At 44.3% G+C, this 65,096-nt stretch overlaps 2 long non-coding RNA genes across 2 annotated transcripts; both read right to left on the reverse strand.

Moving 5' to 3' along the window:
- Positions 1–2,998: 2,998 nt before the first annotated feature.
- LOC137461281 (uncharacterized) lies at positions 2,999–37,401 on the reverse strand. Its single transcript, XR_010993308.1, has 4 exons — positions 37,288–37,401; positions 5,362–5,484; positions 3,270–3,317; positions 2,999–3,013 (listed from the first exon to the last, which is right to left on the reverse strand). It is a non-coding gene; the product is annotated as an uncharacterized lncRNA (long non-coding RNA).
- A 1,081-nt stretch (positions 37,402–38,482) lies between these two features.
- Positions 38,483–50,694, reverse strand: LOC137461280 (uncharacterized). The gene is made up of 3 exons (XR_010993305.1): positions 50,344–50,694; positions 39,752–39,825; positions 38,483–38,771 (listed from the first exon to the last, which is right to left on the reverse strand). It is a non-coding gene; the product is annotated as an uncharacterized lncRNA (long non-coding RNA).
- Between the last annotated feature and the right edge of the window lie 14,402 nt (positions 50,695–65,096).

Consider the following 65,096-nt stretch of genomic DNA (forward strand, 5'->3'; position numbering starts at 1 on the left):
AAAGCAGCAGAAAAATTGCTTACACATGACCTACAAAGAGCAGGGAACACAAGAATGAAAAAGGAAATCAGAACCAAGACAGTGCTTTTTCCTTAGATGCTGGGCAATGGTGAAGGAAGACTCCAAATTACAGTGGGCTTATTGTGGTCAGCACAGTGGGACCTTGATCTCTGCACTGGCCCTCTGGACACCAATACAAGAAAGATAAACGACAGACAGAGGCCAAGCTTCTATTTCAAAACTTGATCACTCACCACTTTAGAAAGTGTGTTTACCTCCCCTCTACATGCTTCTTTGCATTCAGTTTATTTCCCCTTCACACTCCCATTTTTCTGTTACTAATTCAACTATTGAATCGTCTTTGCCTGCCTGTGAGCAGACACAGCATTATATTTAAATTCTTATTCTTCATTTGGTTTAGTATTTCAAGGCACCCCTCTTGTTCCCTGTCTGACAAGTGTGCTGAGGAGTGGCCAGCACCACTGAACAGGGCCTACATACCCTGTGATTGAAGGTAATTTGAAGAAAGCAAGCTATTGAAGGAGGGGAGAGAGAGGGCAAGGGGAAAAGGGAAAAAAAAATAATGAAAAGAAAGACACCTTTCTTAAGTTTCCTCTCTGTCAAAACTGGCAAGCAAGCACCAAAAGCCTTTCCTTGTGTTTGGTGTCAGTGCTAATTACACCCCCGCTGGAGGGCAGTTCTGAGAGCTGCATCCCACAGTGGGCACAGGCCTCTGGCTCCCGGTGGGCAAAGCCCCCTCCCTGCACTAGGAGTGCCCCCCCAGGGGGGCCGCTGCTGTTTGGACAATCCCTGTCTTTGCTGCCTGGCACAGCTCCATCTCATTTCGGCACAGGCAGTGCTCTATACGCTCTGGCCTATATTCTGCTCCAGCTTCACAGCATCCCACGTTCTGATACCCGTTCTCATTTTCAGTAATCTCTCATTTTCAGCCTGTCTCACCGAAATAATGGAAATGTTAGACCCTAAAAACATTACTGAGCACAGACACGGCATCTTCACTTCCTGAGTCCCGCTAAAAATGAACAGAAAATAAGCAGGGTGAGGTTTGCCTCCACATAAGCGAGAGTGGCAGATCCCAGCCCTTTGATAGCTGTCGATTTTGAGCAATCCTGGTGGGTACATTTAAATCCTTGTTAAGGGCTTCCACATTCATTAAAAATAAATCCAGTAGTTATTTGACTGTGTAATTATTAGGGATAATTTGCAATTAAGCAATTGGCCTCCAATGAAGGGACAGATAATTGATCAGCCTGGTTTGGCATTTTAGAATGGGGTGGGGGGTAATTAAGTAAATCCAGTCAGCTAAACGTCTGCCTTCCCACTACATTTTTTTCCTACCTTTGAATGCAAACCAGACCTCATGCAGCTGTGCAGGCCATGGGAGTCTAAGCCTATTAAAGAAATCTTTTAATGACTGTGAAACTATCACTAATTGAAATAAAAATATTTTCACACTATTTTTGCGTTGTGCAAATGCATCGAAAAATAATTCTTAATGCAATACACGGTGCACAAACTGCTGTGCCTGACAAATGCAGCATTTAATTTGCACTAATTAGTCCAAAGCGGGGGCAGTGTGAAATTAACATGAATCATTAATTCTGTGGCTTAAGTTTTACATATTGTGTGTTTGCATTTCGAAACTATCAGGTTCTCTGCAACCCAATGTACCACACTTGTGAAATTCTTCTCAGCCTCAGGGAGTTCTTCCCATATCTCTTTGGGTGCATTCAGATTTGATTCCTGAATTGGCAACTTGTCTATTTGTTTTGTAGCAGCTGGTTGAATTTTATACTCCATAGTTTCTTCCTTTGTCCTAATCTTGGCCTTGTCTCCTTTCTGACAAAACACTCTTTTGGCTGGCTCAGGTCACTGCGGGATAAGCATGAACACAGCAGCAGGGAAAGAAGTAATTTTCAAATTACTTTATGTTCTAATAAATAAATAAATTAATAAATCCTTTGTATCGACTGAATCTGAAGTTTTTGTGATGCTGTTCCAATATTTGCTTCTATAATGACATCAGGAGATGTTCATTAGACATCTAATCCAGAGCCCCATGAAAGTCAACAGACAGAGTTCTGCTGGCTTCATAAGGCATAAATATGCCAGCTTCTCTTTATGCTACACACTGTAGGGCTCCAGCCATGGTCCATTGTTTCCCAAGGCAGAGGTTACATTTCTACAGAGACCCAGAGCAGCCTTACACCAAGAATTCATTATCATATTGAATATACTATGAGCTTTGTATACTTGTTATCAACAGCGATTGGCAGCTAAGTAATGATGATGTATGTGTTTTGTATTTCACCCAAGGCCTAAAGGTCCTAGACAGCTCTACAAGTCTGCCTGACACTTTGTAAAGGTGTCTGCCTCTTGCACGGAGAAGCAGAGGCTGGCCAACCCACACAAACACCTCTTTGTTAGTCTCAGAAATGCAGCAAAAAGATGCACTGACATTTACCTGTCACCCTCAATCAAGAAAGAGAGAGAAATTGAGGCTGAGGGTACCTGTACAAGGTACCTTGAGGCATGAAAGCACAGCCCCTGTAACTGGTATAAGAATGAGAGTGTGGCAGAAAGGGCAGCTAGGTTGGGCTGCACAGTGCCCCAGTCAACAAGCAGACATTTAGGTGTCTGGTAGAGCCAAGAAAGCAGCACAGGCAGAAGACTGGCATCTCAAGAGGTGGAAGCACATCCACAAAGGTAAGAGGTGAAGGTGAGCTGTGAGCTTATTTAACCAGTGTTCCAGGAGCAGTGGGGTAGGAAGTGGTCATTTGAAGTTGCTCCTAATAAAAAAGGGGAATTCAGGAAGGAGATTGTCCTTTGAATGACATTCAAAGGACAAGAAAAGACAAAAGAGAGTTTTTCAATGATATGAGCCTGACAAAGGCCTGACCTGGCAGTGCTGGTTAACGGAGGGACATGATGGACTCTTCCAGCCTGAATGATTCTGTGAAAAGCTGATGTCTGCCGTACTATCTCGAGTAACCTGAAAATGTTAGTAAGGAGCATCTGAGGCAAAAAGCAGTTAGATTTTGGATGATTCATAGGTTCTGCAGTAAAAAAGGAACTAAAAAAACAGTTAGAAACAGCCACTTTGAGGGCAGCTTTCATCATATGGTTAAGTTATCTGAGGTTTGGGTTTTTGTCCCAGGATACAAACTGTGGGGTTTTGGTCAGCAACCAAAGCCAAGTAAAGAGGAGTCCTCGCAGGCCTATTTTCTTCTTCACAGAGCTACACCAACCTCAGGCTGGTCCCATGTTGCAGATCAGAACATAGCCACATTAGTTACCTTGTTGGGAATAACAGGGAGAGACCAAACTTATTATTAACACATGCCTCATTGAAACAAAGCCATAATTTGAAGAAAGAAAAGTTTATACACAGGTTCTCCATTGAGCAAGATTTCCTGACTGGCTGTGCATCTTTAAACGATTTATCTGTGGCAGTCTGTTTCAGGATACATCTGGAGCACAGGGTGTCATAAAGAAGTGCTGTTTGATTACGGTGCAGTACTTTGGGTGGCTTTTAGAAAGCAATAGGTTATAGCAGCACTGTGTACCATGCATAACATCTCTATGCCACTTAGCAACTATGAGGCCAAAATGAACACTCTAACCTTGAAAATACATGATTAAAGTGCTGCCTCGTGGGTTGATACACAAAAATGCTACATTTAGTGATCCTTCAAATCCTGGCTCCCTGGTGAGCGCAAATGGTTTTGATGTATAAGGTCCTGTCAGCCATTGTGAGGGGCTAAAGGAGTACTTGGGCTGCTTGGAGTAGGGAAGGCATTTAGAAGAGAAATTGTATCCTTTGGTAGAGAGCAGACACTTTCAAGCACAAATTTAAGCCTGGTCTTAAAACTTGTATTCAGGCAAATATCCCTACAGGTAAACAGTATGATATTGAGATACCCCAAATCAAAGTCGGGCAAATAGGGAAACAAGTGGTATTGGTTTAGAAGTTAGGCAACATCACTGCTTACAATCAACTAACTACATTCATTTCTGCTCTGTTCAGAAGAGAAAGCTGGCTCATAATTTAAAACAGAGTTTCTGGGCACCTTGAAATAAATAACAGGAAGATTTTTTCCAGCACTCTCAGGAGATTCAGCGGCCAGTACCTTGTAAGTGAAAGTACAACCTCAAAGCATTGTGTCACGTAAGAGAGCTACAATATTATCTGTTTAACGCAGAAAATGAGAGGAGCATTTCTTCTGATAACCTTTTTACCAAGAACTTTGCCAGAGTAAGAAGTTCACTTATATTATCTATGTCCTAAAGTCACTTTTTGTTTGAGTGATGCAACAGTCGCTGGCTCTTAACGTGCAGTTTCTGTGGGTACCATAAAGAGGAGTGGCCTACAGCTAAACATTTTTAATGTGTATTAAATGAGCAACATGACCACATGGTAGCCGGTTTGTTTTCATGTAGATAAACTCAAGACCACATTTCTGCACTATTCTGATTCTACTCAAGTCTGTGAAGAAGTTAAGCCTTTCCTTGTTCTGTAACTACACGATGTCTTGGTACCTGAAGTGCCCTTTTATATTTTCAAGTGCATCTTTTAATTAAAAAAAAAGAAAATAAAAGAAAAGAAAAAAAAGTGCCTGCTTAAAAATGGATCTTCTCTATCTGCACATGCAAGTGCACATTTTATGGGCACTAGGCTCTGCTTGTTGTTATCTGCACGTGTGTTTATGTGTGCCTGTCTATTTGATGGTTAGCAATACCGACATGGTCTTGCGTCAGGGCCTGTTTGCGACTCAGATGTGAGAAAAGGGGTAGAGGGGGTGTTTGTAATTCTACGCCATCCCTTTCTAATGGGAAACTTGTAAAACCTCACTTGCTTGTCCTGGAAAGGATTTGCACAACTCTAACAGAAATGCTTGACTAAGATGGATGGGTCTGGGAGTGTCACATGGCCTTCCTGAGCATAAGTTATGTTACTAAATCAGCATATTGATCTGGGAACACAGCGTCCTGGAATCCTGAAAATGTCAGGCACAGTCTCAGTGCTTCAACTTCTTTAAAATCAAATTAATTTAGCCAGCTTACTCTGGAGAAGAAATTACATCAGATACATGCAAACAGCAGCGCATTGGGCACTCTGAGGCCCACTGCTTTTGACTGTTTTGAAAGGAGAGACCCAAAAGGAAATAGCTGGGTTGCCATCTAGTTCTCCTTTGGTGGAAAGAACAACCACCACAGGTAGCGTGCATCCTTGCTTGTGTGAGCTCAAGCATCCCAGGGCCTCACAACTCTTCATAGATATTTGGGGACTCCCAAAGTGGGGGCAATTAAAAGGGTTGAGAGTTAAAATTGTACACTTACCCATGAGGTACATTTGAGATTAAAGGCTCCGATAGTCCATGTCTTTGTACGGGGATCTCCAGTTCTGTATGCATGTTTAATCAAGCATGCTAATCCACAAATGTATGGCCAGGGTTGCAGCATCTGGTGTGAACAGAACAATTCCAGCAAGCAGGGCCCATCAGCATGATTTGTAGGCATTAGCCATGCATGTTTAGTTGGTAGAGTGGTTAGATATTGGCACAAATTGCTTCTGGGGAAAAAAGGACAGTCTGCCAAAACATATTACAAAGTGGACATTTTCTTGTTACCTGGCTTGACAAAACACGTAAGGCAAACTTACACTGCATGTAAAGAAAAGGAAAGGGGCAGGAAAGGGGACAGGGAAAAGGGAAAAAAAAAAAGAAAAGAGAAAAGAAAAGAAAAGAGAAAAGAAAAAGCAAAAGCCTGAATATGTTATCAAGAACACTACAGTTTCTTCACTAAATTCCAGCAGAGAAAAGCTGTACAAAGCTTGGCAGCTGCCCTGCCCTTCTTTTCTAAGGCAATGATGAAATTTCCTGAATTTCCTTGCTAGGATAAACTGGAGGATTCATATTGTTCATATTTGAAATAGGATTATGCAAAGGAGAGTTGGATTGTAGGTTGTTTGATGGGGAAGAGGGAAAAGCATTTCTAGGTCCCAGCAGGCCAAAAACTCCTTCAAAATAATATAACAAAAGGTGATGCTGTTTTCTCTGAAAAACATTATACGTGGCAAAATTCTATTTAGCATTTACAGAAACTGAGCAAAGGGGAAATACAGATCCTAGCAACTTACTAGGTACAGTGAAGAGAGTGGGTAGCAGGCAATAAACCCCAGCATAATGTCCAGCACAGGATTACATGATGTTAGGGATTGGAAGGGACCTCCAAAGATCAAGTCCAACTTCCCTGCCAGAGCGGGACCATAGAATCTAGCACAGGTTACACCGGAACACATCCAGATGGGTCTGGAAAGTCTCCAGAGAAGGAAACTCCACAACCCCTCTTGGGAGCCTGTTCCAGTGCTCTGTGACCCTCACAGTGAAGAAGTTCCTCCTCATGTTGAGGTGGAACCTCCTGTGCTATAGCCTGTCCCTTCCCTCTTGACACCCAGCCCTCAGATATTTATAAACATTTATTAAATACCCTTTCAGTCTTCTCCAGACCAAAAAGCCCCAGGTCTCTCAGCCTCTCCATGAGGCAGTGCTTCAGTCCCTCAATCATCCTGGTAGCTCTGTTGGACTCTCTCCAGCAGATCCCTGTCCCTCTTGAACTGGGGAGCCCAAAACTGGATGCAATATTCCAGGTGTGGCCTCACCAGGGCAGAAAGGGAGGAGAATCTCCCTCGATCGGCTGGACACACTCCTCTTAATGCACCCCAGGATCCCACTGGCCTTCTTGGCCCCAAGGACACATTGCTGACCCACCAAGACTCCAGGTCCTTCTCCACAGGGCTGCTCTCTAGCAGATTGTCTCCTAACCTGTACTGGTACAGTTTATTATTCCTTCCCAGATGAAGGACTCTGAACTTACCCTGTGCACAAATACCTGTGCCCAGGGCAGCTAACGTGAGCAGATCCCTTATACACCAGACATCACTTTTCATTTGACCACTTGCCTCTCAGAACGTCCCCTTGGCCTTGCTTAGATAGAGACAAACAGTAGCAAGTTTTATTCTCAGCTCTTTGCTTCCCATCCCTCACGGAAGTGAGGGTGGTACAGGACATCATCCAGGACCCTGATATTTATTTCCTCTGCTTTTTCTGCATGAGGAACAACCCACAGCTCCACTGCCTCAGCTGTACTTTGTGACTTTTTCCATGTCTCTCCTCAGCTGAGGGGAAGGCAATTCCCCAGGGGAGGCTTCATCTCCACTGTCAGGAATGTTCTCAGTTGGGCTGCTCAGGCGCACAAATATGTTCAAGAATATCATTAAATCAGAGCTAATCAGATGGCTCCCTGTTCATCTCAAGACACTGTTCAAGCTTCTTCATTTAAAACCCTGCATAGATCTGGCTTAATCTGCTTCACAATTCTTTCCTTTCTGATTCCTCCATTTATCTAGTATCGTTTTTCCCTTTGTCATTTCCCATGCCCTTCTGACACAGCCTTCCTGTAAGTTTTCACCTCATTTCACCATTGATTTTCAAGCCCTGTCTGAGGATGCATTCCTTTTCTCCTCTGTGTCTTAATTTCTCTCCTTGAAAAGCAAGGTCTATTTCAGCTCTGCTTCCTCTCTCAAGGCAGGGAACAACGCAAGCATGCTACAGTCACACTGGCATCCTAGCCAAGGAGGGTATTGCTAACAGGATAAATTGAGATGCCACAACACTCTCCTCTGAAGCTTTTTATGCTCTTCAGGTGGCCTTGTGCTGGACCCTCTGCACAGCCCAGAATTTTACAAATTCCAAGTAAGTTGCTTTTGATGTTACATTGTTGAATACAATAAATTATTCCCATTCCTTAGTTCTGATTATTTCCCCTCCTATATTGCATAAAGTAAGCTGGTATTACCATAAAATATGAAATCCCCAGGACTGTGGTTTTAGTATTTCTTATTTTTCATGCCCTTTCCCCACACACACTCGTACACTGAACTTCCTTTGTAGGCAGTCATGGATTTCTATCATCTGAGGATCAGAGCACTATGCATCCATCAAGAAGTGTAAAATATTCACAGGAAGAGACTACAAGATGAGGAAGAGGTCCAGAATGCATAATATGTGTCAGAGGAACAGAGGTACACAGAAAATAAAAGTTCTGCAGACCGCAGCAAGAATTTACTCCATGACAAGGACTGTGCATTTTTCCATGGCTCTCTCAGATTTCATGGAACCAGGGAAATCCAGCCATTTTCAGAAATCCCATGAAATGTACCTTTTCACCTGAATCCACATGAAATCAGCATTTTTCCATAAGAGCCCCCATAAAATTGGCATATTTCCTTATGAGACCCCATGAAATCATATAGAATATTGCAGTTTCTTTTAGAGTACTCTCTCATTGCGCATCTTAGAATGACAACCTCAGCTATTGAATTTTGGCATTTCTTCCCTGAAAAAAGAAAGAAAGGAGGGAAAGAGAGAAGAAAAGAAAGGGAGAAGGAAGGAAGGAAGGAAAGGGAGAAGGAAGGAAGGAAAGGGAGAAGGAAGGAAGGAAAGGGAGAAGGAAGGAAGGAAAGGGAGAAGGAAGGAAGGAAAGGGAGAAGGAAGGAAGGAAAGGGAGAAGGAAGGAAGGAAAGGGAGAAGGAAGGAAGGAAAGGGAGAAGGAAGGAAGGAAAGGGAGAAGGAAGGAAGGAAAGGGAGAAGGAAGGAAGGAAAGGGAGAAGGAAGGAAGGAAAGGGAGAAGGAAGGAAGGAAAGGGAGAAGGAAGGAAGGAAAGGGAGAAGGAAGGAAGGAAAGGGAGAAGGAAGGAAGGAAAGGGAGAAGGAAGGAAGGAAAGGGAGAAGGAAGGAAGGAAAGGGAGAAGGAAGGAAGGAAAGGGAGAAGGAAGGAAGGAAAGGGAGAAGGAAGGAAGGAAAGGGAGAAGGAAGGAAGGAAAGGGAGAAGGAAGGAAGGAAAGGGAGAAGGAAGGAAGGAAAGGGAGAAGGAAGGAAGGAAAGGGAGAAGGAAGGAAGGAAAGGGAGAAGGAAGGAAGGAAAGGGAGAAGGAAGGAAGGAAAGGGAGAAGGAAGGAAGGAAAGGGAGAAGGAAGGAAGGAAAGGGAGAAGGAAGGAAGGAAAGGGAGAAGGAAGGAAGGAAAGGGAGAAGGAGGGAAGGAAAGGGAGAAGGAGGGAAGGAAAGGGAGAAGGAGGGAAGGAAAGGGAGAAGGAGGGAAGGAAAGGGAGAAGGAGGGAAGGAAAGGGAGAAGGAGGGAAGGAAAGGGAGAAGGAGGGAAGGAAAGGGAGAAGGAGGGAAGGAAAGGGAGAAGGAGGGAAGGAAAGGGAGAAGGAGGGAAGGAAAGGGAGAAGGAGGGAAAGGGAGAAGGAGGGAAAGGGAGGAGGGAAAGGGAGAGGGAGGGAAAGGAAGAGAGAAAGATTATGCCAAAATATAATCAGAATGAAAACACTCTTCTATAGGAGAGAAACTAAAAGCCCTCATAAATATAATTAGCACAGAAAGTTTTGATTTATATGCAGTGAATTGTTACTAGTTTGAGAGTAATCTCAACTGAACAGAAGACTTCTGACTATGGAAAAACTGACATGATGGAGATTGTCAGGAATGAACATGTAGCCAAACTTCTAATGATGTGCCCTCCTTCACTTTCTTTGAGGGAACCAGATCAAGGATGAGGCTACCATTGTGCTACCTGACCAACAGAGAAGAACTGCAAACCAGAAAGTGCCACCACAAAACCAACCAACCCAAAACTTCAGAAGGCAAATACAACATGGTCAATTTATTCTCTAACCATACTATTTGTTAAAATAAATTATCAGCTCTGTGGTGGTTTTAGGCTATATGCCTTTAAAATGTAGTTACAGATACTGAGCAGAAAAGTAGAAAACTAGAAATAAATCACTATTGGGCATGCAAAGGAAAGATTATTCTAAACAAATTAATTGGAGAAATATCTGCTATAAGACCTGCTGTACCAAAACAATTCTTTCTCTTTTCTGATCTCTTCTCTGCTTTCTTTGCTCAGGGAGAGATTAATCTGCTTCTGGCTAACACTGGCTGAATTTTTTGGGGTAAGTCTAGCCCCTGCTTTCTCTCTGTTCCTTTCTCTCTTGGGACAGGGTGGGATGGGGGGGGGGGGGAGGGCAGTGAAATGGCTTCTCTGGTCTTTTTGACCGGGGGGGGGTTTGTGTTATTTGCTAAATGTAAATATCTGTATAATATTGTAAACACTGTGTATTTTGTACAGATTCATTGCATTCCATTGTAGATGGTAGTTTTGCTTGTAAATACAGTTTCCATTTGCTTCCAAATGACTTGGTCTGGCAAAGTTAATGTTGGGGATGGGGGGTGGGGGTGGAATTTCAACCCACCACAAGCTCTAACAAAGAGAAGCAGGCACTGTGGCACAAGTGTTCATTCAGCTGCCAGAATGGCAGCTGAGCTGTTTGTTCTGGTTGAAAATTAATCAACCCTGCCTCACACAATTTGGTCAGCAGGCATCCCAAATGGCAACTCACCACAGGTCCCATTAGTGCAGTTTTTAGTTTTATTCAGGGCTCTTGCACGTCAGCAAGACTACTGTCCAAGTAAGAACCAGAAATTGAGGTTCTTTCCATAGTCTCCTATTAATCCTTGATTCAGAAGCAGCACAGCCATTGATGATAGGAGGATTAGACTCTAGCAGTTGACCTAAATTCATGAGATTTCATGGAAGGCAAAAATAAAAAGTTGAGAAGAATCAGTAGTGCTGCTGAGAAACTTCTAAAGGACACAGATGCCAGTGCAGACAAGGAACAGAAGATGTAGGAGCAGCAGAAAGATAATGGCCTAGAAAGAGCAGATTAAAATGTCCTTAAATAAATCAGAGGTCTTCAAATTGACCAGGGACAATGAATTTCAACTCATGGGTTCTTAAATAGCCACTTACGCAATCTCTTGAAGCACTGGACAGTCACCTCTGAGAATGCAAGAACAGAAGATGAGGTGCCAAAAGGCTGGGAAAGAGTAAATAGACTATTTAACTCCACAAAGTGGGGAAAACAGACCTAAGGAGTTACCAGCCAGTTTGCCTTCAGTCCTCAGAAAGCCACCAGCACAAGTAATTAAACCATTTGTAAGTGTATAGAAAAGCACATGGAAATGAATAGCATCTAGTATGGATTTGTAGAGAATAAATCCTGTCAAATCAATTTAATTTCCTTCTGCCCTATGGGAACAGGCCTTGCAGCAGAGGCAAAGTAGGAGATGTCACATTTCTTGATTTAGCAAAGCTTTTGGTGCCGTCTCAGATGTCACTGTCACATGCACACTAGAGAACATGGTCGGAGAGAAGTGATTGCAAGACAGGTACAAAAGTGGTTGGGCATGATGTGTAGAGAAAGTTTTCATTTGCCCATGGTTGAAGCAAGCCATCTGCAGGGACAGGAAGATTACAAAACGCTGCTGTGGCTATCATTCTCTTCAGAACTTTTGTGAACTATCTGGCCACAAAACAGCACATTAATGTGCTTGAAGAGTATACAAATGGTGTGCATAGGACAACTGCAAATATGGAGGCTCAGAGTTTGAGGAAATGTTGACAAATTACAGTTGTGTCAAGAAAAGGGCTGAGATTCAATGAGGGATAGAGAGCAGGAGAGTGCAAGGCAGAGACAGACTATCTGGAGGGCCCCAGAAGAAAAGCAATAGAAGAGACCAGAGGTCCAAAAAACATGTCCAGGACAAAAGATGTGAAAATTTTGGCATCTTCAGAGAAAAGAATTCTCAAGAAAGCCATTTTAAGACTTTAAATGTGTAAAAGCTTGTCACACAAAAGGGTTCTTGCATGTTAGATACGTCAAACAATACCAGGTTTAACTTTGCAGCAGGATGGATGCAGGTCAGAGATTAGAGAAAAACATTTATAATAAGAAAGTGAAGCACTGGGATGGAGCCTGGGAAAGATATGGAAGCTGGAATGTCCATCACCAGATGTTTTTAAGAAAAAAAATCTGCTGGGAATGACATAAATATAACCAACCCTGCAGAAGGGAGACTTCTGGAGGCTCCTTCCAGCCCTAAATGCCAAATGTCCTCCTGTGTTTTAAGGCCTCAAACCACCAGAGTATATAAGTAATCCACAGACTTCAAAGCACGTACACACAGGATTTGAACATATATTTAAGTAATTTGCCAGATCAGCGTAGCTAGAGGAAGTATCTTGCAACAGTGACTGCATTTGTTTAAACTGCCCGAGATGTAGATCAGCATTATATTTAAAATGTGGTTTCCTGGATTTTAGTGACTGCCTATAGAAGGAGAACATTATGGATTTGTGCTACAGCCTTCTAAGCAGTTCCTCACTGGCACAAACCTTATAATACAGTGTCTGTACTCACTAAAGCTGGCTGGGGGTGGGGGAAAAGGAGAAAGAAAAAATCCCAGGGAATAAAGGTCCAAGTGGGGCAATAACATGCTAAGAATGTCATTATTTTCTACTCATTCCAGCTTCTGCTTTTGTAAGCCAGGTTGCACAGAGACAGTTTCAATATGCAGTATTGATACTGCTGAGGACACTAGATTACAAACATGTATGGAAAAGTGGAAGGCTTCTTAGATCTGTCTCCCACACCTGCTTCCGTATGTTATCACCAAATATTTTGTCATATGCCAATTTTTAGCAGATACCATTCAAACCTGCATTTATTTAGCATACAATTCAGTAATATTTGCTATAGATTTTTACCCTCCTCTGTCTCTACCATATTTCTACCTTCTTTTTTTTTTTCTTTGAGAGGAAGTCCAAACAACATCGAAGTACTACCGAGAAGATCTGACTACCTCATTTGACCATTGCACTGGAGGTGAGACTGGCACATGTTACAGAAGGATGAAGGATACTTTGGTATGCCAGTAGCCTTAAGAATTGGTTGAGCAGGAAAAATGCATTGGAGCCTGAACCTTACTCTGTCTGTGTAGGAGCTGTTACCATTTATTTTGTCACCGGAGCAGTTTCCGTTTATTTTGTCCTTGATTTGCACAATAAATCCTCCTATAAAGATAAGGTGCACATATTATAAGCACCTAAAAATATATATACCTTCGTCTTTCTCAGAGCTGGAAAGAAACTACATCCCCTAGCAACGACACATCCCTTCCTAGGCAAACAGCTGATTAAAGACAAGACACTTCTCTGATGTCTGGAGCCCCGTACAAACCATCTCTTCTTGGATGCAGAGAGGTGGTTTCAGAGATTGGGATCCTATAAAGACACACACACAGAGAACACCTTCAGCACTGCCTCCCTCAGTGGGCTGAACTCTGGAGTCCTGTCAGTACCAGAACACTCCAGATTTGCTGCTTCAGATTTCTAAGGATATCACACAGCCAAAAGCCACATCACCTAACATTGGGAAAGGAAAATGTAAAATGTGAAGCTGCATCTGGAAACAGGCAGGCAGCCATCAGGGCTGTTGAAGTAATGCTCTCATGCGTACAGAAAGCCCTGTAAAAGCAGAAAAATCAATGTGCTTCTGAAGTTTTCTTCAGGCACAGGTCAACACAAGTTTCCCAGGAAACCATGAATTCCCAGGAAGGTGGGGAAAACCTTGAGTGCAAAGAGCAACAAGCTGATCCAGGCACAAATGGAGAGCGAAAGAAACGAGATCCTGCAAAACACCCCTGCCTGTGTCCAGCTCTGCCAGGTCCCACGCTCTCCACCAGTTCCTTCTGTCTGGTCTACCAGCAGCTTCAAGTTGGCATCTCAGTCCCTGTAAAGGGAAAACAAACAAACCAACCCCCACAAACCAATCTTCAACACTTTTTTGTTGTTGTTGTCAGGTTTATCTTTGCTTGAAAATGCTGCCTGCAGAACACGCAGCCCCAAGCAGAATGCCGTCTGCCACTCATGTCCTCTCCAAGAGAGCTAGCAAAAGATTGAAGACAATAGCCTGGCTTGTGCTCATGCCCTGACATAAGAATTTTTATTTATATTTTTTTTTTGCTTCTAGAAATGATTAATTTCAAGGCATTTAAGAGTTTGCTATCCATTTTGGAGCAGTGCACTCAGAGTTTATTATTATGACTTACAGTCGAGACACAGAAACAGAACAGCCCACAGAGCTATCATTTAAATCCACTGATACTTCACATTTCACACAGTTAATACAATCTTTTGACCTACCAATCCAAATAGTGTTTAAAAGCTTGAATGGCAAGAGGCTGTCTGCTCAGGGCTGCTGATAGAGAAAGTCCCTGTATAAATCACAATATTACAGAAGTCATGAAAACTGTGAATTTTGGTGTCAGCTGTGAAAATATTCCATCTGGTTTCTGTCTTCTAGAAAAAAATGTTTAAAATCTGTCTAAGTACAGGAAGTTTATTTTTGCTTCAACAGTGCAGGAGAAGTAAGCAGTGTAAGACTGGTGAATAGTGCCTCAGAGCCCTGCTATTGCTCCAGGTGCCTGTGAGGTTTCCAAAACAACATTTCAGGTTTCATTCAGACATCCAGCCACAGTACAATTTAATTTCATGCCCTTCTTACAGGCCGAGCAACCCACCAACTGGATTTGTAATAATTACTCTTGAAAACAGAACAAAAGCAGTAATGGGCCCCATAACATCAATTAGCTGAAGCTGACTTTGACAGCCTGTTGTGAAGTGGGGAAAAACATCTACACCGATGTGCATTTGCTTCCCTTACGTTAGGTCCCTGCCACTAGTAACCCACTAGTAAGGCCAGTCAATCTACCTGAGCATCTACTTTTAGATTTAGGAGTTTAGACAGCCAATTTCAGAAGGCTGGGGCCATGACTCTTTTTATGTAGCTCTTGACAGGGACTGATTTTACGCTTTCACTTTATTTCTCTTTTTCATTTAGGTCATTTATCTATTTAATGGAAACTGTATAGAAAAATTATGATAAAAAATTACACAAGAGATATATTACTTTTTAAATCCCCATCACTATCATTACCCCGTCCCAGTCAATGTGACATTCAGGAAAGAGCCCAGTATTCATTTTAATTATACTGTGTCACTCCCTGAGATTCCTGACATCTGGAATCTCTGCATTCATTCCGTTAGACCCAGTTTAAAAAAGGGAGAAAGAAACCAGCATGAGAAGGGAGGAAAATAAAAAGCTGCAATAGAAATTCAAGATTTCCAAGGACTGGCCTTTCCAAAGGTGCTTAGAATAGACTCAGCTGTTTTCAAAGGAACTGAAAAAAAAGACCAGCCCCCCAACAGGGTTAGGCTTTACTTACCTTCTTAATTTCCCCTCCACTGAGAGCAAAGGCTTTAAGAATGTGGTCAGCTGGATGAAGCGTTTAATAGCACATGTGGGTGGCAGACTGGATACAAGAACTTGATAGCCTCTTCTATGCCAAACATTTCAATGATTCATAGAATGCTTTCAGTTGGAAGGGACCTTTAGAATCATCTAGTCCCAACGCCCCCACCATGGGCAGGGACACCTTCCACCAGACCAGGCTGCTCCAGGCCTCATCCATCCTGGCCTCATCCAACCTGGAGTTTGGGTGGTGCAACTAGAGCCCTTGCCAGTGAACACTGAGGCAAAGTACTCACTGAGCACTTCAGCCTTCTCCATATGTCGTGACCAGGTCTCCATTTTTCTTTTGGAGAGGCCCCACATCTTGCCTAGCCTCCTTTTCTGTCACTGATGTACATTTGGGGAAGGTCCTGGTTGGGATCAAAAGGAACTTCAGAATAATATGATACTTCAACATAAAACTCAATGACCTAGGTAAGCCTTGCCAGGACTGGGTTCCTCTACCCTAGCAAAACCTTTAAAACAAAGTATAAACTCCTTCCTCTTCAATCTGGAAGGTTTGTTGTCACACACACTTTACTCCATGGGCAGAGGTGCTGCTACTGCAGCTCATTACAGCAGTTTCCTGTTTCCACTCCTCCCACCTGGCTGACTTTTTCCACACCTCCACCCACTCCAGCAGGTGCTTTGTTTTCCAGGGGACTGTCTTTGCAGAAGGCAAAGAGTGGCTGAGAATGCAGGAGGCACCTAACAAGGTTGCTTTTCTTTCCCAGGCGGCTCCCAGGTATTTTCTCTTTTCCTACCGCACTTTGTGTGCAGCAGGAACAACGGTAAACGGGAAGATAGCAGAGAACTGCCATGGTGATTTCAAGATGGAGCATGCAATTGCTATTTTTGATTGTGTTAACCCAGCCATAATTATGTAATTATCCACAAAAATTTAGTCAGAGTTTTGCATATCTAAATCATTAACTTTAACAATTGACAGGCTGCTTTGATTAGTATTTTCACAGACAAGCATAGCATACATTTGTCAGCTTTCCTATGATTAGTTGTAATTTGGAATTTGTTTATGCAAAATGTTTTTATTGCTTGTTTGGAGGGGGAGGGGGGAAGGGGGGTGAGAAAGGAGGGCAGAGAAGACATGTTTATCCTGTCAGGAGATCCTACAGAACACACTAGGGTTGCTGCCAATGTGTTTTTTGCTGTGCTTTAGTGCCATTAATTTGGTGAACTGATATAGCAAACGTTAGGCTGTGCTTGTCAACGGGGACAAGAAGTCTGGGTGAGCACCATTTGGCATGCAATGTCTTTGGGCTATTTTTAGAACACAATTTAATTAATTCAGAAGCACCTAGAACTTTTATGCCACACCATATTTTAGTCTACTGCTTTCCAAAAACAATAGTGCTGCACCACGCGATCAGTGTAAAACGCTGTGAAATGCCGCTCGTGTCAAACACTGTAATGCCAGCTCAGCCTTTTCATTCAGCGTTGTAATCAATACCATAATTTAAGATGCAAGTTTATTAAGCTAAGCAGTAATAAATTATTCCATCCTGCACCTGCTAGCGGATCATTTTCTGCCTGAAGCTCTCTGAACGAGAAATCTGAAAGCGACACTGTTCATCTTTCACAAAGCAAACCCTCATCTTGCAGACCTCTGTTGACATGAAGTACTGCAATGACTCTGAAGTACTGTGGCAGCAAGTCTGGTGATTCCCAAGTTCCCCAACAGAGGTGAAGTGGCTCAGAGATTTCCACTTTCTCATTCTGCTTTCCAAGGCAAGGCTACATGTGACAAATGCATCTTTAAACAGTGCATATGCTACCTCTAGACATTTGACTGGGTTAGTGCCACCGTTTTTCAGTGCATGGGAGGCACAGCTTTTTCTGTGGTTGGCAAGATCACAGCTTTTGCCTTGCACCACCACTGATTTCCATGTCTTGAAGCATTAATGGCCTTTGGGGGGGCTTTTTTTAAATAGAAGTTGATGTTTGTTGTTTTCTTTTAAAGGGCAAATTCATCAATTTTTTGTGAAAATTGTCCCATCTAGTAGCCTCCACCTAAGTAGTTCATCAACATTCCCATGACTTCTGAGAGGAGCAAGAGAAGCATGCTTGGACTTCATAATCAATGACAGATTGTGATTTACAACTTCATCTGCCCCATGGTAGCTGCAGTTTGGCAACTGCAGTTAAAAGTTGCACACTTCCTACATGATCTTCAGGGACCAGTGTGATGGGCACAGGCTAAACCTCAGCTTTGCAGATCCCACATGTGTCAAATGACCTCAATCTAGTTAGGCTTCAGTTTTCTCTATCAGAAGGGGAGGTCTGCTTCACAGTCTCATTAGCAATTAATGTGATGGGACAAGGGGCAACAGACACAAACTGGAACACAGGAAGTTCCACCTTGACATGAAGAAAAACTTCTTCACTCTGAGAGTGATAGAGCACTGGAACAGGCTGTCCAGAGAGGTTGTGGAGTCTCCTCACTGGGTACTTTCAAAACCCACCTGGATGTGTTCATATGTGGCCTGCCCTATGCAAACTTGCTTTGGCAGGGGGGTTAAACTCAATGATCTCCAGAGGTCCCTTCCAACCCCTACCATTCTATGAATAGATTAATACAGTTTTTATCCAGGGGGAGGGTGTGTGTGTTGGGGTTTTGCTTGTTTTGTTTGTTTTACATCCTAAATAACTTCAGATGTATATAAATACCATGCTTTCATTAGATTATCTAAACCCCATCATTGAACACTCTCTGCTCAGGCACCTCATGCTTGGTTTTAAAAATCTTGCTTCCCAGGTGTAGCTGACTGCTGGCATGTTCACTGCATCAGCTCTCAAAAGGCTGGCTCGCTGCTTGGAATGCATGGGGAGCAGCCCCGTCTGTCTTTGTAGGAATTTTGGCTGCACGACTGAGTACATGAAAATCAGGGAAGGCAGAAGAAAAGAATGATCTGTTACCTGAGTTTCTTTCACCATTTGAAATCTACTGAAAGAGAGGCATCTTTGTAGCACAAGATGTTGCAACTCCTCTCTCCAGAGCATAGCATCATTCCCAGGCTTCCAGTCTTTTATCCTTATAATTTTAATTGGTAGCTCCTGCCCTAGAAACCAGTTGGGAATTGAATTGCCTGTGTGTTCCCCATGCTCCAGAGCAATTGCCTGTGTGTTTTGTGTGCCTCCAAGCAGTTGCCAGCCTGCTCCTCATGCTTCCTAGTAAATGCCAGTAATCTGTGCACTGGTATGTAAAACTTACAGTCCTTAATTATGTCAGGAAAGAGAACAGCACAGAATGCAGCTTATGCTGCTGTGTGCATCTTAGTATATGCACAGTGTCCCATCCTTTGGCCTCAGCACTGTGAGAGCAGCTCAGCTGGGGGTGAGGGAGGGGAAGCATCTTTAGAGGCCATGGATCCACACCAGTTTATGGATGACCCTAAAGAAAATCCTAGAATCCTTGTACCCCCAACTCTACACCTCACCTGCCCATCATGCTAACGCTGACATTAAGAAGAGCTTTGCACTGCTGTCATCCTAACAGGACTAACACTTCACACAAGATTCACTGCTGCAGGTTCACTGTTTCCCCATAAAGTTGAAGATTCTGCCTGGAGGGGAACAGTACAGTGCTGCTAGCCTGTCACCTCTTCTCCTTGAGCCAGGTAAAGGCAGAAGTAAGCTAGGCTGAGTGGCAGGGATGACCAGAAGCCATTTATTAAATAGCTCATCTGTACCTTTTAGAGACACTTGTTCATGGACTCCATTTCAAGTCCAATTGTTTCTTCCACATTAAGTGGGATAATTAGCACAAGAAAGAAACAGGTATAGGAAGGAAGGACAGGAAACTTGACTGTTCCTATAATGTGTTCTCTCCAGCAGCAGAGCCTCCAAGCAAATGAAAGACAGACAGCAGTGACTCACTTCCTCCAAGATTACACCAAGAGGGAAGAAAACGTTACTCTCCAGATCACCAATCTGTGCAGACCTCCTGTCAAAGTAAAGCTCTCACTATACATCACTCTTGACTGAGCCTACAGGCCAGACAATCCATGCAGAATCAGAAGGGTATTTCTAACATTTGGTTATCAGGACCTGCAGTTGTTCACAGCAACCGAAGTACAACAGCCTGCATAAGTACCCGTTCAGAGACTGACCACCAGACAGGAGACAACGTGCATCAGGCACCTTTTCTATGCCAAATCAGGAAAGATGCCCAGAGCTTTTCAGTCTTTTATCTGGGTCATGGGAATACTTCTGTCTTTTCACTCCTTTGCATTTTTCTCTCTGTGGCACATTTTGCTGTTACCACTCCAACAGCTTAGCCCTTCGGCAGACAAAGGTAGAACTATGGATGGCATCTATTTGGATGGCTTTTGACATGGTCCCTCCCAACATCCTTCTCTTTGAATTGCAGAGATACAGATTTGATAGATGGACTATTCAGTGGATAAGGAATTGGCTGGATGGTCACATCCAACAGCCAACAGCTCAGTATCTTGATGGATACTGTCGTGATAACGGATGTTCCTCAGAGGTCTGTACTGGGACCAGTACTGTTTAATATCTTCATCAATGACACATACAGTGGGATCAAGTGCACCCTCAGCAAGGTGCAGGTGACACCAAGCTGAGTGGTGCAGTTGACATGCCAGAGGAATCAACCCAGAGGGACCTGGACAATCTGGAGAAGTGGGCCTGTGTGAAGCTCGTGAGGCTAAACAAGGTCAAGTGCAAAGTCCTGCACCTGGGTAAGGGCAACCCTCAGTATCAATTCAGGCTAAGGGACAATGTGACTGAGAGCAGCTTTTCAGAGGAGAACTTGGGGGTGTTGGTACATCAAAAGCTGGACCTAAGTGGGCAATGTGCACTTGCAGCCTAGAAGGGCAACAGTATCATGGTGTGCATCAAAAGAAGTGTGGCCAGCAGGTCAAAGGAGGTGATTCTCTTGTCTATTCCATGCTGATGATAACCACCTGGAGTACTGCATTCAGCTCTGGACTCCTCAACACTTGAAAGACATGGGCCGGTTGAAGCAGAGGGCTGGAACATCTCTTCTATGAGGATAAGCTAAGAGAGCTGGGATTATTTATCCTGGAGAAGAGAAAAAAGGGTTCTGGAAGACATTACTGCAGCCTTTCCGTACTTACAGGGGGCTTACAAGAAAGATGAGAGAGACTTTTCAATAGGGCCTGTAGCAATAGGACAAGGGGTTATGGTTTTAAACTAAATAAAGGGAGATTCAGACTAGATATAAGGTTACAGTTTTTTACAATGAGGGTGGTGGAACACTTGATCAGGTTGCCTAGAGAGGTGGTAGATGTCCCCTCCCTAGGAACAATCAAGGTCTGCTTGGACAGGGCTCTGAGCAGTGCATGGGGGTTGGAATAGATGACATTTAAAAGTCCCTGCCAACCCAAACCATTCTATGATTCACTTTTCTCAACTCCAGCTTGGTTCCCTCCTTGTGACCTATCCTAGGTTGCTGGAACATGTCCAGAGAAGGGCAACAAAACTGGTGAGGGGTATGGAGTACAAGCCCTATGAGGAGAAGCTGAGGGAGTTGGGGTTGCTTAGCCTGGAGAAGAGGAGGCTCAAGGGAGACCTTATTACTCCCTACAACTACCTGAAGGGAGGTTGTAGCCAGGTGGGGGTTGGTCTCTTCTCCCAGGCAACCAGCACCAGAACAAGAGGACAGTCTCAAACTGCACCAGGGGAGGTTTAGGCTGGATGTTAGGAAGAAGTTCTTCATAGAAAGAGTGATTGACCATTGGAATGTGCTGCCCAGGGAGGTGGTGGAGTCACCATCACTGGAGGTGTTTAGGAAGAGACTGGGTGGGGTGCTTGGCACCATGGTTTAGTTGATTAGATAGTGTTGGATGATAGGTTAGACTCGATGATCTCAAAGGTCTTTTCCAATCTGGTTAATTCTATTCTATTCTATTCCATTCCATTCCATTCCATTCTAAAGTTCCATATTGTATGATGATGGGAATTCATCACTCTGCCTTGAGTAACAGAGTCATCTCTTGAACAGGCTGGCATGGGCTATGTGAATCACAGCTACTTCATCTCCCATAACTCCTTCCTTGCACAGAATGAGGAGCTATTTCACCCTGCTTTGCACATCTCACTATCCCCCTGCATCTGTCAGGATGAGGCTCCTTTCATTTCCTGCTGCTTCAATCCCCTTTGCTCACAGGAGAAGAGCATCTGGCATTTCTCTAGGTATGCTCTGTAAAGTTCCTGCTTTTCATCCCTGTGATATGAGCACAAGGCTCACTGTGAAGGGATGATACAAAACCAGACTTACTCTCCATCACCCATCTGCTTACACAAGTAACGACTAAGACTGGCTGTCCTGTTAGGCTTAATTTTAGCCTGACAAGGACAACCCCTGTAATAAATTACAAGCTTCCTCTTCAGTTATGTGTGGCGCACTGCACACTAATTCAAATTTAGTATTCCTTCTTAGTTATTCTTTTTAAAGGAAACATTTATCAACTTCTTACTCCCATTTCCTCCTGCCTGAGCCCCAAATTCCTGTTGAACTGCACTGCAGTAGAGTTAAAAATGCAAAGCAAGGCACCATCACAAGAGATCCTGTGATGGACCAGTATGGTACAAAACATCACTCTGCCAGTAATACTGTTCAGTAGCCACCCAACCACCTTCCATCAGTGGAGTGCTCAGATGCATGTGAAGGAGAACCTGACCTCTAAATATGACACATTTCTGTGTGGAACATACAACTGCATCCTATGAGCAAAAAAAGGCACACTAAACTCTGGGCCACTGGCAGGTCATAGCTGGAGCACCCAGTGAGGGCATCAACTCAGCACTGCCAGCCAAGTTGCTCTCAGGTAAAGTAACACTGAGTTTTGAACCTTTGATAAGAACCAAGGCTGAAACTCTCCCAGTTTCTAATGCCCTGACAGAACTCTCTCCTCTTTTCTCTTCTAGACACTTGAAAGGAATTGTATTTTCTCTTCCATGAAATTTGGGAGAGCAGGGATATGTCTTTTCTCGCCAAAAGAAAAAGCCAGGGCTGTCAAGACACCTAAATCTGATCATCTTCACTGCACTAGCAGGGCAGGGTTTTGTTGGATGGCTGCAGTAACACTGTATAAAAACAACGTCAGAAGGAGCCATTTAAACCCCAGTAAATCATGTTCACTGGTATAGAACCATCACTCCTAAACGATATGCCAATCCAAAAAGTGGGGCACCAGATCCTTCCATCATGCCCAAAATGAATACTAACTTACCCTCTTGGCATCTTCAGGAAGTTCTGTGCCTCTCAGATGAACAGAGGGCACAGGACGTGACTCTTTGGTATTAAGCAGAACCCATGGCAGGACCACGGTGGCGGCATCTGCAACGTTCTTCACATGCTCCTGGCCTGACAGTGCCCTTCATTTATAGTTAACAGTAATGTGACAGCCTATTCTCCTGGCATACCATCCAACCACACACAAAACCCTGCATGTGCCTCAGACTGGAATCCTATTTTTATCAGAGTAGACATGTGCACTGAGGCTTTAACCAACAGCTGAGATGGGGTTTTAGTGTGAGATTTTCAAACCTGTCTCAGGTATTTAGAAGCACAAATTGCAGCGAAAGACTAATTGAACTGTGCTTCTAAATCCCTCAGGTGCTACTGAAAAATCTCTCCCTTAATAACTTAGAATCTCCTAAAGAATAAACCTCATTGAACTTAGATGGGTATGCAGATCCTAGGGTTAAGATTTTGAAAAAGGCTCTGTACTGCCTTAACTCCCATTGACTTCACTGGGAACAGAATTAAGTTGACATTGAGCTTTTCTGAAAATTCCCCTCCAGGTATGTTTTCTCCATTTGAATTTGAATAATCTCTTAACTGCTGAGATTGCTTTTTGATTTATTAGTAGGAAGAATTTTACAAGAGACTTTCCCCCACCCTTTATTTATTTTTTTAGAAATATCTTAGAGGAGTTTTCCCCCTTAATTTCTGACAAGACTCAAAAAAACTGTAGTGTATGGTCACAAAAACTCTGCTAAATCTACAGGAAGAGCTATGTTTATTTTCTGTAGGTGTTTGCTGCATCATTATTATTATTATTATTATTATTATTATTATTATTATTATTATTATTATTCCTTCAGCAGCAACAAAAGAACTAAAAGCACAGACATTACTGTGGGAGGTGCTGTGCAGTCTGCTCCAATATTTGTACAATATACAGGGAAGCTGACTAGCTTAATACTAATAGTCAGACTTTAGAGTAACCCACGAATCATAATGAATATCCCCAGTAGGTGCAATTACACAGCAGCGCTTGGGTTCGTGCTTCACCTCCTTGCAGACATTTTCAGGAGATGGGGATTTCCTTCAACTCCCCTGAATGTTTCAGTTTACCTTTCCAATTAGCTCTGTTTACACAAAAGAGGAAAGATACTTTTTAAGGTTGGAGCGTCCCTCACGACAGTTTTGCCGGCTGCACTCTATTCCTAGGTTGCAGGAAACAAATTTTTAGGGGTACTCACTACATTCTCTTTCCATTAGAAAAACACATTTAGGGCCCAGACTTTGCTTATGGGAGGCAGGCTTTAATAATGTGAATAGAAGGAAATGAAGAGGAAGGAGTCCTCTGTTTTGCAACAGCATCACTGAGGAGAAAGTCTCCATGCCCCAAATTCCTTGTGAGAAGAAATAGGCGCGCTAATACCACCCGCAAAGAGCATGATAACCCCTTCTTTGTTCTCACCAAAGACACAATAGCAGAATCCTGTAAGAGAAGTCATCTGATATGTCAGCTCATTAGTCAGAGTGGGTGAATGGGGAAGAGGAATATACCATTGTAAATGTATGTTAATTAACAAATGCTGTAAGAGAGGCATTTAAATGTATGAAAATGAATATTAATGAGATGAAAACACCTAATTATTGTGCATCTAATGGTATTATCCAGAGCATTCAATAGAGAATGCCTAATTGTCATGCATCTAAGGCAACAGTACAAACCTTCAGACACAAAGATTCAGTGTACATATAGATCATATTAGGGCTTTAATTACAGGCCTATCTACACTGAAACTTCAATTTGGAAGTGTTTCTTTCAGGCTGATTTATCAAAACCCAAAAATGTTAAGATTTCAGCAATTCCTTGTGTTGTTGCTACACTTCAAAACTGCATGTTTCTTCTTGGTGCTTCCATGTCTCTGCACACATCCTCTCCATTTTGCAAGGATATCATCAGAAACAGTGAGCTGCAAACTGGCCTGGAATGAAATTCTGAGCAGTTTTTCACCAAACTGCATGAAGAAAAACTTGGTCTGCATGAAATTCCTTCCTATGCAGAAGGCTACTGAAGGAGAATCCTGAGTTAAAAATAGTATGGATTCCTGGAATTAAAGCTTGCTTCATAATACATATGCATTAGGAAGCTGAAATAAAATTGTACAGACCACTTGAATTCTATTATTTCTTAATTACTCAGTGGTTGGCTTTACAACCTTAATGTTCTTTTAATGTGAGTTTTTCAAGGTTGGTTGTATGTTGGCTTTTTTTTTTCCCCCAAGTGTAATTGCAGATGGAGAGTCATTCTCTTGACCCCAACTAGAAGGACACAAGAAGTTTTGCTTTAGAGAGAAATTCCAAAGTGGCCTGGCTATGCATATATTCCCTGTCTGAGGCTCTAGGGTATATGCCAGGGACACATCCAGAGAAGGATTTATTTTAATGACCACTCTCTGCATGGTATTTGCAGTCCCAACAAGACTGATTTCATTCACACATACGATCAATGAAGTCTTAATCCTACCATCAAAGCAATTAATGAAAACAGAGCACATTAACTTAGCATTGGAGGCAGAATTGATTCCAGAAAGAATGCTCCCTCCTCTCTCAAACCTGAGTTATTAATATCTCTAAGTACCAATGTGACAAGCACTTTAGACACACCTTGACATATATATTTACTGTCACTCAAAATGACTTGCAATCCATCACACTCTATAAAAATCATATCGTAGCCATGCCTCTAATTTTCTTATGAGAATCTTGTATGGAACTGTAGAAAAACGTTCATGAAACAGAGACACATTATTCTGCTGGATTTACCTCATCCACTAAGCTTTTTATCCTATCAGAGAAAGAAATTAAGTTAGTTTATATGATTTACTTTTAAGAAATCCATGCTGCCATCTATTTATCACTCCTACTGCTGTAGCTGCTTCCAAGAGGCCCCGTCCCAGGAGGTGTTTAAGACCAGGCTGGATGAGGCTCTGGCCAGGCTGATCTAGTGTGGGGTGTCCCTGCCCATGGCAGGGGGATTGGAACTAGATGATCCTTGTGGTCCCTTCCAACCCTGAATGATACTATGATACTATGATAAAAACTTCAGCAGTGTGCTCGATACTGGGTTTAAGTTAAATGCACTGGTTTGAAATCACGGGATTTTCTCTTCTTCTCATTCACAGGTAACTGCTGCTCACCTCAACAAACTTAACAATTCAAGTAACAGCAGCAGTGTGTCTTACATAACTGCACGTGTAGAAGTCCTCAGAGGGATTTCCCAGCCCTATACATACAAACCAACAAAGCACTTCTGCTCCACAAATAGCAGAGGGCAGAACCAATCTGTCAGCAGTATTTTGTCCTGCCTGGGATACAGCTGGAACTTCTAACAGAAGAGTTTCCCAGCAGTTACATACTCTTGAATCAACCAGCCTGGAGTTAGAATTACTACAGGGAGGGCAGCCAGGTTACAGTGTCATGGTTAAAGGTTACATTAGAAAAGAATTAACCAGGTTGGAAAAGACGTTTGAGATCATCAAGTCCAACCCATCACCCAACACCACCTAATCAACTAAACCATGGCACCAAGTGCCTCATCCAGTCTCTTTTTAAACACCTCTAGTGATGGTGACTTCACTACCTCCTTGGGCAGCCCATTCCAATGGCCAATCACTCTTTCCGTGAAGAACTTCTTCCTAACATCCAGCCTAAACCTCATCTGGTGCAGCCTGAGACTGTGTCCTCTTGTTCTGTCGTGTTCTGCCTGGGAGAAGAGACCAACCTCCCTTCAGGTAGTTGTAGACAGCAGTAAGGTCTCCTCTGAGCCTCCTCTTCTCCAGGCTAAGCAACCCCAGCTCACTCAGCCTCTACTCATAGGGCTTATGCTTCAAACCCCTCACCAACTTTGTTGCCCTTCTCTGGACACCTTCCAGCAACTCAAAATCCTTCCTAAACTGAGGGGCCCAGAAGCTACACAGGAGAGTCGTATTAGCTTTTGGTGTGCAGCATCAACCCCAGCTGTTGCCTGTGCTCTTGAATGGTGCAAGGAGAAGGCACCAGTGTGCTTCAGTTCAGCCAACTCAAGTGAAAAACACAAGTAATTGTGTGTTTGCTTGCAAATGGGTACGTACCTTGTTCTTTTTACCTCATGTCTCTTTGAAACTATAGCAATACATTTAATCAATATGGGTTGTGGAGTCTTTTGGTGTGTTTCTTCCATATGACTTTTTTGCAAGCATCTAGAGTAATCCTATAGTGAGGGCAAGTCCTTTAAAAACAAGACACCAAACCCACAAACAAATCCTTGTATTTACTGGACTGTAAAATCTGTATGCCACATAAGACAGAGACAGCTGCCCTCAAAAGGATAAGCAACTGCGTTAACTCTGCCAAAACTAAACTTTCAGGTGCAAAAAAGGTATCTGTTTCAGACACAGGAAACAGTCCAGCAAGGTGGTTAGCACCTCGACCTGAATGGAAACCAATCATCAACTGTGGCAGCTGTGGCCGGTTGACGTTGCCCCCTTAAGAAAGGGAATATGGTGGACGGAAGTTGGTAAACGGAAGGAATAGTCTAAACTAATTTCATTGGACGAGTGGGAGGAAGCACTTCTGAGCTGGGACTATACTGGACATTTCCAGCACTTCTCAGTCAGTCTTACTTCCGCCTTTCTACGGTGCGGCTGCTCTCTGTCCCTGTGCTGGGCTTTCTGCCAAGGCTTCGGCCTTGAGGCCGATAAGATACCAGGCCTGTATATTAACTCCTTTCCAATTAACACAAAGCTGCTTTTAACTTCTTTCTTTCGCTCGCTCTCTTTTCTATCCCACTCTGGGGAAAGGGGGGGAGGAGAGAGGGGAGAGCGGAGGTGGGGGACCCCACTGCCGAGGGGGTCACTCTCATTTCTGTGTTACTCTGTTGTATATCTTTGTATATATTGTAGATATTGTAAATTTGTAAATATCTCCCTGCAAACCCTACATCGCTTTGTAAATATAGCTCCACTGCTTTGCTAATTCAGCTTACGAGTTTTTTTTCCTTTCCCTTCAATTTTTTTTTCCCTTTTACTTTACAAAGGGGGAAGGGAGGAGGCTTCTTGGCCTTGCCCTTCCACCCACCACATTTTTTTTATTGGCGCCCAACGTGGGGCAGATAATTAGTTTAATTTATTATTTGATTGATTTAGTGTTTTCTAGCTGAATTAGCAAACATGAAGGTATTGTGGTTTGTGGAGCGATTGTTCTTTTCAATTTTTGGGGCTCTGGTTTACAGGTATTGTTTGGGTTTGATTTTGGATTACCTGGGTAAATATTTGGTGCGGACAATTTATATGTGGGTTATGTATAAAGTTAAATTATGGTATGGAAAATGTATTAATATCTTATGGCCAGTGAGATACAGGAATGTTACCTCCACCACTCTCCCAATTGAGATAAAGAGTTTTAAGATTCCACCTGAGGAGAGAGTAACTTTAGGTGATGCCTGGGATCCAAAGGTGATTTATTTCATGTCTATAATTCTGCTGCTGGTGATAATTATCGTGTATCTCCTGATTTCTTTACGGCGAGAGAGAAAGGTGTCCAGAGCTTGTTTTGTTATTAAAACTAGATCAAAAAGAAAACGCCGTGGATCTCGATCAGTCCCAGAGTCATCTAGTGACGAGGACTGTGGAGAACCCGTGTCAGTTAAAAAGAAGGCTAAAAAGTTAATTGGTAAGGCAGCTCTAAATGACTTTGCTGATTCTGGCAAGCAGCCAAGGGCATCGGCTGGTATCAGCATGGCACCTACTCCTTCTCCCACTCCTCCTTCCTCTTCTTCTCCGTCGGCCATTAATGGAGCAATGTCACTTCCACCCACTCCCTCAGTGGGACCGGAAGTCACTGCCCCAGCAGCTGATTTATCTCAGGACCTGTCAGCTTCCATTAAGGTGGCTGTAAATTCAAACACAGCTCCAGTTAAGGTGGCTCCTTTAAAGACTAGAGCTGGAAAGGGCAAAGATGGAGAAGAAGAGGAGGAGACTGATCCTGGTGAGGGGCCCTCTACTCTAAAAGATCCTGCTCAGGAGGAAGAGAAGGTTTGTTTTAAAGATCTAGCTAACCTAGTGAGATCAAAGCAGGATAGAGATGAAGCTAGGAAAGCAGCTGGCAAAGGTGGTTCTCAGCTTAAAGAGATCCTTAGGAGAATGACAGCAGGATTATATGGGCAAAGAATTCAGGGAGATGAGGATCAGGATGATATTACGGACTGTTCGTCACCACGGGAGGAATTGAGAAATGTCCGTAAAGATTTCACCAGGGCAGATAAGGAGCCAGTTCTAGCTTGGCTTAGTAGGTGTTATGATACAGGTGCTTCAGCTCTAACAGTTGGAGACAAGTCAGCAGCTCAGTTAGGAACTCTCTCAAGGGACAATGGAATAGATAGACATCTAGGTGAAGCTCTCGGTAAGGTTAATCTGTGGATACGCCTTTTAATAGCGGTTGCCCTGAGATACCCTTCCCGAGACGATCTTCCCTGGAATCCTAAACCCTGGACTACCATAGATGAGGGAATTAAGCGCTTGAGGGAATTTGCTGTTAGAGAGCTACTCTATGGTGAACATGAAACTCTGAATCCTGATGACATTCCTGTGGGTATTGGTCTAGCTAAAAAGATCATCAAACTTGCTCCTTCTAATTATGCAAACATTCTGGCAAGCAGAATTGTGTCAAGAAGTTATGGTGGAGCTTCTCCTACGGTTGGCCAATTCAGTGATCAAATGAGACAATTGGAGGATAGCATGACACGTGGTTCTTTGGTTTCAGCCATTGAAACTCTGTCTGGAAAAATTGAGAACTGCATGAGAGAGTTAAAAGATGAATTTAGAAACTCCATATCCCAATTGGCACAAAGGGATAGTTTCAATTCTCCCTCCAGGTGGGTACAAGTTTCATCTGTAAGGAATACACGTCCTCCAAGGAGGTCATTCCAAAACAGGTCATTCCAAAACAGGTCGTTCCAAAACAGACCACCAAGGCAATCACGTAGAACTATTTGGATAACTCTGCGTGATCAGTTTGGTGAGAACATGAACCGCTGGGATGGCCAACCAACTTCTAATCTTTTCAGGAGACTGAGGGAATTGCAAAGTGGCAGAACCCAAGGTAGCAATACCAGAAGGGTAGCTGTTACTTCCACAGTTCCCCAGAACGACTCTTATGGCTCCAACAGTGGCTCCAGTTATAACATGCAAAGTTATAACCCTGCACAATATGTGCAATGCACATGTGCGCATGTTCCCCATAACTAGGGGTGCCCTGCCTCCCGCCAGGGGGAGGAGAGGGATAACAGAGATAATAGAATCTATTGGGATGTGTACATCCAGTGGCCTGGCACTTCACAATTTCGGAAGTACAGGGCCTTGGTTGACACAGGAGCTCAGTGCACCATAATACCATCAAATTATCAGGGATCGGAGTCTATAACTATTCTGGGAGTCACTGGTGGATCTCAAGAGTTAAGTAAGGTAGAGGTTAATATAAGTTTAACTGGTAAACAATGGAGGAAGCATACAGTTGTGACCGGACCTGACGCACCTTGTATTTTGGGAATTGATTTTCTGAGAGAAGGGCGTTTCAAAGACCCTAGAGGTTACAAATGGGCTTTTGGAGTAGCTTCTATAGAAATTGATGGACAAAAATTGAAGCTGTCTGCTAGACCTGAGCTTTCTGATGAATCTGCAGTTGTGGGACAACATAAGATACAGGACATTAAATTGCCGGTTGCTTCTCAGACTGTGCATCACAGACAATACAGAACCAACCGTGACTCTTTGTTGCCCATTCAGAATCTGATTCGTCAGTTGGAAAGTCAGAAAGTCGTCAGCAAAACTCATTCACCTTTCAACAGTCCAGAGTGGCCTGTGCGAAAGCAGAATGGAGACTGGCGTCTGACGGTAGACTACCGAGCCCTAAATGAAGTGACACCACCTATGAGTGCAGCAGTACCAGACATGATGGAGCTACAGTATGAGCTGGAATCCAAAGAGGCCAAATGGTATGCTACCATAGACATTGCTAATGCATTTTTCTCTATTCCCATAGCAGAGGAATGCAGGCCTCAGTTTGCTTTCACCTGGAGAGGAATCCAGTACACTTTCAACAGGCTGCCAATGGGCTGGATCCACAGCTCAAGCATCTGTCATGCAGTGATCCACGATGCTCTGGAGAAAGGCGGTGCTCCAGAACACATCCAGTTCATCGATGATATCATCGTCTGGGGTAAAACTGCTGAGGAAGTCTTCGAGAAAGGTAACAAAATCATTGACATTCTTCTGGATGCAGGTTTTGCCATCAAGCGAGACAAGGTGAAAGGACCTACCACAGAGATTCAATTTCTGGGAGTGCGATGGCAGGATGGACGCCGACACATTCCAGTGGATGTGGTAAATAGAGTCTCTACCATGGCAAATCCCACCAACAAGCAAGAGACCCTACGTTTCTTGGGGATAGTGGGATTTTGGAGACTGCACATTCCTGGATACAGTCAGATTGTGAAACCTCTGTATGATGTGACTCGAAAGAGAAACCATTTCCACTGGGGACCTGAACAACAAGCAGCCTTTGACCAGATAAAGCAAGAGGTGATTCAAGCAATGGGTCTGGGACCTGTCCGAGATGGTCCAGACATTAAGAACATTTTGTACACGGCTGCAAGTGACAATGGTCCAACGTGGTGCTTGTGGCAAAAAGCTCCAGGTGAGACACGTGGACGACCTCTTGGTTTCTGGAGTCGAGGTTACAGAGGTTCAGAGGCTAATTATACTCCAACAGAGAAAGAAATCTTAGCTGCCTATGAGGGAGTAAAAGCATCTTCTGAAGTGATTGGAACTGAATCACAACTTCTTCTAGCTCCCAGATTACCAGTTTTGAATTGGATGTTCAAAGGCAAAGGTTCCACACCACATCATGCCACAGACTCAACATGGTCTAAGTGGATGGCTCTGATAACACAGAGAGCTCGAATGGGAAATCTTGAAAGACCTGGTCTAGTGGAGGTGATCTCAAGTTGGCCTGAAGGTGTCAACTGTGCCAAACCTCCAGAGGAGAAAGTGACTCGTGCTGAGGAAGCTCCTCCTTACAATGACCTTTCTGATGATGAAAAGAAATACGCTTTGTTCACAGACGGTTCCTGTCGTCTTGTTGGAAACAAGCGAAGGTGGAAGTCTGCAGTGTGGAGTCCAACACGCCGAGTTGCAGAGGCGAAAGATGGAGAAGGAGAATCCAGTCAGTTTGCAGAGGTAAAAGCTGTCCAGCTAGCTCTCGACGTGGCTGAACGTGAGAGATGGCCAAAGCTTTATCTCTACACCGACTCATGGATGGTAGCCAATGCTCTATGGGGTTGGCTAAAGAACTGGAAGAAGAGTGGTTGGCAGAGAAAAGGAAAACCCATTTGGGCAGCCAACCTGTGGCAGGACATTGCTGATCGAATCGAGAGAATTCCAGTGAAAGTGAGACACATCGATGCTCACATTCCTAAGAGCAAAGCTACTGAGGAACAACAACACAACCATCGGGCAGATCTAGCTGCAAGAGTTTCTCAAGTAGACATGGACTCTAATCTTGATCTCGACTGGAAACACCGAGGTGAGATATTCTTAGCTCGGTGGGCTCACGATTCGTCAGGACATCAAGGCAGAGATGCAACATACCAATGGGCTCGTGACAGATCCATAGACATTTCCATGGATGCTATCACACAAGTCATCCATGACTGTGACATTTGTGCTGCTATTAAGCAGGCAAAACGACTTAAGCCCTTGTGGTATGGTGACAGATGGTCCAAGTACAAGTATGGTGAAGCTTGGCAGATTGACTACATCACTCTACCACGTTCTCATTCTGGTAAGCAATACGTGCTTACTATGGTAGAGGCAAACACTGGATGGTTGGAAACTTATCCAGTTCCACATGCAACTGCACGCAACACCATTCTCGGTCTGGAGAGACAAATCCTGTGGAGACACGGAACTCCGGAGAGGATTGAGTCAGACAACGGAACTCATTTCAAGAACAACCTTGTAAAGAGCTGGGCAAAAGAGCACGGTATTGAGTGGATATTCCACATTCCCTACTATGCACCAGCTTCAGGGAAGATTGAACGCTACAACGGTTTGTTGAAGACCACTCTCAAAGCCATGGGGGGTGGATCTTTGAAAAACTGGGAAAAGCATTTAGCACAAGCAACCTGGCTGGTAAATAGTAGAGGTTCAGTGAACCGAGCTGGACCTGCACATTCAGATTTGCTACGGAAAGTAGAAGGTGATAGAGTTCCTGTTGTTAGAGAAAAGAGTCTGTTAGGTAAAACTGTTTGGGTATTTTCGCCCTCAGGAGAGGCTAAGCCTGTCCGAGGGGTGGTTTCAGCTGAAGGTCCGGGTCACACTTATTGGGTAATGCAAGAGAATGGTGAAATTCAGTGTATTCCACAAAGAAATTTAACGTTAGCTGAAAGAGGTTAATTTCAAACTGTTGTACAGCTACATCGCGTCCAAAGGAAGAATCAACGAGACATCTACGGTGCACGAACCCTGAGATCCCTGAGAGCCCTGAGTCAACTAAGAGACCCTGAGATTCCCTGTTTCCCTTTTCTTCGCTTCATCGGTGAAGAAATGAACTGTTTTCCATTTTTCTCATTTTCTGATTTTCTTGGACTTTTGAATCATCTACATCTGAGCATAGCCGGAATGGACTATGAACTTTACTCACGAACTGTAAATATCATTTTGGATTGGATGGACAGTATGAACAGCCAATGAAATTGTTTAGAAGGGGTGGATTGTGGCCGGTTGACGTTGCCCCCTTAAGAAAGGGAATATGGTGGACGGAAGTTGGTAAACGGAAGGAATAGTCTAAACTAATTTCATTGGACGAGTGGGAGGAAGCACTTCTGAGCTGGGACTATACTGGACATTTCCAGCACTTCTCAGTCAGTCTTACTTCCGCCTTTCTACGGTGCGGCTGCTCTCTGTCCCTGTGCTGGGCTTTCTGCCAAGGCTTCGGCCTTGAGGCCGATAAGATACCAGGCCTGTATATTAACTCCTTTCCAATTAACACAAAGCTGCTTTTAACTTCTTTCTTTCGCTCTCTCTCTTTTCTATCCCACTCTGGGGAAAGGGGGGGAGGAGAGAGGGGAGAGCGGAGGTGGGGGACCCCACTGCCGAGGGGGTCACTCTCATTTCTGTGTTACTCTGTTGTATATCTTTGTATATATTGTAGATATTGTAAATTTGTAAATATCTCCCTGCAAACCCTACATCGCTTTGTAAATATAGCTCCACTGCTTTGCTAATTCAGCTTACGAGTTTTTTTTCCTTTCCCTTCAATTTTTTTTTCCCTTTTACTTTACAAAGGGGGAAGGGAGGAGGCTTCTTGGCCTTGCCCTTCCACCCACCACAGGCAGCCCAGATTTTACAGAAGACACTTGGTCCCTCATTCCCCAAAAGCAAGCAAAGAACCATAAACCCACATCCTCTACAGGAAAATACAATGTCAATTCAATATAACAAGAAAAGGCATGTGTTTGTAAACACCCAATTCACAAAAACACCGTTACACCCCTTTTCAGAAGGTTTACATGATCAATATTAAACTACTGTGCAGAAGAGCTGAAGATACTGATAGGCAGTAACACACAAACGAGATTGCAGTTAATTGTTAACATCTCCTGGGCTACACTGCCTACGTCCCTGCACAGATGATGAATAAAATTATTTACCTATTCAAGTAATGAGAGCAATGCATTTTGATATCCACATACACTGTAACTCAGACCTCCTTGGAGAGCCCTACCTGTAATTAGGAACAGATGCAGGATCTTGTTCCTGAATTGGTAAAAACAAATTTCAGCCCTCCTATGATATATGGCTTAGAGGCACAAGAATGGGAAGAATACCTCTGCAGGATGCCTCTCCAGGCACTGGACCTGATCAGCTCATCCCTGCACAAGAACTCTGCTGTTCTAGATTATTTCTCAATGCATTTCCACCACTGATTTGGGTCATTTGCTAAAGCATTAACAGGTGACACAGCATAGCAAGAAAGTGAGAGGCAGCACTTACACAGCTTCACCTCTGATGAAGAAAACCATAGGTCTGTACCATTCAAACCCACAGTAATTCTCTCACACGTGCAGCGTCCTCCACGGTGGAGTCATTTAAAATTAAGTGCGCACACCGTCATGTGCTTTCAGCAACAATTCTCACAGCTCAGAACATGCAGCTGGGGAACACACTTCAAATTTTTTCACAGGGGAAACTCAAGGTGACATTCAGCGTAACATATTTATTTATTGTGTTCTACAAACGCCTCACTACTGCAGCGATACACACACCTCCATGGACTGAGAGCAGACATGTTGCTTACTTTTTACCAGTTGCCAGAAATTAGACAAGCAGGTACCTGCCCCTTTCCTTGCTCTCCCACACTGGCACCAATACCAAAGGCCAGAAGAGAAGAGTCAGTGTTCTAAATGCAATTTGCCATCCAATGATGCTGCAGGACCATACCCCACAGCAAGCTCCTGGCCAAGCTGTCAGCCCATGGCTTGGACAGCACAGCACTCTGTGCTGGGTTAGGAACTGGCTGGAGGGCCATACACAGAGAGTGGTGGTGAATGGTGCCACATCCAGCTGGTGGCCAGTCACTAGTGGTGTGCCCCAGGGATCAGTGCTGGGCCCCATCCTGTTCAATATCTTTACTGATGATCTGGATGAGGGGATTGAGTCAGGCATCAGTAAATTTGCAGACGACACCAAGCTGGGGGCAGGTGTTGATATGTTAGAGGATAATTACTAGGCTCTGCAGAGGGACCTTGACAGGCTGGACAGATGGGCAGAGTCCAACATGAAGGCATTCAACAAGTCTAAGTGTCGAGTGCTGCACTTTGGCCACAACAACTCCATGCAGAGCTACAGACTGGGGTCAGAGTTGCTGGAGAGGAGAGCTCCCAAACAGAGGGACCTGGGGGTGCTGATGGACAGCTGCCTAAACATGAGCCAGCAGTGTGCCCAGGTGGCCAAGAAGGCCAATGGCATCCTGGCCTGCATCAGGAATAGTGTGGCCAGCAGGAGCAGGGAAGTCATTGTGCTCTGTACTCAGCACTGTTTAGGCCACACCTTGAGTACTGTGTCCAGTTCTGGGGCCCTCAGTTTAAGAAGGACATTGAAACACTTGAGGGTGTCCAGAGAAGGGCAACAAGGCTGGGGAGAGGCCTCAAGCACAAGCCCTATGAGGAGAGGCTGAGGGAGCTGGGATTGTTTAGCCTGGAGAAGAGGAGGCTCAGGGGAGACCTCATTGCTGTCTATACCTACCTGAAGGGAGGTTGTAGCCAGGTGGGGGTTGGTCTCTTATTCCAGGCAATCAGCACCAGAACAAGAGGACACAGTCTCAAACTGTGCCAGGGGAGGTTTAGGCTCGAGGTGAGGAGAAAGTTCTTCACAGAAAGAGTTATTGGCCATTGGAATGTGCTGCCAGGGAGGTGGTGGAGTCCCTGTAGGTGTTCAAAAGAGGACTGGATGTGGCATTTGGTGCCATGGTTTAATAGTCATGAGATCTTGGGTGACAGGTTGGATTTGATGATCTTTGAGGTCTTTTCTGAACTTAGTGATTCTATGATTCTATGATCTCTTGGATTATCCCTTATGTGCTAGCCTACCACATTCTCCTCAGTAACAAGACGCTGAAAATCCACGACAGGCCAAACCTATTCAAAACACTAGGCCTGGAGTGGTTTAAAGGAGCTGCTGTGGTCATTTTCATTGCGTGAGACAAGTAAAGCTGCCTTCTTTCACATTCCTTTCTTAACCACTAAATGCTCTCACTTGATTTATCCTGATCCAGCAGAGCTTTTAATTCCCACAGGCTCCTAGCACAGGTGACTAAAATGATGCCTTGTGAAAAGCCAGAAGAGCTGACACCCCTCAGGCTGTAGAAGACAGGCAGAAATCCGTATTTACCGAGGTCATCTCAGCACAAGAAAGTTTCACCAATTTCATTTAAATCAGACTGAAACAACTCAGGTTAAACTGACACGAATGCCTTCATACACCTTTATTTAAAGATGTTAAATGGGAGTTTACTTGATTTCACACCTAATCCGTACCTAAAAGCAGCAACCAGATGAAATAAGATGGTCCTTGTCACATTTTGCATTGGCTTAACTAAGCAGGTTTACCAGTAATCTTAGCACAACTCCCTCATGGATACAAGGTCTGAAAATATATTCACTCTCCAGCACTACCCTGCTTTGTTCCAGGAGATTTGCAGCTGGAATGGGCTCAGAGGAACCTCAATGCCTAGAAATAAAAGAACTGGGGAGGGACTCATAGGTGCTGTGATCATGGGCCCTCCATGGACATTGCCTAAATTAAGGTAATTAATATAGGAGAATGTGTCTGTGCTCCTCAGTAGTTTATAAATGTTACAGAAAGAGGAATGTTTTATATGTCCCCTGATGGGTTTTAAATGTTAACAAATGATGTGCAAGGAGGTATTTTACATCTCTCCATTTAACAGTGAGCTGACAGCTGCAATTATAGGCCAGCCTCTGACCCCAGTAATTCTTCCAGCAACATGATGAGTAAATGGAGTAACTTTCTACCAGAACAACAAAGTGCACCAGGAGGCTGGCTCAGCACATCAACATCCAGATGCAGAAACAAAGTAAGGCATTTCTGATACCCCTGGGATCATCCTTTTGCTGAGCATGTACCCACCAGACACTACTAGCTGTTTACCTTGTCACCAGAAACGCACTGCTCTCTTCCTGTGGTAGCAACAGCTCTTCATCTTACAGGTACAGGAGACTGAACAGAGCAACCAGCCAATTCCTTGCTGTGTTGGTCCTGTGCAAAACCAATGGACTGTACCTGGAATATTCTGTGTGGCAGAGGTAGACAGGGGTATTTCATGTGTCACTGGCATGCTCTTTCACTGTGGTTTTGATCAAAAATCCATTACAAGTGAATTATTGAAAACATGATACTCTAGTACCCCATTTCTTTGCCTGCACACCTACCTTCACCAGCATGGACAGACTAGGAGGGGCATGCCTGTCCTTTTGAAAGGTAGCAATAATGTGCTCCAGTTGAAATCCCCAGTCATTTTTGACTCTACTCTTCCCTTCTGCTCTGCCCAACTTTCACCAGTAGGAAAGTTTAAGGAAGCTTGAAGCATTATTTTAGTTAGGTATGCTTCAGGTTTACAACCTTTGCTGCAAAGTAGCAGCAGAGGGACTTTGTGCCATGGTCCTAAACCTATTCACAGCACCACATTCCTGTACATCTGTATAGCTTCACCTTCTCCTTTCACTTACTTGAAAATAGCCTTCAGTCTTGATCCTTAAACTGGCTATGCTCACTGCAGTTAGTGTGCACATTCATTAGGCCTGTTAACCACTGAGGTACTGCCTAAGGCAGCACACAGCTGGTTTGAAGCACTTAAGCCCATGCTGTATGCATTGTTTTACTGTTTTACTCCCTAGGAAGTGCACCCCACTGATGACAAAAGGCAACTCTGACACTGAATGAAACCAAGGAGAACTGTAACACCTTGCATTTTCACTACACTGTTCCAGAGGCAGAGGAATAGGTTTTACAATTCTATTAAAATCCCACAAGGTAATTTTTTTTGCCACCATCCATCTTTTGCTTACTTTGGTTTTTGAGAAGGGCAGAAGCCTACAGCTTAATATATCTGATTTATTAGAAAAAAATCACAGTTTTTATTATTGCTCACCCTATACTGTTGTGGTTTTTTTCCATGAAGTTCTGTGTAGTAACTGATTCCTTTCCTCCTCCACTTTCTAGTGATGGACAACACTGATGACAGAAGAACATGTTCAACTATTACAATTATTGTTTTATTTCAATTAATAGTTCCACAAGTTCACTTCAGCAAAGCTTAGAAGAACTCTCAAAGTTTTGGTTTAGATTTGGGATACAATTAGGGTAACATTTTCACAGCATTCATGCTCTATCCAATTACAGCCAAACACCATTTGACATCTTCTGCACAAGGATTTATCAGCTGTGCCCTAAGACCAGGTCCTGTTTAAGTCTAGACCTTCAGTACAGAACTCCTGGGATTAAGTTCCAGCTTTTCTCAAACTGCTGTCTGTGTCTGGTTACATGTTTCTTCTGGCTTGCATTAAGTCATGGTTGTGACCATCCTTTCATTCTTCAAAACATCACTGTTAGTGATTACAGATGAGCTTTCAGAGCTTTTGAACAAGAGAGACCACGTGTTAATACCACACGTTAATACAGGTTGTCTTGGGCATCATGTTCCTCTCATTCTCAATGTCATATGTCAAATACATTCACATTAAGTCAAATAATCTCACCGTGGCTACTACAGCCATTATTTACAATGAAACATGACAGCAGGTTATTATATTTGTCTGTCTGGTTTTTATAATTGCCTGTTAATAAAATCTAGCTACTAAAACAGGGGTAGAAGAAGCATTACCATATGCTTAGTCACATCTCCACAAAACAATGGCTATAGGTACTGAAACTTGGCTTGAAAGTGGACAGCCACAAGCCTGTGGTAAAGGACTTCCAACAGGAGACACAGAGCTTGCACAGATTCAGGTACTGGAAGCTGTGGCACCAGGAGGGATGCCTGCCTGACTGGCACAGTCCAAAGCAAATTTTCACAGGTGCTGGCGGCTGCCCCCTTTGCGGGGCCCCTCACTCAGCCCAGTCTCTAAAAGCAGCACTTACAGACCCTGCTACTTTTCTATCTCTAATTCAATACTGTGCCCACCTCCTTGAAAGACTGCCAAGCCTTGCAGAGAGGAGATGAATAGGAACACCAACAGCAGCTCAACAGAGAGCTAGCCCTCCCCACTGTGCAGGCCCACCTAACTGGCTGCTGTTGGCTACAGCCAATACTGAAGATCAAGCACCAAAGACTACATATCCCTTCTCAGCTGAAATCTGTTCTGTTACAGCACCTCAGTGACATTCACAGGATACTTCCTAAAAGTATCTCACTCTTCTGCAATCAAACTAAAGTCATTCAGCAATGTTTTTTTTGTGGAAACATATAAACACTGCATCTGTCCTGTATCTGAGAGAATGCCATTCTTCTACAAGGAAAAGTTGTTTGCCATGGACTTGGCTGATCTGGCAACTTAACTGTTTATCAACATCCCACAATTCTTTCACATTTACAAAGTACAGTAATAATACTTACCACCTTATGGGCTCCTGTGAGGCATAATTCATTAGTCCTTCTGAAGCTCTCAGAGATCCTTCAACAAATGCAATCTGGAAATAAAATCATTAGTACACATGGGGGAATTAGTACATTCATCTCCAGTCTCTATTATACAAACGAGTGGTTTGGGGGGCTGGAGTTTGCTCTTGCATGTTATGCATGAAAGCAAAAACTCACCACATTTTGGTGTGTTTCAATGGTACCAGGAATAACATTACTCTTAATGGTATTTCTGCTTTTCTTTTTTTTTTCCCCTCTAAAACAATACCTAAGAATTTAATGTAAAGATAGAAGCCTCACTAGGCAAAGTAAGTTTGTGAACTTGTCAAACCCACAAAAATTATATAATCCCACAATACAAAAGCCCTTGCAAGTGAATTTACACATTCATTAAGCAGTATCAGGCAGTGCCAGACACCTGCTGAAGGTGAGCTGAATTGCTGCTTGGACACAACTATTTGTTTCCGCCGGCTACTAAGAGAACCCACAGCAATGAAGGTCACGAGCACATCATTTAGATGCCAAATATTATGTGTGTACTATATCCAGTCCCTAGATGTAAAAGAAATTAGATTTAAACCTACTTCAAACTCGACCAGAGTGCCTTTAGACAAGCTGAATTGCCTCCTTGAAAATGTATTCCCAAACTTTGGGAATTCAAGTCACAATTCAATTCAGGAGCACTGAACGGCATTTCCACATCTGCCACGAGACTCCAGTATGACCCCAAACCCACACCAGATGAGGGATTTTCTGGCATACAAACTGCAGGTAAGGAGCTTGCATCACCTGGAAGCCACCACTCCCATCTGCAGCTTTGAAAAAAATCCTTTTAATCCATCTCTATCCTTGGGTTTTTTTCTCCTTTCTCTGCCTGCTGTCTGCCCAGTCTAGGAATTCTTGGGATTGTGTGTCTCCTATGGTGTGTAAACTTAGCCCCTCTACACACTAAGGGAAAAAAGGATGACAGCTGTGGCAATTGTCTAACTATGTGCTACTCACACAGGGAAAAACAGGCCACTTTCATCCCCCCAAATACACAGTTTGAAGTGTTGGTCTTGCTGAAAAAGCTTGCAAGTATATATATATATATTAATACCCTTCTGGGGCCCCTTGTTTCTTGTCCCTCAGTTATTTCAACACACATATTCACTACAAGGAAACCAGGAGTGGAAGGAACAGGACAATAATTAAGCCCTCCTGCTCCACTGTTTTTGCCAGTAACTTGACTCAAACCAGTTTTTTAGTACAAGAATTACATTCTATTTTTTATTGCATGCTTTATGCACTTCAAGACCTCACCTAGAAGTGGATGAGCCAAAGCAAACACACGTGTGCACGCACACACAGAGCACTAAGTGCATGTGAGAGAGACCCAGAGAGAGTTTGCTTTCCCGGTGTTTCTGCATCTGTAAGCAGGAAGGCTTGAAAACCTTGCAAAGTCTGTTCCCAGGAGAATTCCTCTCTTGCTCTCTGCAGACTGAAGCAGCAATCTCTGGCTGCTGAGCATGGGAATCCCAGTATTTTGGCATGGTTTTAGCAACAGCATCATTAGAAACACTGACTTATTTTAATTGTCACCTTGTACCCTACGCTGCCAAATGCAGCCAGAATGTCAATTCTTTTCTAGTGTGAGCTGTTGACATGGAAACAGATCTGCTGAAATGGAAGCAATAAGAAAGGAAAAAAGAAAAAGTGCTACTCCTCCAAGTTATACTTAGAAGTGGTAAATCTGTGTGTGCTGCAGCAGATTTTAAATACTCAATAAACTACACAGAAGAAATAAACAACTATTTGGGGTGACAGTCATTTTAGTTGTTTACATCATAGACTGCATTTAGTAAACCTCCAGTGTTACTATGGTTACCACTTTTGCTTAAACGTAGTTGTGGACGCACTTTAGGTATGATCTGAATTAACCCAAGATGGAGGAGCAAAACTGGGGAGCAACAGCTGAAGGAGCAACTGGCTGCACCCTATCAGCCCTTCCTACCTGCTGCATGCACTAGGTAAGGGTACTGCCAGAGCATGATGCAGCACAGATACCTTGGCGTGTCCCCATCTACACCTTCAGACAGGACCTGAAGCAGTTGACAGAATGCATCAGATGGGTTTTAATGATGAGAGGGACACAGAGCTGCTTAAATCCCCAAGCAGCTTGCAGTACCCCCTAGAACTGCTTGTTCTCTGCCTCTGGTCATGGGATAGGTGGTGGGAAGAGGAGATAAGTGAGAAAATGAGCTGGCAAGCAGGCCCAGTGGCCTGCTGGGCACCTCTGGCAGAATCTGTGGCCTTCCTCTTTGGGATGCCTCCCAAGGGAGGAGAGCAGAGCTGCAGAAAAATGAGTCTATAGCACAGGCCTTCTGCCAAAACCTGTGACTTGCAGCAGACGCTGCTTCACAATTAACTTTTCACAGCTAGGAAACTGCCCTAAAAGATGCAGCACAGACCTTTGACCTGCAATACATTTCCACTAGAAAGATTAAATCTCTCTGCTGCTAAAGCTAGTTTTATAGTCATAGGGAACAAGGCCAGAGGGGCCACTGCGATCTACTGTTCTTAATAGGGATTAAAGGAACCTACGGGCTCCTGCACACCTCCCTCCAACCTCAAAGCAAACGACAGCAAGATGGAGATCACTGAGCAGAAAATGGAGGGAGAGGCTCCTCTGCCCTCTTGCCAGAAGCCAGGACAAAGGGCAACTGAAGAAGAGACATTTAAAACAACTCCTCTAAACTGGATCATGGAGGTATTTGGAACCAGAGACTCTTCAAAGGCCATGGATTCTGGCAGTACTCTGAGACAGTCCAGCTCTGAACTTGCTAGGGCAACCCTCCCCCTTACTCCCGCTTCAACTGTGATAAGACATCAAGGTAAAGGCATGGGGATTTCCCCCCACCACCACCCTCCTTTTCACATTTCTGCATGATTACATTGGATAATGATACCCACCTCCCAAAAGCTTGTGCGTCAATTAACAAGGGAGGGAAGGACACGTATCATTAATTATACACCAGCCTGTGAAACACAGACATGGGATATAGCATAGAGTTCTAAAAATAGCAGGAGGGCCTGCCTTGTTTAGGGCAAGTTTTATTTGAATTCCCACAATACAGCATCTGATACTAAACAAAGAAGCAGAAGGCACACCACTGTTTAGCCTCAATGGGTGTTCCAGGCAGATTTGCTATAACTTCATCTGTCCAGCAAAATGGAAAGCCAAGGAATGCAAGTTTATGTAAGCACGAGGCAAAACAGTGCTTTAAATGCACATTTATGTAAGCATGAGGCAAGAGAGTGTTTTAAATGTACACAGCATTTATCAGCACAAAGGATCCCGACGTACTCTTCAAACCACAGACTAAGGTAAATGCTTCCATCTGTATTGTTACCTTAATGTTTGTATTTTGGTGGGATTCAGGAGCTGCAGAGTTAGATGCTGGGCCAAATTGCTGATACAGCTACATGCAGCCAGAGATGAGAGGACAGGTTGCTGGCTGTCATTAACATTCACAGAGATGGCTGTATCAGGGAAATTCTGCTTTTCTCCAATAGGGATGAGAGAACAGGACTGGATGAGAAAAAGACCTGCCCGGTATGTCTCTAGGTACAACTGCTCCACTTCAGCCTTCGCTAGTGAGTGGGACAGCACAGTGTTTCTAGCTCATTAACACACAGATAGTGGAGGGATGCATACTTCTGGAATGAGAGGCAGCCTCTGAGTCTGCATGTAGGTTCTTCTGGAGAAGAGAAGGCTCCGAGATGACCTAATTGTGGCCTTCCAGTATCTGAAGGGGGCCTACAGGAAGGCTGGGGAGGGACTGCTCAGGATCTCAGGTAGTGATAGGACTAGGGGGAATGGAATGAAGCTGGAGGTGGGGAGATTCAGGCTGGACGTGAGGAGGAAGTTCTTCACCATGAGAGTGGTGAAGCCCTGGAGTGGGCTGTCCAGGGAGGTGGTTGAGGCCCCATCCCTGGAGGTGTTTTAAGCCCAGGCTGGATGAGGCTCTGGCCAGCCTGATCTAGTGTGGGGTGTTCCTGCCCATGGCAGGGGGGTTGGAACTAGATGATCCTCGTGGTCCCTTCCAACCCTGACTGATACTATGATACTATAGGTGGAATACACTAATGAAGGAGGCAGAAAAGCATCTTTCTAATACTCCTTTTTCAAACAGAGAATAGTAATTTGCAGATCACACAGGAACACTGAAGAAAAGAAGGGGAAAAAATCCCCAGCTGTCCCCAGCATAAATCAAAAGACTTTTTCCACACACACACAACCCCCAACCTTCTTCCTCCTCTCATGTGGCCTGTGGCTGCCAGAAAAATACAGTACATAGGGACAAAGGAAAAAAAAATGTAATAATGGAACTATGAGTGCAAACTGATACTCCCTTGCAACACTCTATTGGCAACTTGGTTTCCAGTTAGAACATGGAAGATCATCATTTTCAAAGCCTCATCTTAAAACATAAATTATGATCTTTTCCTATACTGACAGACATAAAGGCAGCAATCTTCTATCTATGCCTCCATCTCCAACGTCAGAAACCAAAGGTACTCTTTTCTAATGTCCCTAATGCCTCTGAGGAGCAGATGATCCCCTGAAAGACCCAGTCTTTTGATCCTATATAAATTGAGAATGTCACCCAGAATTCTCATGTCAGTCCTAGGAAAACATAATCTAAAACAGAGGATAATTCTGATTTTCCTCCTGACTCAGCAGATGAGGAGATAATTAGATAAGGAAAATGAATGTTCTTGAGGGTAAATATACCTGCCGTAATCCTACTGCCAACTGAAATAAGGTCTGCCTGCCACAGTAAGGCATGTGTTCACTCGGCAGCTGGCAGAAAGCTAAGACCTCTCAGATTTCAGAACTCATTGGTGGTCCTTCCTATGTTATAATTCAGTGTTTTAGAGGAGAGAAACCAATGGATAGAGGAAAATGAGAAAGAGATGAGAGAAAGGAAAGCAGTAAAAGTATTTCTTCTCTCTCTCTGCAGTTGTTAAGCTATAGCAATAAAAGAATCCAGCAACACCACAAGAAACTGAAGCAGGTGGATTGCTTATTCTTTTCTTCACTTTGAATCCAAATGATTTCTCCTGCTGACTGGTAAAGTGTGCTCTTTTGAGTGCTCTTTGGCCTAACTATGACTTCCACCTCTGGAAGTGGCAGAATCCCCTATGTCAAGTAAGCAAAGGCGGGTTATCACTCTGCAGCAACAGCTCAGTGCTGATTGAAAGTCTCATTTGTCAGACTCAGAACTGTTGATTTTCTTTTTACATTAAGCCAGAAGAAGAAAAAGATATTTGTCCAGAGCCAGACACTTCTTCATTCCTTGAGCAGCTGCTAGTTTGAGAGAATTTTAAATGGCTGGCCTTTATGAAATGAATTGGTAATCACATCCCTGTACCTCACATACTACGCTGAATGATTTAGGGGACTGGTAATAGGATAAAGCCTTTCACCTCACAGGCTGCGGTTCAACTTCAGAATAATTCTTAACTTCATAAGCACTCTCACTACATGATGGGCATTTGATTGCCACCCTACAATGAATCAGGTGTTTTTTCTAGTGGAGAAGTATTCATGCCACAGACAACATACTAATTATTGTCGGTAATTAGCAGCACTCTTGGCAGTAGCAGTAGAGGGACCTGTAGAAAATTACCCATATGTTCATCCCTTGGAGGTTGTCATTTCAAAGCAAGGGGTCAAGCCCTTCAGACAGTCACTGTGGTGATTCTTGCAGCTTTTTCCCACCCTGGCTATGCTCCATGGATAAGCCCAGTTCAGCCTCTGGAGCTGTCAATCTAGCACTTTAATACTGCTAAATTACTTTTGTTTCAAATGCTGGAGGCAACTTTGAATGCCGGGTCTAATTACGTTGTAATTGTTGGAAGATCTGAGCAACTGTGGCAGATCTGGGTGGAGACTTTGGGGGCTTACAATATTCGTGCAAATAGATTTCACAAGGCCAAAACCTACAGCTGCTTGTAGCAGTGGGCACCTTCTCAGAAAAAGGTATTCTGCTAACCATCTCAGCTAGACAGGCAAAACTTTGAACTTCCACATGCAGACTGAGTCACCCGCAAAGGCTGCACATCCAAGCATTCACTGCTCAGGCAGTTTTCACGAGCCCAAGACACTTTGGTGCAAACAGGAGAAGGTGAGTTTAATTAGGAACAAATGTTTTTGTACAAACAGAGTAAGGAACACTGACCTAAGCAGGAACCAATAGTGAGAAAGAGTTATATATGTCACCGTGGTTTCAGAACAGTAATAACCCACGAGCTAAAAAAGAAAATAAATTCCAAATAAATATAAGACCAAGACCTATCATTTAGCACTAGAAGCCTTATCTTTCCCTAGAGGGAAAATACTCATGAACAGCCCAGGATCTCCATGCCCTGTTGCTGAATGCTGGTTTTCCTCTGCCTTCCTTTGGGGAAAGCGTAGAACCCTCAACACTTCAACCCCCTCTAATATAACACAGTCCAGAGATCTGCAGGGAAATCCTGAAGAGCTGAAAGCGAACATTTAAAGGCCAGGGAGCTTCTGCTAAGAGACCCTGTGCGTCCACATTATCTCCTGAGGTCTACCTGTCATAATGACAGCATTACCTCTTTGTGTAGCTCCAGGGAGAGTTGTGCAAATATTGGATTAGCTGGTTCAACGACCAAGAAAAAAACAATCACGGGCAGGGGGGGAAAAAATAAATCAGTTCAATCTACTTGAAACAAAAGGAAAAAACAAAGGAGGAAATCTTTCTCTTTAAAATAGTAAATCATCTGCTAGTTTTGATCTGAAAAGGAAAAAAAAAGCTCATAAAATTAAACCTTTTTTTATAAAAACCTTTTCTCTGCTTGCTTGCTTTGATTTGGGAAGGGTGAAAGGTGTCTGTAACAAACCTTCAACAAGTTTCCTATCACACAAAACCAGATCTGGTCTCCCTGGAAATTCTGTCTTCTTCAGCAAACCTTCTACTTAAGAACTGAGGTCCAGCTCTAGGAAGATCTGTACAGTCTGAACCAGAGAGATTCAGTGGTCAGATTTTAAAGAAAGAACCAAGTTTTCCAGTAAGAAAAATGATCTATTGGATCCAAAGGGTGATTGCCAATTTTTTTTTTCCCATGAAGGGAGAAGAGGACCAAACAGCACCCTTTGAAGGATGTATTAGGAGCCTCTTTCTCACAATATTATGAAAATAGAATAGAATAGGACAGGACCAGGTTGGAAGAGACCTTTGAGATTATCGACTCCAACCTATCATCCAACATCATCTAATCAACTAAAGCATGGTGCCAAGCACCCCATCCAGCCTCTTCCTAAACACCTCCAGTGATGGTGACTCTACCACCTCCCTGGGCAGCCCATTCCTATGGTCAATCACTCTTTCTATGAAGAACTTCTTCCTAACATCCAGCCTAAACCTCCCCTGGTGCAGCTTGAGACTGTGTCCTCTTGTTCTGGTGCTGGTTACCTGAGAGAAGAGACCAGCCCCCACTTGGCTACAACCTCCCTTCAGGTAGTTGTAGACAGCAATAAGGTCTGCCCTGAGCCTCCTCTTCTCCAGGCTAAGTACTGACTCCTTTGTTTTGTTCTCCTCTAAGTAAATCCACAGCCAGTTCTTCACTCAGAAGCTGCCTTTTTTTTTTTGCTCCTGATGCAGTGCTGATGGGAAATGACAGGTACAGATGGATTCCAGTGGTGGTAGTAAAGTCCATGAGATACCACCAGCAGTGTCTTCCAGCTTGTGTACCTTATTGCTTACATGTGTGACTGGTAGTAAGCACACTTAGAAATCACTCTGGATATCAGCTATTCCAAAGCTCTATGAGGACTGGTTTGGTTGGTAGCTGGCTCGCTTACTTTGACAGAATGAGATAAATTGGATTCAGGAGCTGCTTCAGATGAACTGACTTTGTCAAACATAAAGAAATAGCCTCTGCTACATAAATACATACACCAAAATTAGAATGAAATTTGCTCACAAGGACACAAAGGAAAAAGCTCAGGTAGATATGCCACTGGCAAATGCAAGCAATACAATTTACTGGAGGAAATAGATATGTAAGTATATATTTATACACATACCAAAACTGCAACAAAAATTGCTCAGAATGGCAAAAGTGGGAAAGATTCAGAAGTTGCCAGGTCAGTCTCAAATCATAAAGCCCATTCCCCCAGACTGTATGTAAATCACTGTTCAAGACAAATAGCAGACAGACACATGCTAGTTTAAGCCTCCTTCCTCCAGACCCATGACACATGCAGAACAAGAAACTGGCCAGTATTTGTGTCATATTCTACCAACTAGCATCCACAAAAGAATTTGCTGCTCTGGATCACAAGACCACAGTGCAAATCCTTGTTTATTAAACCCATCTTCACAGGCCTCCTCTAGACAGACAAGGCTTTAAGGGACAAACTATTAAAGCTACAGAAAGACACAATCCAATCACTGAATACAGAAAGCAGTGCAGCACTTGCATATGTGTTAGAGTAGAATAAGCCCATAACCCTTCAGCAGCGACACTACAGAAGATCCACCGTTCCCAGGATGGCAAGCAGCTTGTTCAGCATTTCCAAGTGCAAACATTTGAAAGAATAGTAACAAAACCTTTCATGTTGCAGTGATCGGCTTCAGGTAATACTCAGCTCCAAACTGAAAAGGCTATAGGGCATGAGCAAACTAAACACCCTAGAGACACTACGAGAAGAGACAGCAAGCTCTTTCAAAGTTTACCAGAAGCTTTGCTCAGGAGAGGAATGGCTAAAAAGTGAAGCTGTAAAGAGGAACCTGACAGCCAAGGTGAAGAAGCTGGAAGATACAATGACAAAGCAGAACCAGGACTTCAAACAGCTACAAAATGAAAAAGAAGAAATTCAAAAAGAACTCCAAGAGTTAAAGGGGGGGAGGAGGGGGAGGGGGCAAAATCTTGATGGGTTCTGAAAAGAGAATAGCTAAAAAGGTAAGAAAATATGCAGGGGCTGGGAGCAGAAGTGAAGATTCCATACAAAACACAAAAAGGGAAAATAAAACTCTTGTTGGGGAACGTGGGACGTTCTTTCACAGGGTAACAACAAAGATAAATAAACACATCCTTGCTTCCTGCTCTAGGTGACTGCAAGAAACCAGAAAAGAAAGCACCCAGGTGTTACTAGGCAAAGCAAGTCAGCATGGAGAAATTATTTAAATACAGAAAGCAATTAGGAATTCCTGCAAAGCAAACCTATTTAAAACCTAAGATAAGCAGTCTCTTCTTAGGGGCCACAAGAATTAAAACCATCGTTTGAGAATTGAGTATTCTTAGAGGCCAGGTTTATTTCAAGTCCAAATGAAGATACAACGGGGGCAGACTACACAAGGAGTTTCTCATGCTTGTTCTAGGCTTGTGCAAAGGTCAGAGAAGCATTGTCCTGGTTCAGTACACAGCTTATTTTGGGGATCAAAGAGCATATTAAAGTGAAAGGCAGGAGAAACCTTCATCAATCCCACCAACACACAATATCCTGGGTAGCAGAGCTGGCCAGTCCTGACAAAAATGGCACTAGTACCTGCTGTGAAGGACTGAAAAAGTCCCTTACGTGTTACGCTGCAGCACTAGCAATCAGTAGGAAGTGTAATGTACAGCACCAGTGCTTACAGGACCCACCAAGGGATATGAATCTGCCCCAAGAGAACAAAGCTACAGAAGAATATATCCATTAATCTTGCTTTAATAGCTTATGGCACACATGAGGAGACATGCAAAGGCCAGATCCCTATAAAGCCAGCCTACATCTATAACACATCTGGCAGTGTATCTAATATCTAAGTATGTATCTACAGATCAGATTATGGGGACTGTGCCTCTAAGACATCATTAAAGCCTGTATACGCATTCATGCCTCACATAGGCTTCAAGGGACCTGGCTGCATTCTCAGCCATGATCAGCTAGAGAGCAGTACTTGTAAGAGTGAGAACATCTTCTCAGAAACTCTGCTTATTATGGCTGAAACCAAGGTGCCCAGCTTATTCATTGCTACTTCATTATTTTTAGTTCTCCAACAGCCAGCAGTATCTGTTCACAGACATGCACAATGGGTTTGTCCTCCGTAACTCTTCCTTCTGCAGTTAACTCTAGATTCACAGCTGTTTAAAATGAGGGTGGAAACAACCTTAAGAGCCTGAATTTTTAAGTCTGAGCTTGAACAATTCCTATTTCTACTTCTGGCAGACCTGCAGAAGCATGCATTCCCTAGCAAGACTAATTTGGTGCTCATATGGAGAAGAAAAAAATGAGCTCCTATGTGAGCAGAGAAACATACAGTGCTCACCTGATAATACCAGCCTGGAACACCAGGACTGGGAGCCAGTACCCCCTGGTATGTCTGTCCTGTCTCCACAAACACACGTTGCATTAGCCCTGCCATGAGCTGTGCAAGATCTAGCAACCCCACACAGCCCAGAAGCAAAATCAATGTATACCCTTCCTTCAGGGAGTGCATAGAGTAAAACCAACTACCTCTCACACCAGCCTTGGCACAGATGCAATGGGAGAGAAGGAGAGCACTTACCAGCTTCTCCTGCTGACCTGCAGCCACGCTGCTGCAACTCCTCCCCTACGCCAAAGGAAGGGCTCCAATGCAACCTGGAAAGTCCCTCGCATTATTACCGCTAGTACTGGTTGGTGTACCTTGGCAAATGCAGCTTTAGGGCCTGACCCGGTTTCTCAGTAACTCTCGCTCAAATACCACCCAGCCACACTCCCTCCAAGGTGCGCAACTGGCCTATAAAGCACCAAGCAGGGCACGACCACCCTTCTGTTTATTTAAAGAACACTGCTGTAGAGCCCTGAGCCCAGCCACTGGCCACCCCTGGGTGCCAAGAGCCAGCTCCCTGGGTGGGCAGAGCCGTGGCCATGGCGGGTGAGGCGCTTCCCAGCCTCCCTTCCGGGGGAAGCGGCAGTGCCGGGTGCGGGAGGGAAACACGGAGAGCCCAGGCGGGAAGGCAGGGCTTTGTCGGGGCGACAGGAGCTCCCTGCCTGGCGGCTCCGCCATCTCCTGCCTGCACTGGAGCGACGCCACCGCTCGCACGCTTAACACCTGGGGTACGTGCGCCAATTAAAGGTATAAAAGCACTTTTATCGCTTAATTATTAATCCCCGGGGGCGGCGACTGTCTTCCCCGAACACTTCTGCTTCGTCACGCCGCCGGGGAGCGCGGCCGCCACCCGCCGCAGCGCCAGGGGGACAACATGGCCGCCGGGCCCCCCGCCGCGGGGAGGCGGCACAGCGCGGCGCGACCCGCCCGCCGGCAACACCTGCCCCGGCTGCTGCGGCTGCAGCGACGGCTCCCCCGCGGAGGCAGCGGCAGCGCCCGCCCAGGAATTACGAGCCGGCGGGAGGATGTCGGAGGATTATGGAGGAGCCGCGCGTCGGCTCCAATTAAGATCAACGCTCCCGCCACCCCCGCACCGCCGCCGCTGTTGGAACGGCGGGCCCGCAGCGCCCCCTGCCGCCGCCCCACCCCGTCGCCGTCCCGGCCGCAGCACCTGCCCTGGGTAGACCCTGCTAGCAGCTTGGATCCGGGCAGCGTTGCCCCCGGCACGGCGAGCAGCGGCGTGGCCGGGCCCCTTGAGGCGGCAGCGATGCTGCAGGTTACTTGCGGGGACAGCTGCCGCGGCCCCTGGCTCGGAAATGGGGGTCTTTGGTTTGGGTTTTAACGATTCTTTAATGGAAATCCGAGCCGCCACCCCCCGCCAAGGAATGGATGGGTGGGAAGGGACCTTTGAAAATCATTTAGTCCAACATCCCTGCCAGGGGCTGGGACATCATCTCCTGCTAGACCAGGCTGCTTAAAGCCCCATCCAACCTGTCCTTGAACAGTGCCAGAGATGGGGCATCTGCAGCTGCTCCAGGCAATGTGTTCCAGGGTCCCACCACCCTCATTGTTCCTTATGCCCAACCTAAACCCAAACTGAAAACTTTCAGTTTGAAACTGTTACCCCTTGTCTTGTCGCTACAGGTCTTGGCAAAACAAAACAAAAACAAAAACCAAAAACACTTTCCTCCATCTCTCCAACAAGGACACTGGCTGGGCCCTGGCTGATAGAGGAGGATAATGCTTCTGTGCAGGAAAACATGAGGTTATTACCCCAAAAGCATCAGCGGGAGCACTTGACACACTGGCCAGGGCCACCACTGGCCAGGGCACAGCTGGCTGCATGTGTACAGTGTGGCTAGCTCCCCTTGCAGCCAGGCTCACGTATCTGTGGCTGCCTATGTCAGAAGAGTATGTTCTCCCCAAATTACTCATCAGGTAACGAGTGGCAGCAGCAGCTGCTACAGCGATATAAATCCACGGGAAAGGACTTTTTCTCTCCCTTTTCCAAGATAAAAATCTACAGCTACACCATTGACTAGGCTATTAAAGTGATATTTATGGGGTAATCACTTATTTTAACTGCCAGCTACATAAAATCCATCAGGGAAAAAAAATCATGGAATTTTATAATTATCATTTACATTTTTTAAAGCCTATTTAACAAATCAAATTTGTGATCCTTCCACCCAAAAATACACCAGAGGGAACACAGAGAAAGGTGGTGAATGGGCATCTCCTGTGCACAGCTGCAGGGGCCAAAAACCCAGTTCTTCCTCTGCACAAGGAGCTAGGGAACAGGAGGTGTCCTGCATAGTTTTGTCATCACTGGTGCACCACCTCATACTCCAGAAACTCAAAGGAGGAGACCATGATATGAGAAAGAAAATACCAGGTACACAAGCAGTGAACAGAGTTGGGTTGCACTGAAATATGCCAGTTTGTTGCAGTCAAAACAGGAGGTTTGTTGGTGAGGTGAGAGCAGCACCCTGGCACCTGCCTCAGGCCCACTCACGGTGAATGGGTAGGGGTGAGAATGCTTCATTCAAGATCCTTCTAGGAGAGAGCTGGAAGATGGGATTTTCCTAGATCAGTTTTGCTCAAACAAAGAAGAGATGTGCATGAGGAGACTCTGCATGCCAAACCACAAGGTAGGGCATGCTCAGCGTGACACACAGGCTCTGCTGGCAAGGTGCTGGGCCTCCATAAACCACCCTCAACCAACCACCCCTGAACAGCACCATGCAACATTTAGCAAGTGTAAATATTGCTTGATAGTAGAACACCCATGCATTACCTGACCATCCCATGTCACACTTGTGGGATGGGTGTTACAACTCTCTGCTCACACACAGTGACAGATTGGGTGGAAAGCCATTTAAGGAACACACCTGCAGCCCCATGGTGTGGGTCATCAGCTGAGCAAGTCTTACAGTCAAGAATTTGGCCAAAGTTTTTTTCCACACCAGACTCCTGCATATGCAGACTTTATGTCTGACAGCAAGGTTTGGGGCCCTCAATCTAAAGAAAGCAAAGGGAAGGCATGGTGACAGAGATGGGAGACAGAGAGGGGTTGAAAGCCTTCCTTTTCCATCCTTCCTTGAAAACAGCTACCTCCCAACTATACGACCCAGCAATATTTGGAGTGTCAGGCAGCTCGTGATAATTCTTCAGTGTTCTACGTGTCAGAGTAAAGATGTGTAAGCATTCCTCTCTTTTTTTTGGAAAAACATACTATAACAACAAGTGCAAGAAGTATGTATCTATTTATTAATATTTTTTGTTAGGAGAAGTTCCTGAGCACGTTTTGCAGGCAGGAGCATGCTTTGTAAGCAGCAGCATGCTGGCGAGCAAGAAGTTTTGATTTCAGTATTACTAAATCAGTTTGATGTTTGTGGAGAAAACATGTAACTTCTGTGGGTATCTGTTTACATATAAGCATCCAAATATTTGGTACAGAGCTTTGATGCCTGTGTGACAGCAGGGCTTTTTGAGTCTTTGGATCAAATGTGCCCTGCAGGGACAACCTCTGGAAATCATGGCTTCAGTGTGTGGTGGATTGTGCCATCAGCACAAGGTGGTGGTGGGGTTTTGGCATGAGTAAGATGACATCATTTACAGCAGGTGAGCCTACATCAGACACCAAATCTCCTGCAAGAACCTTATTTCATCCATTCCCCCCTCTGCTGAAATGCACATTTGTCACCAGATAAGCTTTGCTGTTTGAAAGGCATACCAAATCCTTTCAAAGGAGGATTTAATTCTAGAGAGAGGAAAATTGGGCAATACAGCTGTACAAGTCATAGAGCAGAGTATATAATGACTCATTATTTATCAACAAAGACACAGCCATGAGCAGGATGTGATGGTCTGGGATGGGCTGATGTCACAGCAAGGAGTAGGAAAGTGGCCAAGACAATGAGAGTATTATGACTATCTTTAACCACATAATACAATCAGACACTTTATTACTATTATTAGTCACTGCAATTCTACAGTTCTACAAACCCACTCCAGCAGAGTACAAAGTTGTGAAAAAATCATGTAGCTGATCATTCATTTTACTTACAAATTCCTTTTCATTTAGTTTTTCTAAGAGATGTCTGCACTGGGCAGAGTAGTATTGAAAGAAAAAACTCTGAAGTCATCCCTTTGGGAACAAGAAAAAAAAAAAAGTATTCCAACACAATCCATTGAAAAGAGTGAATCAGCCTCCTGGAGAAAAGAAGAGTCATTCAAAACACAGGACTACATGGGGAAAAATATCATGTTCTTTATACTTATTTTTGTTTTGCATACTTTGGGCTTGCACTTTCAACTTTTTCTTTGCAATCAGCAGCTTTTTCAATGGAAAACAAGAATCAGGCTTAATCACATGAATCAGAGCTAGATCTTCAAGGATAGCTCTCTTTCCCTTTCAGCCCTTGGCAATGTTCATGTATGGTGGCAATAGCACACGTCCCTGGGTGATGGCATGCCCTATCTCAGCAAGCCTCATAACCTGCTATGAGGATACAAACTTCTGGCTGCATCTAACAAGGCTGATGAGAGGCCTTGAGCACAAGCCCTATGAGGAGAGGCTCAGGGATTGTTTAGCCTGGAGAGGAAGAGGCTCAGGGGAGACCTCATTGCCCTCTACAACTATCTGAAGGGTGGTTGTAGCCAGGAAGGGGTTGGTCTCTTCTAACAACCAGCACCAGAACAAGGAGGCACAGTCTCAAGCTGCACCAGGGGAAGTTTAGGCTGGAGGTGAGGGGAAAGTTCTTCACAGAGAGTCATTCGTCATTGAGAGTCACCATCCCTGGAGGTGTTCAAGAGGGGATTGGATGTGACACTGGGTGCCATGGTCTAGTCATGAGGTCTGTGGTGACAGGTTGGACTTGATGATCTTTGAGGTCTCTTCCAACTTTGGTGATACTGTAAGATACCCTGGGGTAAAGCAGCAGGCACACAAAATGATTCTTTTCAATTTACCAATCTCTTTGGTGCTACTCAGGCAATTACACCGGTGTATCTCTTTATAAGGTTTTTAATTGTCTCTAGCATTCTCCTTAGCAAAGAACTGAGCAAAAAAAAAAAAATCAATTTTCTAGAAGTGCTGTGGCTTAAGGTGGCTGCTGGTGGTGTAATGTGCTATGCCTAAAGTCCAGGGTTCATAACTATAGCCAAAGTGGAGTGATTTCTTGTTTCCAGCACAGTTTAAAAGAAAAAGTCTGTAGAATAGAAAATACACACTGAACTGTTTGGTTGCTGACTTGTTGGTTAGTTGTGGTGTTGGTTTTTTTCCTTCACTATGAGTACAAGAAGGCATTTTGGAGGATCTGTTCTGAAGATATTTTGTTTAAATGGTTGTCTAACAAAACTCTCCTCTCTGGCTTCTGCCAGTGGAGAGCTTCATACTCTCAGCCTCAACTCTTCTAGCAGTAGTTTTGAATTAGTGATGAGGACAATATTTTCATCCCAACAGGTCATTTCAGCATTTATCTGCAATGATGGATAAAAGCTTTTTGTAGTGAAAGCAGGGAAGCAGAGCAGTATTATTTAAGAGGAATAGTGGCCTGTTCTGAAGGTGTTCAGTAATATAATGATATGGTTTTGGTGGGTTTTTTTTACTCATCTCTTAATAGGTGTTTGAAATTACAGGACAAGCCCTTCCAGGAGAGATACAAATGTTACTGCTAAAGAATAAAGTGTTTTCAAGTGGCTCAACTATTTGATTGTCAAAATATCTAGCTTCATGTTTCTGAACAAAGCTTTTTTTCCCCCCTAAACAATTCAGATGTCAAGCTGATCAAAACTAATATATTTGGAGCAAACTTTTAAACTACAGCAGCTCAATGTGCCCAGGAGCAGCATCCTGTTGTAAAGGTATATGCTTTGTCATTTTTCATAGTTCCATAGTTTCATTCAGGGTTGGAAGGGACCACAAGGATCATCTAGTTCCAACTCCCCTGCCATGGGCAGGGACACCCCACACTAGATCAGCCTGGCCAGAGCCTCAGCCAGCCTGCTCTTAAACACCCCCAGGGATGGGGCCTCAACCACCTCCCTGGACAACACATTCCAGGGTTTCACCACTCTCATGGTGAAGAACCTCCTCCTCACATCTAGCCTGAATCTCCCCACCTCTAGCTTCATTCCATTCCCCCTAGTCCTATCACTACCTGAGATCCTGAGAAGTCCTTCCCCAGCCTTCCTGTAGGCCCCCTTCAGATACTGGAAGGCCACAATTAGGTCACCTCGGAGCCTTCTCTTCTGCAGACTGAACAGTTCTCCCTTTTATATAAGTGGATGGCTTCTGCACCTATACAGCTCTCCAAATAAGTTAGCTGAAATGAAATGTCCTTACTTCTGTTAACAGTAAAGCCATATAGTGGCTCCTCCAACTTGTGGAAGCCTTCCTCTGAGCTCATCCTGTTCATTAATACACTAGCCAAAAAACCAAGCTACCTCTTAACCCCTGCATTCTATGGCACATGGACTGGCCACTCTGTGTCATGTTTATAAGTAGCACTTTGGGCATGTTCACTATCAGATCCTTTTGGAAGACTTGAATCCAAGTTGGAGATGTGAATTCCCCCTTTCTCTAAACTTCTGGGAATGAATCTTGTACTGTAGGAATTGGGTATTGATCCATTCCCAGGCAGGGTTTTATGGCGAGTTTATAGTTCACACAAATTCTTGGCCTGTTGTGGGTGTTGGGACACATATGGCTGGCACAGCCCCCACCCTAATATCCACAGTTGAAATTAAATCCTGCCTCTGCAATCCATCCCACTGCCTCTCCTCAGCCACCTCCCTATCACAAACAGCACCAGCCTTGCTTGCACAAACTGAGAAATGTCATTGCCTGCTCCCTCCAGCCTTTCTACTATGCTGCTTATAAAACAAAACTCTGCCCCAAATCTGGCTTTGTATTTTACCTACTGGCTCCTGTTCTCTGGCAGGTCTCTACCATGCTGCTCTTCCATCTGGTTTACCCTCATGCATTGCTGCTTTCTGCCTATCAGCAGAGCTGGTCTCCTTAAGTCACAATTGTCACTCCTTAATTCATTAATTAATTGGTCTCCTTAAGTCACTAATGGAAAACAGGTTCATTGAGAAGTTACTGTGACAAGCAGACAGTCTAAACCTCCTTATCTCAAAGCTGCATGATTTATTCTCACATTAACAGAATACATAGGAAGTCAGCCCATCCCACCCATGCTAGTAGAGGGGCTCAGGTCCTTCAAATCTTTTTCTAAAGAGCATCCTCATTCTGAGCCATGCGCATCCATACTCCAAGGTGTGTCTCAGTTACCCTGTCCCAGAGGTTCTTTTATATTATGGGGCTCCCTCAGATACTTGTGCCATCTTACACACCACATGCAGTGGTGTTTCCAGTCAGTGTGGCGCGACATCATTTGATGCAGAGGTACCTGAGTGAGGCTGGGTCAGATTAGCACCGTGCACCAGTGCCATGCTGCTATCTATACTTTGCCTTTCTCTGCCAATACGTAAAACTCTACACTATCAAAGCTGTATTTCACCTAAAGAGTCCCTGCAGTGGCTGCCCTGGGGGCTGGATTGTGCTGTGCAGATGCACATTATTTTTCAAAATAACAGGGAATAATCACAGAAACATTCACATTGGAAAAGACCCTCAGGATCACAAAGTCCAACCAATAACCCTACTCTACAAGGTTCACCCCTAAACCATATCCCCAAACCACCTTCAAACACACCCAGGGTTGGTGAGTCAACCAGCTCCCTGGGCAGCCCATTCCAATGCCTGACCACTCTTGCTATGAAAATTTGTTTTCCTAATGTCCAGTCTAAACCTCTCCAGGTGCAGCTTGAGGCCATTCCCTCTTGTTCTGTCACTAATTACCTGTGAGAAGAGACCAGCACCAACCTCTCTAGAATGTTCTTTCAGGTAGTTGTAGAGAGCCGTGAGGTCTCCCCTCAGCCTCCTCCTTTCCAAACTAAGCAGCCCCAGCTCCTTCACTCTTCATAAGATTTATTCTCCAGGCCCCTCCCCAGCTTTTTTGCCCTCCTCTGCACTCAACTCCAGTACATCTCTTGTATTGAGGTGTCCAAAACAGGACACAATACTTGAGGTGTGGCTTTACCACAGCTGAGTAGAAGGGAACAGTCACCTCCCTACTCCTGCTGGACGCGGCATTTCTGATACAAGCCAGGATGCCATTGGCTTTCTTGGCCACCTGGGCACACTGCTTGCTCATATTCAGTTGCTTGTCCATTAGAACTCCCAGATCCCTTTCTGCCAGACAGCTTTCCAGCCACACTTCCCCAAGCCTGTAGTGTTGTTTGGGGTTGTTGTGACCCAAGAGCAGGACCTGGCATTTGGCCTTGTTGAAGCTCATCCCGTTTGGTCCATTGATCCAATAAATCACTAGTCAGACTTGCTAGAGGGCTCAGTGCTATTTACTCCTCTCAGCTAATTCTTGAGATGAAACTTGGGTTTTAAAAGAAAATAAAATAAAAAGCAGCACAACAAACCTGTGGTAGGCATAGTGTTCTTAGATGCTCTATTAGCTCTTTACATCCTTTCTTACCAAATTCTTGTGGAAAATGTAAGACTCTAGCCACTTGGGATGCTTTCCAGCCAACATTAGGAAAACAGCCTTTGCTGAGCTGCATTTTCTATAGCATTTGCATAAAAATACAGTATATGCTGCAAAAAAATCAGACTCTTTTATTTCCATTAAGTTGGAAACTGTCCATATCACCATATGTAGCCTGTTTTATCTTCCTTCTTTTCTTTCTTATAAAGCACAACCCTCGGTGCCAGCTTTCTTTATGTTTTCGCCATTCAGAGGGAAGTGAAAAATAGCAGCACTGCTCCCGAAGAGACAGCAGCAGTACGATAACTTTTGCTTAAAATCCAGAACAGCAAAAAAAAAAAAAAAAAATCACCAAAACTAAACCTTGAAACCACCTCATTGCAAACAAAACAAAACAAAAAAAGTCAAAGCTCACACTGTGTTTTTCTAGAGACTGCTGGTCTGCAAGCAGGCCCTTCAGACCTTAGCCGCTTCCCAATGACAGCGGTTTCCCGATGCCTCCCCAAGCTGTGTGTTTGTAATAAATACTTGGTATGCAGTCATTTAACAAAACAGAGCTTCCCATTTCTGGTTTTATGTGATATGTGGTACTTAAAATGTGCACGACAGCAGCATGCTTCTGGTAGCAAAGTGGAGGATCTGCAAACATTTGCAATAACCTGGTATAAAGTCAGCTCCCTTGCTGCTCCAGCTGATTTCATTCCTACAGACACAGACCACAGCATCAGCTTTATCGAAGTCACAGGAAGGATAAATTCAGCTCTTTTTGTTTGTGTTTACAGAGTCATACATTTTTTATAGTTCCACAGGCAGAGAGATTTCTGTTTAAAGCAGCAATTTTCTGGAGGAGGCGATGGCACCCTCACATGATTTCAAGGTGTTTAGATAGAAGTGAAATAGAGGCAGCTAATTCAGAAAAGGCCCCTGGTATTCATCAGTACCAGTGGGAGGTGATGGTACAGGTAGGTTTTGAAAAAAATGGCTGGGCTTACCTAAAGAGATGATTTTACTAATGGACTGATTTTGTCTGCCAATTTTGTGCCCATGAACAGACCATTAGCAGTTCCCCCGAAAGTCCCAGTTTCCCTGAGTTTATACATCCAATGGCACCCATGGCAACTCAGGCAGCACTTGCTCTAGGTCCATGTCAGCCCTTATAGAACTACAGAATCAGGCGGGTTGGAAAAGACCCCAGAGACCATCAAATCTAACCTATTACCTAGCACCTCATGACAACTAAACCATGGTGTCAAGTACCACATCCAATCCTTTTTTGAACACCTCCAGGGACAGTGACTCCACCATCTCCCTGGGCAGCACATTCCAATGGCCAATCACTCTTTCTGTGAAGAACTTCCTCCTCACCTCAAGCCTAAACTTCCCCTGGTGCAGCTTGAAACTGTGCCCTCTTTTTCTGCCACTGGTTGCCTGAGAGAAGAGACCAACCCCCACCTGTCTACAACCGCCCTTCAGGTAGTGCCTTGTTTGTATTAAAAACTAGTTATTGCAGCCTTAAAAACATATGACCATTTATTTCTTTGCTTTGACCACAGTGTGACATTGGAGAGTGGAGCTCAAATGAAAACACTTTTATTTGACTCATTTCATTAAAATATCCTTTTCCCCACCTCACAGAGTTCTTTTTTGTTTGTTGATTGTTGGTTTGGGTTGGTTTTCTTTTGGGGGGGGGCGGAATTTATTTTTAGTGAGGTAGAGATGTGCCTCCTGAACATGGCACTATGCATGTGGCCAGATGTGGGGCAATGCCAACTCTGGCAACATCATACCAAGAAGCCTGTTTGTTTTGGGGCAAGTCTCCCCAGAATGACTGTCATCTCCCTTGCACCTCTGCAGGGAAACCCCTGGCTCCTCACTGGTGCCCCAGGCAAACCTCTAGCAGGCATGGCAGGGAGGTAAGCTTGGGCTGCCAATTTTCCCACCTGCTGGGCTGGAAAAGGATCAAGCAGATGGAAAAGGCACTGCTCCTTTGGAAGAGAAATAGTGGGATGCAGGGAGGAAGGGAAAATACTATTTCCTGAATAAGTCATCTCGAGTTAAACTCTCTGGGCTGTGTACAGCAGCCAAGGCTGGTGCTGTCACTTGGTGAGTAATAAAGGAGGTGCCAGCTTCCATCTGAGCTCATTTTTCATTCTCTCATTCAGAGACCTCACTCATCTCGTTAGCTCTTTGCAGCCCTTCCTCATCACACACTCTGGCTGAGGGCTGTCTGTTCCAGAAAGGGAGGTATTCCAGACATTTTGCCTGGGGAGGCAAAGCCAAGCCCAGGGGAGATGGATTTGGCCAACATGTTTGTTCTGGGATCCTCCCTCTCAAGTGCCTATACAGGTCACTCACCACTCAGCAAAACCTCCCCTTCTAGACTTTCAGCTGGAAACAGCTTCAGACATGAAACACAGCAAGGAAAGAATCTTTCTCTGCCAACATTACGCTCTCATTTGCCAGTGAAAGTAGCTATTTGCCCTCTCAGGTAATAAATGTCATTTTTTTCCTGCTCATCATTGGCCACCTACCTTCTCTATAGGCAAAAACTAGCCCTGCTTTTTGACATTTCTCACTGTATTGGTCACTCAGCAATCCCACCCAGAGCTCACCAAGCTCTAGTAAGCACTGCTTGGACCCAGCAGTGTGGTGCAGAGCAGGAGCCACCATCAGCACCACTTGGCTCCACTTGTTTTGGCATGCTGGGGTTGTGTAGGCAAGGCACCAGTATATATTCTCATTAAAACAATTAAAAATAGGTGAGATGGTGTCCAAACTGCAAAGCTGCCCATGAAGGCACTGCCAGCACTCCTGGGCAAACTGGGCAGGGGAGCAGGGAGCTGCCTCCTACAGCAGCAAGGGCACAGAGATAGCCAGAGGCTGGATGGAAGTGGATTTCTGTGAACAATAAGAGGTGAAAGTGGAGACTTGTAGAGAGAAGGAAGGGGGGGGGGGGGGGGGGCGGCAGGGAACAAAGAATGAAGTATAAGGGCAAGCTGCATGGCAGTAAGAGTAATTAAACTGAAATCTTGTCTCATTAGTGCCATCATCTTAGTTATCCTTTCTGCCTCCTCTAACACCTATCACTTGTCACATCCTCCTGCTGAGTTCAAATCCTCAGCTGCATCATCTTCCACCAAACCCTCACAAAGTTAACTACTGGGAACAATCCTATCCCAGTGGAACAGAGCTATTAGCTTAGTAAAAGTTATCACTTAACTATTTCAAGACTAGGGCCCTGGTACATGATGCTTTCTAAGCAGCAGCTGCCATAAAAGCATTCAGCATCTAAAAAGACCTATGCAAGGCAGCTAAGCAATGTTAAAACCAAAAACCAATAACCTGTTGGATCAGTGCCTGGCTGCACGATGCCAGGACCAAAGCTAGCCCTTACTTCTTCCAACCTCCAATCCCACCAAGGCAGCCCCCAGGCTTGGAGTGCCCCAGCCCTACCCCAGGATTCATGGAGCTTTTGAACATTGCTTTTATCACCAAACACCTTGGCTGAGCATTTTATTTAAACATATTGATTACTCACATCTTCAAATTGCAGCACAGCCTCAAGCATATCTTGCAGTGATTTCTACCCTGGGGCGCTCATGGCTCTTGTTTGGCAGGCTTACCTTTAACATTGCCCCTTGTCCTGCAATCTGAGTAATGTGAACCCCAGCAAAAAAGGAGTTGGAAGAGTCTCTGGTTGTTCAGAAAGTACTTGTAAAGCATCTTAAGTGTGTTTTGAACCTGTATTTTAAAGAGAATGATCAAAATCCACAGCTGTCAGCAGAATGACAGCAGTACAAACAAGAAGAGGTCAAATGATGCCAGCCAGAACACTGACCCTGGCCTCTTTAAATAAATGCAAAATACAAATGCAGAGGTGATTCACAGAGGGGATAACAGAGAGAGAAATTGAAGTGCACCTTGGGTGCTCACATGTGTGTTTGTGCCCAACAGAAGATAAGGCAGCATGCACTTCCTGGAGGATGTTGCCATACAGGCAGTCTGTGTTTCATAGTGGTGAAAGGATAAAGCCCTCCCTAGATGAAGCTTGAAGCAATTGTGCAGCTTTAGAGACAACGAGCACATAAACTGGATTTTACCACAGGACTAGATCATGAAACTCGGCATTTAGCAATGAACTTGGGTGACTGCACCATCCATGCTTCTTTTCATATGACAAAACTGAGCTGAGAAGAGTGAAGAAACGTAAATGGCCTAATTTCTCCTATATCAGCTGTAGATTGCTGACTTTTAAACCCTAAAACCTCCATTCAGACTGCACTAAGCTTGTTCTAGCGCAACTGAGTTTGTATCAGTGTCATGCTATTACCCTTGATGGCCAAGAGCTTGAGGATGCAGTCAGCAAGGAAGGGTGAAAGCAGCAGGTGAGGGCAGCATTACTTTCTGCTGACAGGATGAGTCTGTACCTCCCTGTGCTGCTGCTCCAGCTCTAGCCCAGGCCACAGCCACTTGCCTCCTCTTCTTTACACTCTCACAGCCTCACTTGCATGTTTCATGTCCAGCATTTAAGGGTGGGAGAAGCTCCTTTCTCCACTGTCTGCCAAGCTCTGGTCTCCTTCACTTGTGTGTCATGCTCCTGCCACCTAAGAGCTGGCTGAGTGACTGCCTGGCAGGTTGGGGAAGCTCAAGTTTGCTATTTAGGGCACCTGAGTGACAAGCTGCTGCTTCTGGTTTCTTTCTCCTTCCTTCCTTCCAACCAGGCTATTTTTAAAGTTTGGGAAAGGATTCAAGTCGAATAACAAAAAAAACCCAACCACTTCTAGGCATATTTATACAATAAGTAGACTTTCTTTTTTGCCTACTGGTTTATTTTTGCACATGCTGTGCTTTCATCATGGGATCTTTTTGCTTGCTTTGAGGGTTTGTTTTGTCATTTTTCTTCTTTCAAAGGAAACATGAAAAAAAAAAAAAAAGAAATCATCATCCCAGTGGCCAGTAATTGCCAGGTTAGAGACAAGATAAAACCAGAAGCAAAGATACAACTCTGTGGAATGGGTACAGAAACGCTGCTCATTTTAGCTGCGGCAAGGCTGCACGTTTGTGGTGTGCTGTGGTCTCGCAGGCTGCATGCAGACCCTACTTTTAGTACATAACCCTAGATCATACTCTAACTTTTCTCTTCAGAGCCACTAAGCAGAGCCAACAGCATTTCTCTGCCACAGGCTGGATTCATTAGTAAATACGTAAGGTACGTTTAAGGTAAGGACTGATATCCCTGCTCTAGTGTTTTGTGTCAGTCCCGCCAAGTGCATTCAGTGCACAGACTTGCTTTCCTGGGAGCCTTGCTGAAGGTTTTCTGCTCTGGCCATAAATCCCATCTGACAGTGAGCACCTACACCACAGCAGCCCTCAGGGGAGGCCAGAGGCTTGTCCAGCCATCCTTAGCCAGAATTATCTCAACAAAGCAGTCATCCATCTCTCTGACTTTGTCCCCACCTGCAGCAGCTGCATGGGACATCACAGAATAGTAGGGGTTGGAAGGGACCTCCAGAGATCGAGTCCCAGCCTTATGCCAAAGCAGGATCACCTAGGGCAGGCCACACAGGAACGCATCCAGGTGGGCTTTGAAAGTCTCCAGAGAAGGAGACTCCACAACCTCTCTGTGCAGTCTGTTCCAGTGATCTGTCACCCTCACCATAAAGAAGTGTCTTTGCCTGTTGAGGTGGAACCTCCTGTGTTCTAGCTTGTACCTGTTGTTTCTTTTGCCCATCACTTGGAGGATACCCTCAGCTGCTGCAGCATGCCTGGCTCTGGCCATTCCAAGGTGCCATCAAGGCTTGAGGCAGCCCTTGCCTGTCTTTGGTGAACCTTACACATATTTACAGGCAACAAATACCTGCTGTGACAAAAATACAAAATGAAGGAAATAAAATGGTATAGGTTGTTGTTTCAGCTCAGGATAATGACTCCACTGGCATCTGCAGGCTGACATGCTGCTTAGATTAATGTCGCTTTCAAGAACGTGGCTTGATTTTTCCTTTAAACATTTGTCTTTACCAACAAGCCCCTCACCTCAGCACCAGATAATTGACTCTGCCTTGAAGATACTACAGTTTGTCACAACACTTTAAATATTGGGCTGGCTGCAGCTCTCTCAGAGCTGAGGGAAGCAGATGAGGGACTAGCAGCATCTCACCTTCCCATGCCATGCTGAACCACCAGATGCCCCACCAGTGTGGCAAGCAGTGCCAAACTGCTGCTTCTAGAGCTAGTAGCTCAGGCTTCCCAAATGTTTGAGCAGACAGAAGCTATTTTACCCCTCCCCAAAGGAGTAAAATAAAAATACCCCACACACAGAATTGGAAAGTTAAATGGAAATGCTCTTCACAACTATATACAACAGTACAAAACCATACAAAA

This window comes from Melanerpes formicivorus, unplaced genomic scaffold (genome assembly GCF_026170545.1).
Source record: "Melanerpes formicivorus ecotype bairdi unplaced genomic scaffold, bMelFor1.0.p_v2 SCAF_4, whole genome shotgun sequence".
In the NCBI taxonomy this organism is placed as follows: Eukaryota; Metazoa; Chordata; class Aves; order Piciformes; family Picidae; genus Melanerpes; species Melanerpes formicivorus.